This window comes from Pocillopora verrucosa, chromosome 10, assembly GCF_036669915.1.
Source record: "Pocillopora verrucosa isolate sample1 chromosome 10, ASM3666991v2, whole genome shotgun sequence".
Classification (NCBI taxonomy): domain Eukaryota; kingdom Metazoa; phylum Cnidaria; class Anthozoa; order Scleractinia; family Pocilloporidae; genus Pocillopora; species Pocillopora verrucosa.
Window position 1 is genome coordinate 15,157,589 of NC_089321.1, and position 72,089 is coordinate 15,229,677.

General features: G+C 38.2%; 4 protein-coding genes and 4 long non-coding RNA genes across 10 annotated transcripts in view; 7 read left to right on the forward strand and 1 right to left on the reverse strand.

Moving 5' to 3' along the window:
* Positions 1 to 3,511: 3,511 nt before the first annotated feature.
* Positions 3,512 to 5,127, forward strand: LOC131770077 (uncharacterized). Its single transcript, XR_009339101.2, has 3 exons — positions 3,512 to 3,652; positions 4,293 to 4,500; positions 4,907 to 5,127. It is a non-coding gene; the product is annotated as an uncharacterized lncRNA (long non-coding RNA).
* A 16,858-nt stretch (positions 5,128 to 21,985) lies between these two features.
* LOC136284021 (uncharacterized) lies at positions 21,986 to 24,561 on the reverse strand. The gene is made up of 3 exons (XR_010719032.1): positions 24,401 to 24,561; positions 22,558 to 22,737; positions 21,986 to 22,173 (listed from the first exon to the last, which is right to left on the reverse strand). It is a non-coding gene; the product is annotated as an uncharacterized lncRNA (long non-coding RNA).
* A 3,066-nt stretch (positions 24,562 to 27,627) lies between these two features.
* On the forward strand, positions 27,628 to 29,023 carry LOC131795154 (uncharacterized). Its single transcript, XR_009341021.2, has 3 exons — positions 27,628 to 27,763; positions 28,148 to 28,370; positions 28,848 to 29,023. It is a non-coding gene; the product is annotated as an uncharacterized lncRNA (long non-coding RNA).
* Positions 29,024 to 31,552: 2,529 nt separating this feature from the next.
* On the forward strand, positions 31,553 to 32,960 carry LOC131773197 (uncharacterized). The gene is made up of 2 exons (XM_059089185.2): positions 31,553 to 32,143; positions 32,749 to 32,960. Exons 1-2 carry the CDS (start codon positions 31,753 to 31,755, stop codon positions 32,958 to 32,960), a joined length of 603 nt encoding a protein of 200 aa, XP_058945168.2. The 5' UTR covers positions 31,553 to 31,752.
* Positions 32,961 to 35,227: 2,267 nt separating this feature from the next.
* On the forward strand, positions 35,228 to 36,607 carry LOC131799273 (uncharacterized protein F54H12.2-like). The gene has a single exon (XM_059116984.2). The coding sequence runs from the start codon at positions 35,228 to 35,230 to the stop codon at positions 36,605 to 36,607; it is 1,380 nt and encodes a 459-aa protein (XP_058972967.2).
* A 731-nt stretch (positions 36,608 to 37,338) lies between these two features.
* Positions 37,339 to 37,812, forward strand: LOC131799272 (uncharacterized). The gene has a single exon (XM_059116983.2). It carries the CDS (start codon positions 37,339 to 37,341, stop codon positions 37,810 to 37,812), a length of 474 nt encoding a protein of 157 aa, XP_058972966.2.
* Positions 37,813 to 55,781: 17,969 nt separating this feature from the next.
* On the forward strand, positions 55,782 to 61,545 carry LOC136284000 (uncharacterized). Of its 3 annotated transcripts, none has more exons than XM_066173682.1 (4): positions 55,782 to 55,857; positions 58,794 to 59,001; positions 60,041 to 60,425; positions 60,899 to 61,545. In XM_066173682.1, the coding sequence occupies exons 1-3, from the start codon at positions 55,839 to 55,841 to the stop codon at positions 60,387 to 60,389; spliced, it is 576 nt and encodes a 191-aa protein (XP_066029779.1). In that variant the 5' UTR covers positions 55,782 to 55,838; the 3' UTR covers positions 60,390 to 60,425; positions 60,899 to 61,545. The 3 variants fall into 3 exon arrangements, with proteins under 3 accessions (XP_066029779.1, XP_066029778.1, XP_066029777.1); XM_066173681.1 differs by having other exon boundaries at positions 60,041 to 60,399; XM_066173680.1 differs by having other exon boundaries at positions 60,041 to 60,366.
* A 9,494-nt stretch (positions 61,546 to 71,039) lies between these two features.
* LOC131795164 (uncharacterized) overlaps positions 71,040 to 72,089 on the forward strand; it is a 1,856-nt gene continuing 806 nt past the window's right edge. Inside the window, exons 1-2 of the long non-coding RNA XR_009341022.2 lie at positions 71,040 to 71,217; positions 72,053 to 72,089. The exon at positions 72,053 to 72,089 is cut by the window's right edge and continues 47 nt beyond it. This is a non-coding gene — a long non-coding RNA (uncharacterized lncRNA). The remainder of the gene's footprint in view (positions 71,218 to 72,052) is intronic.

Sequence of the window (72,089 nt, forward strand, 5' to 3'; positions counted from 1 at the left end):
CTGATTGATTCTAAGTTGCACGGACATAATCTCGCACTTATCCAACACTAACTGCTTCTCAAAAAAGGAAGCGAAGGAGTATATACCAACGGTCGCTTTGTAATGATTGGCTTACGCAAACCACAAAGGCGTAGAAAAAATTATTAGGGCCGATTTCTGTTTTAAAATTTCAACCGCTCAGGTATCTTTCAATATCGATTAAAATTTGTTCGACAAAGGGCCGCTTTGGTAATCGACATTTATTTATTGACTAAAACTGTACATACAGTCGGAAAATCAAACGCGGCCGCTTCAAAACACTCATCGAAATTTTGAATCTGCCGCGGCTGTTCCCACAGTTGAAAAATACAAGTTAATTTAAGGATTAAATTTGGTTGGCTTTTAAAACCACAAATCGAAATTCTTTGTTAACGAATCGGTTGAAGTCGTTGCACTGTAATGAAGGATAACAACCGAAAATAGCAGCAGAGAATACCTCAGCCGTTCTATATTGGGCGTCTGCAAACTAAGAAAGACTAGGAACCAAACTTCCCAGCTGGCCAGCGTGCTATACGCAGATTTTGTGCGCAAAAAAGAATAAGTCATTCATTTCAACAGGTCCTCTGTATTCAACGTGGCGGCAAAAAGGTTTTTCCTCATATCAATAACTGCTCAACAACAAACCTACGATACCTATTGAAGCAGTGTTAAAATAGAAAAAGCGTGATATTTTGGCTGAAAATAGAATATCTTTCTATTTGAAGAGGCGGTTGTCACAAATAAACATTATATTTCTGAACCAATATACGCGGTGTATGCATATTCGCATTAAGAAAATAATTTCATTTGAAATTTACACTTCTTCTCGTGCTCAATATTATGGTGAGGAAATCGAAATTTGAGTGGATAAGATTCGATGGGCAACAAAAATGTGCAGTGATGATTATCTCGTAGATTTAATAGCTTGAACATAGGAGACGCGGTTAATCGTGTTGTTTGAACGAACGTGAAATACGTTGTCATTTACGTTATCATTTCACCCGTGAAAACATAAAACAATCAGCAGAGATTGGGGACAAAGTAGATTTTATCTTGACAAAAAGCTGGATTAATAGGCCAAGGCCAATGAATTTGGGAGGAATTTGTTCCCGGCTTATTATCAGGAAGGGTACGTTTAAGTGGATGGGCTAATGTTATCGAAGCCTGGAGCATTTGCACCGAGGCTGGAAGGAGTAGCTTATTCATCAGGATGTCAGTCCTCGTCTGTTTCTGATTAGCGTCAAAATTTGAATTTGAAGTCTTGAAATCAGAGATACCCAAAAGGATATATGTGCCAAAATACAAAACAAATGTGGCCGTGATATTGTAAGCCACTCTTCAAAAAGTGCACTCATATCTACCGACTTCTTCATTCGATTGCTCCATGATGAGGTTTATCGCTAGGACGCAATTATTTTAAGTTCACTGGAATATCGTGGTGCCCGAAATATTCCCGTGGTTTAAAAGTGTATCAGGACTTATTAAAAAATCCAGCAGTCCTATTAAGTGCATGAAAATAAGTTGCTAAAAGAAAATTATTAACACTTTAATGGTGATCTTGAACAGGCGAAAAATTTTGCTGCACTTTTTCAAAGTAATCCTCTATTTAACAATTTCGGAGGGAAAATGTGGCCTTGATATTGTTAGCCACTTTTAATAAATGCGCTCATATCTGCAGACTCCTTCATTTGATTTTTTTCATGATTAAGTTTATCGCTTGCACGCAATTATTTAAGTTCACTGGAATATTGTGGTTGCCGAAATATTCCCGAGCATTGCAAGTGTATCACGATTTATACATATGAGAAGAGCGACGTCTGTGTAAAAAATCCATTTAAGAAAAAAGAGACTAGACTCAAAACTCCATAGAAAATATGTATAAACTTGTTAAACAAACCACAAGATTTGGCTAAAATGAAAACTCCAAAACTTCTCAAATTCCAATCAAAGGAGAGACAAATTTACGCGAACGAAAGTTTAAAAAACAAAAAGTAAATAAAATTCGCGAAAAAAAACTAAAAGTACACGAAAATGTCCACGTCAGTTTTTCCATTGTCAAGTTTAGAGTTCTTTGATGTGATTGGCTAATTTGTGAAATCACGCGCACCGCGCGTTAATACAAAAAGAATGCAAAGGGGGGAGAGGAAGAGAAAAATTGCTATTTGAAATTTAAAAACGAGAGAGATTTTCTACAGTTTGAATCAGCTGCCTCTCCATTGTCGAATAATCCGACAGACCTTGTCGAACTTGACGATATGTACCGCACCTAATTAAAGCTGTAGAACAGAACTGACTTAGACGTCGCTCTTTTTCCGAACTTAATTTGTCAATTAGTTTCGGCACATGAGTGGAAAGACGTCTGAACTAAGCTTTAAAAAAAACAAATTAATAAACACTTTAATGGTGATAAGCAGGCGAAAAATTTTGCTGCAATTGTTCAAAGTCACCCTCTGTTTTGCACTTTCGAGAAGAAAATGTGGCCCGGATATTGTTAACCGCTCTTAAAAAGTGTACTCTTATCTACAGACTCCTTCATTTGATTGTTCCATGCTAAAGTTTATCGCCAGGACGTGATTATTATAAGTTTACTGGAATATCGTGGTTACCGAAACATTTCCTACTATTGCAAGTGTATCAGGATCTGTAAAAAAATCCAGTCGTCCTATTCAGTGCATGAATGTAAATTGCTTAAACAAATTAGAAACACTTGAATAGTGATAAACAGGCAAAAAAAAATGCTGCATTTGTTTTAAGTCAAACGCTATATAACACTTTCAGGGAGTGAATTGTCATAATAACACTGCAAATTTTAGGAAAAATATACCACTTCAAGCCTACCATCGTTCTTGCTCTACACGAGTTAAGAAATTTCGAACACTTCCCCTTTACGCCGAGATCAATGAATGATCTAGGCAATATATTTCCTCATCAAAATCAAGAGTACCAATTGTAAGAAGTGTTTTGAACGCCTAATAGAACAAAGACGAGACAGCGATTAAAAAGATAAGAGAGTAATCTCTCTGCAGCTGCGTAAATCTATCAGGAAAATGACCTTATACGAGCTTACATAAACGGAACCTAATAGGAGAAAAAAACACTTCAGATACATACGTCAATGACTAAAGATCGTTTTCATCCTGGGGCCTTTGCAGTAGCTAGAACATTGAAAAAAACATTGGATTAAAATGTTTATCTGGAAGTGTTATTCTCCTCTTTGTCTTTTCCCACTAGACTGATCAGTTTCAAGAGGCGAGTAAATTGTCATAGTGCAGGTGTAGAAATGTTTTGGGTTATATCGTCTTCTCAGCCGGTTTCATCAGGTTACAACAGTATCACGCAGGCTTACATACCAAACTAAAATATCGGTGAACAAGACTGATCGAGCAATTTATCTGTTGATAAACAAAGCCTAGAACACGACCACGCAATATAGAAATCACTCACTTATACTCGCTATCAAAGGATATAAAATGCACTGTACACCCGGTGAACGAGCCAGAGGCACGAAGGACTTAACCATGAACAGGTTCCTCCTTATCGCCGTTTAGGGATCGGTTGTTGCTACCTCCTTTGCATTACATATAAGTGATTATGGAGAAGAAGAGAACACAGCAGTCTGGGTGGAATCTTTAAGGTACTAAGCTTTAAAAGAAAAATTCATTGTAGCTATCGCATCCTATATTGCTAATAAAGCACAATTAAGCACAGAGGAGAAAAAGGATACAAACTTCACTTTACAATTTGCAGAGCGCTTTTGGCCCAAATGAAATTTGATTTGACTGGTATGAAAAGAATAGCATATTTATTTATTGCGGTGATATGCAAGGATTTCCAGCCCATATCAAGTTAAACTCATCTGAAGAGTAATTCCAAACCTACGCGCGTTTACTTATTATCCTCTGTAAAACATTTAGCGAATTTAAATTATGGTTGAATTTACTAATTACTAAGCCCTACAGGATCTTTCAGACTTTAGGCAATTAACTGACGGTTAAACTTCTGCTTAGGGTCGGTTCAGATAGTCTTGTTCACCTATAAGGGGCACTCAGTGTTTGTCTTCAATCCATAAGGTTATTTTTGTTATTGGACTACATGCGATATCACACAATGGTGGCGTTTAGAACTGTCTATAACAAATGCCTTGTTCATGGAGTGAACTTTAAAATACTCGGGCTTTAAATGATCCGGTGCTTTTTGTTATAGTAGAAAACAAAAAGGTGTAGCAGCTAAAGATGTTGATTTTGAAAAGCTTACAATGTTCATCTCATTTAAAGTGAATATGGTGACTTCGATAAAAATCGACCAGAAGTTTACACTGATGATGAAGATGAGAAGAGATCATCAGACCCTAAATGGCAAAAATATTGGCGACGTTCGAACAGAAGGCGGACAAAGCAGAACAGGGTCGGCCGGCTCAGGCTATTACGTGTTATTGGGCTGAGACGCCGACGCAGAAAGGGATAACGTATTTCAACAGTTGAGGTAAAGTGTGAGGAAAAGTCTTCAGCTGCTTCCAAGTAACTTTCCCTCTAAATAGTAGTCAGTTCAGAGCACCCATCCCTCACAGCTTTGGTCTTGGTTAGATTGAATTACCTTGTGACACATTGTGGCGAAGTTTGCTTCAAAGGGATTCGTTTTAGTAACACTGATTTCAAAGCAACTGAGCGATTGAGTTTTTGAGATGTCTTACTTGTTACGGTCACAGAAACAATATTTAATGCTTCCATTAAACGATGCATACCTTAAGATATCCTCACCTTTGCAATTAAAGAAGGTATTCACAATACATTTACTCTACACCCAATACCCTACGTTGTGCTGTTGATTATTACATTTGTCTTTCATCACAATTAGTTTATTATCATCATAATTATTATCATTTTAACAGATTTATTGGCACCGTTCAAACTCGATGACCAATACCCACCTTCAATCAAGGAAATCCATCTCTGCAATAATTAAAGCTATCAAAAAACATTTTTAAAGACCAGGTTAAGTAAATATAAACATATATATGTCATAAGATAAAAGTAACAGTGATGTCTTTAATTACTTGTGAATTTGGTTTACAAATATAAGCGATAAACAAGAAATTTGCTTCGCTCATTTTTGTGCTCTGTGGGGGGAACTTTTTTCCTTTTCTTTTCCAAACGTTTTGACCCCTTTATGTTTGTTTGCATGCTAGGAAAATAGGATAACTTTCGTAGCGCGAAATTTGATTGCCCAATACTTTGGTAGATGAATCTGACAATATACACGTAACCTGTTGAGCAAAAAAAAGAAAAAACAAACAAAAGAAACTAGCAGAACATGATCATGCGAAAAAAATCTCACCTCCTGCTCTCACACAAAAGGATGAATAGGTATCTATTAGATGTCGGCTTGTGTAAACACAAAAAAATTTTGTGGGAGGAGATTATTCAGTTTTTCGTGCTTACGAAGCGCGAAATTTAAACATACTCGGATTAAACAGTCGAGTCAAATGGGAGAAATTGACGAGCGTATGCGACTATTTCCCCTCGCCATTGTTTTTTTAACTCCTTTCGTTTAATTGAAATACGGAAAGAGAATGATACCCATGAAACTACATGAATTAACGACGCGTGAGGCTTCAGACGTTATTACCAGGTTTAAATCACACGCTAGAAGAAGGAGAATATGAAACTTTTTGTGCCCATCTCGAACAAATTCTCATTCACGCAGCGCGAAATTCAACGGCGTGGTAGGCTTCGGACGTTAATACCAGGTTTCACATGCCCTCATTACTTTTGCATCGCACAGCGAGCCTCTAATTGAATATATCTTTCGCCAGTTCTAAGCAAAATAAAGGAAAAAAACGGTGACATCTCTTTACTACCCACAGTCGCCCCACCATCCACCCCACGGTGACTATTTGCATCCTAAAAAATCTACCAGAATCACCCCCACGGGGAGGATTTGTCTTATCATCAGTTTTGCCGATGGTTTAAATCTGCCGCTCGTATGATAATCGAAAATTTTGAAAAATCCCGCGTGTATTTTAAAGCTGTTTCCGCCATTGTTCCAAAGTAGCCATATACGGTCATTGTTAATCGTTAAACAAAGCCTGCTCAACCCTAAGCTGATCCGCTTTTCTTGATACGTTAACAAAAGTGGAGACTATTACATGAACTCAATCTTATTTTCTAATTTTAACGATTATTAATTGTTGAGGAATCCGAAATAACACCTTAAAAGTTACGAAGACGTCTAGAGTCTGGCGATCTGCAGACAATGCAGAACCACTCGCCCTTTGGGCCAGTCTTAAACCCTTGCAGCTCATGTGTAACCATTCCTCGCACAACTCGCACTGTACCATGTCGTCCCAACACTCGGGCATTGAATAATGACAAAATAAATTAGTGTCACAAGTTTGTCTCTTATTGAATCTAGCGGTGTTCGACTATCGCGGAAAAGGTTCAAAACCGACCTCTCTCCAGAAATTACACTAAATTCTTGCCCATTTTCCCTTGGTCAAATGAAACATCCGACGGGATGCCAGTTCGTATGCATTAATGATACGCATGTTTTGAATTGAAAACATACTTTAGTACGCACTGGAACTTAAGTATCATCCATTTTTAGTTGTACGTCAAGGATGATGTTTTCATTCAGTTTTGTTGGGGATCCAAATCCGCCGGCAGATTTGGACCGGGGGGTCCAAATCTAGTGGGGTCCAAATCCGCTGGGACACCTGCACGACGTATCGACTCATTTGAAGTACTACCAGCCATCCAGCGAAATCCTCAAGTACAAGTTAATTTTGTTTCGTTCCGGTCATTTTGACCACAGTATGGAAAAGATATAATAGTTATTGGCATGTTCTAAACATCCAAACACTTTAAGAAACATTGGAAATGCGGTGAAAGTACTCATTAACAGCCACAGTACAAGGGGAAATGTAAAGCAGTAAAAGAAAGCCAGACTGACTGGAGATGTTTTCGAAGTTTTCGGAATTAAAGTTGTAGTCGGATCACATGGGTAATATATTTGAAAGTGCCTATCTGGGCTATCTGCACTAACAGACAAAACCAAAATTCTCTTGACAAAATCGAAGGACAAATTGTGTTATGACGAACTTTTGTCTCGATTTTGCATCCGCTTAAAATTTCAAAAATCCACGAGTTTCGCGACAAAAGAAAGTTAATGCCTTCCAGGCAAATTTTTATTGAGTTCAATAACAAGCTGGTGGCAGCTTTTACGACAAATAGCTTTGAAAAATCAGTCTCCTTTCACTGCCTCACATTCTTCATTTTGCTCTGGGTGCTTAAAAATACTTTTACTACATTTCCAGTGTCCTCTCAGGTGTTGTGATGTTTAGAACATACCAATAACTGTTTTATTTTTTCCAAATTAGGGCTGAAATACCCAAAGCCACTCCAATCTTTACTTTCCATGAAAACATTTTAAAAGATCAAATTCTCATTAAAATGTAAAATTCTTCAGTCCATTTTAATAACTTTCGATTCTAATTCATTACATTAACTAATTTTGGTTCAAACTTGTAGAACCCGCGAAACAGGTCGTATAACAAAGAGAAAAGTTTGCACAATCACGCCACCCAATATGTCAAGCTGGGTTTGTCCAATTGATTTTGATGGCCGCAAGGAAATTTCTAGTTTGTCGCTCAAAACCGTTGTGGTTCATAGGAGGGCTGGTTCATCGGGTTCCGTGTGCTGTTGTTTTATGTGCATGGGTTCTTTCCTTTCGGGTTCCGTGTACTAAATCTCGTGAAAAACTGCAAGAATTGTTTCAGAGTGTTTGTAAATGGTAACACTGTAACCCATTTTAACTTGTTTTTGTGTCCTTTTAAGCAACGCGATATGTCTGTAATGACAAAAGTGCCAAATTTTATTCTTTAATTTTGATCCTCTCCACACTGTGCGTAGTTCATGACCTGATATTTCAACGTAAATTATCGAGAAGGCGCCTTCCGATCACCTTTGTCTAATTTGTAAGTCACGCCAGTGCGCAAGCGTTACAACCGATCAATTGGCCCGACATAACTCGTTGATTATTTTATTATTTGTGGCCCCAAAAGCCCGGCTTGTGACTCGGGAGGTACTGAACTTGATATATTTGATACACAAGGCACCCTTCAAGTAGGAAGGCTAGAATAAAATTGCTTTTATGACCATATATTGGTAATATGCCTCTGCTTTATCTTATTGTAAGAGGTTTCATTTTATGTAACATATATCTATTCCTTTAATCTCCTCCTCAACCTGCTTGCAAATAATTGAATTTTATGTTTTAATTCAAGATAAAACAGAAGTCTTGCAGAGTTCTTATTCCAGATTGAATTCAGGTGAGAACATCAGTAAACAAGTTAAAATCACATGCTTCTGCTGAATCTTTAATTTTTTTGCCCTGGTTTTTTGCACAAACCCTATTTTATATCTCTATATGAAAGCTAATGATTAAAACCTCAGTGAATAGATATGACATATTTTAGTAGTTTTTTTCAATTCCATTGTTATATTTTTGGCATTTACTGTTTTAAAATTCATAAATGGCATCCCTTTTCATCCTTGTAAAGAGATATAATTTCACATTTCTTTAACTAAAATATGAATTATGAAGTCAACTTAATTCAATGAGGTTGAAACTTCTCTTCACGGGTTTATTTGATACCAACATGATGGCCAGCTCCCAGTTGGCTTGTTAGCTCAGTTGATAGAGTGCTGCACTGGTATCGCAGAGGTCATAGGTTCAAATACCGTACAGGCCTGAATTTTTTTCAGGCCTTATTTACACTATTGTTCAAGTTGTGTTCATTACTGCAAAGATCTCTTTCATATTCAAGTTTGAAACTTCATTTTACATAATAATACTTTACTGGAGTATAATTTTATATTTATTTGCTGACTTTATGGTACACATGATTACCATATGTGTCTTAACCTTTAACTCCCAAACTTTCATGAGTAATCCTCCTTACTGTCTGCTATACAATTTATGTCATGCTAGTTTGGAGAATTTGGAATTGGATCAACCAATAATCCCTAATTGATATTTTTCTTAACTCTCGTTACTTGTCTGCTTTATGTCACACTAATAATGGAAGGAGAAATTCTGTCTTGGTCACCAGTGGAACTTCACTCTTTAACTCCCAAGATCTCACTAGCAATTCTCCTTACTATCTCCCATACAGTTCTTGTGATGTTAGTTTGGAGGATTTAGTATTGGATCATCTTATAATCGCCTAACTGATGTTTTTCTTTATTCTCATAACTTGTCTGCTTGATATTATTTTGATATTGTAGGGAGAAATTCTGTCTAGGTCACTCATGGGAATTAAAGAGTTAAAATGGGGGATTTCATCACATTGTAATGATTAAAATACTCTTATGCTTTCAAATGTAAGAAAAAAATGTGATGAGAATCTGATGTTATGAAACACTTGCAATGGAAAAACATGTTGCTGGTAGCTTATGTCTTTAATGCTTACATTTGCACGGGAAATGTTTTTCTTTGAGAGTGGGGATACAGAAGTTTTAAAAGCTGATAGAAATAAGCTGTTTGCAAGTATAAATGGCAAACTGACAATCATACCTCAATGCTTGTGTGTACCTACCATTGTAGAGGTGTCTTTAAAAAGTTTTTTTTATTTTTACACAAGGCAACCTCCAGAATGGAAGAGTAGAAGACTATGGCATGATGTTTACTTGGCATTTGTACGTACTGCAATCATATATTCAAGCAGGACTCTACATATATATAACTTATTACATGATGTCTTTAACCCTTTACACCCCAATATCAGAATGCATATTCTCCATACTGTTCTCCTTATATTTCCTAATGTGCTGGCAAGGAGAATTTGTTTAACAATCAAGAGGTTCTTTAGTTGATTATCTTTACTTTACTTAATTGAAATTTGTTACACGTACAGAATAGTATCGGCAACTGGAGAAGAAAACAGGACGATGTCCCAATTGATATTCGACCCCAATAAATATTAAAAAAATAGTAGTAATAATTATAATCGTGAAAATAGTAATAAAACTAGCAGTAATTATCATATGATATTATTTACAACCAAGTCAATTTAAGAATAGGTTCATTAACTGACACCCTCACGACTTGGAAGATTATAAGAAACGGTCTTTTCATCGTAAAAATCTAAAAGCCTCCTTTTAAAAAGTATGAAATGAGCCAACGCTTTTAATGTCCCTTGGTAATTTGTTTCAAAGATTGATAGACCTGTAATAAAACGAATGTTTTAAGTAATTTTGTTTTGTGTGTGGTATTTGATAATTTAATTCACTCGAATTACGCGTTTTCTGCCGAACTACAGTTTGATGGAAAAAGTCGTGGTGACCCAGATCAATGTAGCCTGCTCTAGCGTCATAGATAAGTACCAAGTCTTTCATTTCCTTCTATATTCTATTGGTAATAGAGAAGGTTTAAGCAGCCGTTCCCTGTAGGACCTATCCCTTGGATAATTCAAGATAAACTTTGTGGCCCTGCGCTGAACGTTTTCTAACAATAGTTTTTTGTCCTTTGACGTGTAAGATGACCATAGTTCACAAGCGTACTCTAGTTGTGGTCGAACAACTGAGTAGTATAAAAGTTTCTTGATGTCAGGATCATTGATATCTCTACAGACCCTACGAATAAGGCCAAGCGTTCTGTTTTCATTAGAGGAAATCAGCTTTATATGTTGAGACCATTGGAGAGTATTGGTGACAGTTATGTCCAAATCTTTAATTTCGCTAACTGTTGCCAGTGGGGACCCGTTAAGGTGGTATTCCCGTTTTGTGGGAGGTTTCTTCCTAGAGATATTCAAGGCCTTACATTGGGTATGCTGAGACACATTTCCAAGGTATCACTCCAGATTGAGAGCTGCGTTAGGTCTTGTTGAAATGAAAATTTATCCGATTCTGCAAATATGGCAAGTTAGAGTCATGTTTAATACATTGAGGAATGTAGTCTATAGAGACAAGGAAAAGCAGAGGGTCCAATATTGAGCCTTGCAGAACACCGGACAAGACTTGTAACGAGTCGGAATAGGTGCCTTGTGGTGCTACTCGTTGATATCTATCAGTCCAAATGAGCTATGTCAATCTCCTTTCCTTTGGCTAGGGCTTGAATCACTTCGTGATAGACCTGGACGAGCTGAGTAACAGTGGACCTTCCTCGAAGAAAACCATGCTGCAGATGGTAGAGTTGTGGCCAGATCAGGGTATAGCAGTGATTAAACACACATCTTTCTAGGCATTTGGATATAATGCACAATAAATAAGTTGGGCGGTAGTTTTTGGGTAATGTGGGATCATCGGATTTGTAGACAGGACATACACTAGCTAATTTCCACTGATCGGGAAACTTGCCGAGAGACAACGATAGGTTAAACAAACGGCAGAAGGACGAGGCAATTTCAGGTGCAGTTCCCTTCAGCAATCTACCAGGAATGTTGTCTGGGCAATGTGCTTTGTTTTCATCAATGTCTGCCAGAACTTTAATCACCTCTGAAATTGTAAGGCGGATCTCACTTAAATGATGAACCGATATAATAGAAGGCCCTTGGTAAGATTCAGAAGTACCATCGTCAGGACTGAATACTGATTGAAAAAAGTTGGTAAGTAAGTCTGCTTTCTCTTTCTCTCAACATTTCCTTTACTCTCATGACCTTAATGTGTGACTCAGGGGTGATATTGGAAGGAGAAATTACATGCTAGTCACTCTGAGGGATTAAAGTGTTATTAGGAAAAACGGTGGGGTAAGCAGTCATACCTGGCAACTTCAAGGGAAGATATAAGAGAAGCCCATACGATTCTGGCGTATTGTTTTACTGACTTACCGTACTCACTGCACGTATACACCCTAATCCACCAGTAATGTCTTAACGCAAAGTGGTTTACTGTCGTTTCTTTCAATTTTGGCTTATTTTCCCAAACCGAAATTATAAGTCACGCTCAATAGGATATAATTTCAACTGCTGCTGAAAGCATGCACCTCATCTGAAGAAGAAAACACTCCCTATCTTCGAGAATTTGGTCACAACATCAAGAACAACGACGAAGGTCGTAAGCTGTCTGAAGATACCGCTGACTAGCATGTGCGTAGTTGTGAGAACATCGTCCCCAGGTCCAGACTTTGTCAATTCTTCCCCACCCTCCAACCCCCCGAACTGGTGTTTCAATCCATTGAAGGAACTCTTCTACAGCCAGTGCTGAAGACTTTTATTACAGTTTTTATTTAGTATAACGAGGGGCAGGAAAAAAAAAATTAACAAGAGCTCCGCTTTTAGGCTTGGCTAATCCTATATATTATAGTATCATATTTCACGATCAAATTTAATCGATGGTGCCTTAAATACATATATGATTTCGTCTTCTTCATGTCGATGCTACACAACTATCATACGTCAGCGCCCTCTAAAGCTAATGTATTGGTTATAATTTACTTGGTACATGTTTTTATAGTCCATTTTCTTGAGAACATTTGTTTTTGTTGTCATGATTTTCTTTTGTGACCCTTTGTCCTTAATACCTTCGAAAAGGTGATACAAACTCTTACGACAAGGACATTTTAAAATATAAAATTATCGCGCTCTCATAGGTCAACTGGTTAGTTTAGATGATAGTATGTAAACATAGTTGTTACGTCACGCTTTTCGTTTTTGACGGCACAGTTTATAACCTCATTTAACTCAAAGCTTTCGCAGTACTTCTAAGGTAATTTCAAGTACAAATAAACTATTACAAAGGGAAAAAACTCCAAATTCTGATATAGGGTAAATATTTCTTCCTCCCAGGCCCAAGGAATATAAATTAATGAGACAAAAAAACAAAACAAAACAAAAAAAAAACAAACAGAAATGTCCACTGAGCATCCTATCCAGTCTTAGTCAGGGATATTTTTTAGTTTCCGTAGCAGTCTTTGTTACGCAAGTTGTACACATTCGCCGACATATGCTCTTTCCCGATACCTTTTCCAAGGATTCTTAGATGTACGGAAGAGTACACATCTCTAAGTAAAAAAGAAAAACGGATATGCTAATAGCATGGGCGAGTTGAGTTTTCTCTCGACGTCATCCCTGCATCTACAAAATGCTCACAGTACGCTGACGATACGACCCTATACCATCATACCCCAGTGCAAGAATTAGCTGGTGGTGTGTCATTGACGAATAATGCACTCTCTGAGCTCCACAGCCGGTCTAAGGAATCTAATCTAGCTCTTAACCCAGACGAGACAAAGTCTATGATGTTCTCAACAAGGCAAATGTTCACTCGCCGTAATCTGTCGTCATTTCCACTGCTGTTGTCTGCTGGAAGAAAGGATCTTGAAAGAGTCAAGAATACCAAGCTACTTGGCGTCCACCTTGATGAGAATCTTCTTTGGGATGAACACGTCAAGAACATCATCATGCTATACTACTCTCGCAAGCCTCAGGAAAATACTTTTCAGGACACTGCTGCCCGGATCTTCAATACGCTGCCTTCAGGGACAAAATCGTTGTGGACAGCAAATAATTTTCAAAACAGGCCTTTACGTCTTTGAAATCTCGTCTATCGTAATTTGCTTCGGTCTTAATTCCAAATGCTTTGTACCATAATTATTAATTGTATTATCATCATGAATTTGTTAGTTTTTTAGCGTAGATTAACTTAGTTTACCCGGGTGAAGAGCCATTCTATGGATATACCGTAATAAAGCTTTTATTATTATTATTATTATTATTATTATTATTATTATTAAGTCGACGATTGCCATCATACAGACAATATCGTGACGTCATGTTTCATGACATAAAAACTGACATAAAAATTACGAACGTTTTCGTGCATTAGCATAGAGTCGCTAGCTATCGTCTATCCCATGACCCCAAATATAGTTTTCGGATGTTAATTTAGTTTCTTCCAGTGAGAGATCTTTCGTCCTGCTTCGACCTTGCGAATGGAAAAAGTGTGGCTAGATTACCAAATAAGACAATACTTCATTATGCACATTTTTCTTTAAGAGAAAACAGAGCGAAAACAACAGATTACATTTGAAGCCAAGGCTTTGTTGTAGAACAGCATAGAGTTGTAAGTTAATCTTTCAAAACTTCAATTGAAACCTTAGCAAAGTTGGCGAGAATTTTTCAAGTGAATGATTTTCCTACATCAAACTTAGTCTTTCTCTCACTTGGGAAAGTATGTCGAACAATGATACAAGAACCATCAAATAGCTGGGCCGATAATGCTTTAGCATGAATCGCGCATGAACCGCGCTCGAAAAACTTCCTCGACTTCCTCTATTTCATCTGAAATTCTAAATTTTGAATGTGAAGTTATTTTGAACCTGCCATTTGATTTCGATAACCAAGACAATAAATATAAGACCGCCAAACAGTTTTTGCAGAATAGTAATGCACTATAAATTCCCCAAATAGCATATTCTCCTCTTTAGCAATGTCAGAATTCATTAGATAAGCGGCAGAATTTCTTATAACCAAATTTTATTAAGTTAACCTCTATTGCTAGTAACTTTGATAATTATAGACCAAATTATCTGATGAAGTCTGATAAAGCTTTGCTACAATACAGTGGCGGAGTAGGTGCATGAACGATTTGCTAGGAAAACGAAATATGATGTCGTAGCCGCGATAATTTACATTAAATTTTCGTACGAACATTCACAACACCAAAATTAACAGCTTTGGAAGCGAAAGGCTTATCTGGAGGTTTGAGCAGTTCCAAAATGTTCCTTAAATTTTTTTATCATTAGAATCTGTTGTGCTAGCAGGCAAGAGAAATGCGATTGATGCTGAGCGCTTGATAACACCCGGTATCCGATTTCGGTTGCGCGAGCTCATTAAACGTTTTTAACGGCTTTCAAAAAAGCGCGCCGAATATTAAGTTGTCGTTGCCTTGTTTCGATCTCATACGAGGAACGAGATTTCAGCGTTCAATACTGCTTTGCGCTCCAAGGTTAACTTGTACGTTAGGATTATTCGGAGTGTCAGGTGGGTTCTTGTTACAATAATTCAGTGTCGACCAATCGACGGAATCTCGTATCAATAAGATGAGGTCCAAGAAACTGAATCCTGCTTGATTGGACCTAATCTTCATTGGAAACATGCTGTAAACAAAGCTGTTAGAAGGAAGTGCTCTTCAGAAACTGATTGAACCTTGTTCATATATAATCTACAGATTGCAAGACTGACAAATTTAATTTCAGTTGTAGAGCTCGAGGTTAGCAACAGGATAAATTACAATTCAGTGGGGCTGAATTATGTACTTGAAGGCTTCAATTTGCAACAAAATTGAGCTTTTATTGCATGACTCAAAATTTAGTATTCCCCTTCCACTTTCAATCATGTTTGTGAACAGAGAAGTACAGGATTGTACAGCTAGAGAAGAGGTCATAGGAAAGGACGAGGGGTTGCAATTGGCATGCTATTAATCAAAAATTACTTTGAGGATTCTTTAATAAGACACTGATAACTCAAATAATTAACGGGTATGAATGTAAAAAGATAACGGCAAGTATACAAACCATTGTTGGCAAAGTTCCCAGAGGAAATATTGATAGATGCCTGCCATTCGTGTTTCTCCAGATAGAAGTTATTTGCATTTTGTCTATAACCTTTTTGAATACCAAGGACTTTGGAAAGAAAGGAAAAAAAAGTTATGTTAATGTAAGTGAAGGTCAGATTTATGAAATTAACAAACAAAATTCATGCAGTCTTTTTTTCTGTCATGGAATCAGTTAGTCATTCAATATCCCAGAGCTTCAGAGAGACAGTCAGTCACTGTCAGCCAGTCAGTCAGTAAGTCGACCTGTCAGTTACTCAGTCACTCACTCTCTTGATTAGTCAGACAGCTACTGAATAGATGATCGATTGTCACAAATCTGAATAGACAGCCATGTAAATACTCACTTATGTTGTCCCGAACGATCCTTTTTGAACTCTTTGTTCCACGTAGATGGTATTTGCCATAGCTAAAAACAACTTTCTCGAAGGCGACTGCCACCTTAAAAATAGACTCCGTCCTGAGTTCATCTACTCCAGACTGTTCTTCTCTGGGGGTCGTTCTTCGATACTTAGTGGTAAAGTTTTCAAACACATTTGCAGCTTCCTGTAACTCCATGAAGTACACATTATTTATTTTTTTTTACTTTTTCCAAGATTCATCATAATGAGATGTAAGTCAATTCATTGTTATAATTGGCAAATGCAGTATTAAGAGGCGCTTTCGGTTTAAAAGCAACGACTATCGCATAAATGATACTGCAGACGATTTTCTGGTTTTGGCTAAATCTATATATATGACTTTCTGATGCCATAAAATATGTTTTTCAACTTTTCCTCTGAGAGTAAGGCTTTTTTCATTAAGATAAGGGAAGGAAAAGGTCACTTACAAAAACGTTTCGAGTACTAATCACTCTACAACTAAAGGTAGAAGATATTTAATCTTTGCATGGAAATTTTTGCGCTTACGTATTATATTTTATTCCACCTTCATATCGATTCGAAGCTTGCAGCTGTTCTTTCGCTACACTTTTAGATTAAAAAGATGGCGTTTTATATCATTGATGAAACCCCATACCTGTAAGGAATTGTTGCTGCTGATATTTAGGCTATCGAGCTCTGAAACAGCATCATTTGCCTGAGACCGAAAGATGATAGTGAGGTATGTAAACCATAAAAAGGCTTGGAAAATGCGAAAAAAATTATGTTACTATAGATAGATAAGGAAAGAATACCAGCTTTTGAAATGTTTCTGGTGTTGGTGATGGTGATGATGTTGGCGTTGGTTTTACAGCTGCTGACGGAGACACTAGGAATGATGATACTGTTAATGATAGACCTGATGAGGCTGGTATTGGTAAGAATGATCTTCCTGATGAAATTTTTGACGATGGTGATGACGCTAACATTGCAATCTCTCGGCTCAATAAACATGCTGTTTCTAGGCTACGTTTGCTTTAATTTTTTTTCTTTTAATACTTCTTGCTCTCTCGAAGTGCTGTTTCATGCCTAGAACCTCCCTGAGAGGGCCGGTCCAATTTTAAGGCCTTAACAAAGGCACTGCGTTGGGTTTTAGTTTCCGAGAGTGTTAATTATTCGTGGGTTGAAGACTCAAAACGTTTAATGCAATCATTTTTTGGGTCAATAACTAAGCAACTTGCATTAATCAAAATTTGTTGAATGTTTAGATTTAGGGTTGTTGTTGTCTTTTTGTAATACCTACTAGTTTTCCTGCTTTCGGAGTTTTGTGAACACCTTTTCTCCCCAAATTTAAATATTGGAGGTGTTCCAATTGTATCTGTAGTTGAAACGTCATCACAACAGATGGTTCGTTGCATGCTTTTAAGATCGCATTTGTAGCACGTACCGTGCTCAGGTAAACATACTGTGGATTTCTTACATTTTAAATTCTCGTTTTGATGGTTGCCTATCGACGTGCAATTATGGTAGTTGTTATCCATATGACAGTGACATTCATACGAGCTGCCAGTCAGGTGAACCTTCAGCAAGCATGATGGGGAAGGATCTGTATCTTCTAAGGGCGCGTCTGAAACGGTATTGCTATGAGCTGAAACACAATTATGAATCGCTTGAACAAAGGCAAAACAAAACAAGCTAAACTTGCGCTAGGTTGGCTTATGGTAGTCCCTAGTCCTTCGGGTGTGCACAAAATAATTATTGTTCGAGTTTAAAAAGTTCAGGCTCACAGTGAAGTTTTTTGCACAGTTATCAAATATTATCTTGCTGTGTGGTAGTAACGGAGTACCTGGCAAGTTATTAAATACTCAGCGAGGATGTCAAAAAAGAAAACAGCCATCGAAATAATGAGAAATGGCATTTGATGTTATTAAGAAATTAAGAACTTGGCAAAATGGCAATTAATACACAAATCAAACAAATCCATTTTGAAAAACTAATTCTCTATAAGCGCTAGTCGCGTTAGCACAGTATGAATGTAAAAGTATGTTACCATGGGGTTTTGTATAAGAGGACGGAGGACTACGGACGGCGCTCAATAAAAGTAACATAGAAAAAAACAATAACTTATTAAAACATTAGCGACGATGTTAAACAAATATTACAATAACAGCCAAAAACACGTCGAAAAATGTTCGGAAAGTTTTGAAGATTTCAGAAATATTTCATTCATCGAGCACTCACGTTTTATCTTTGATATTTCTTCCTCGTGAGCTCGTATGCCAGTTTCTTCCATTCATGTTCGTAAAAAAATTCAGGGCAGTTAATTAATTATCCATGTAGCCTTGGAACTGGGGGTAGGGAAAGACTCAACTTCCTTCTCATGATCTGGTTTTAGCCTCTTTCATAATGTTAAGATTTCAGTTCGGAGAACAGGGGCAGAGTGAACAAAGTAATTTGCTTCGAGCTCCAGGGCTTAACAGTTATCTTTCATTTAGTAGTATTCCAAACTGACCGATAAACAACTTTAGGTACCAGGTAAACTGTTTCCAGTTAGCCGAGAACCTTTTGTAAAATAACAGTGAAACATTTTTTGCAATTTTCGAAATTTTCCGAACATTTTCCCACGAGCTTCTGGCAGGAGTCCGTAGATTCTTCGACAAATTATGACGTCATCTTTAATCCGTCGCCCACCGTTTACGTCTTCATACAGATACCTAAAATTATAGTCTTTCCACAGACGTTTAAATTGTTTTATATTCCTCCTTTTTTAATTTTTTTTTTTCGAGCCGGGATGTGCAAAGCAAGCGCCTGTGTTCAAGTTCGGTAATTTCCCACAGTTTATACCCTTTAAGCCCAAAGAATAAGCAATATTTCATTTCTCTGGGCGCTGGATTAATTTGTTTTCGCGGTTTCATTCGGGCTGTGGTCTTCGAGAAATAACATAACCGGCTTATTAGCTCTGAAAGGATGGAAAGTCAAATCTATGGAATTCGACGTAACTTTTTTTCTCACGCGAATCGTTAAAAGGTGAAAGACAAAGACAAAACAACAGCAAACGAAAACAAAGCGGTTTACTTACTCAGCGCAAAAATTGCCAATAGGGATACACAAATTTCCTGGTAAAAAATTCCATTTAGCATCCTGACCAACCTTAGTTTAGGGTTTCACGTTATATCATCGAGCTTCTTTAGTTATCGATGAGTGAGCTCCTGAGCGGTATCCTTCCCAAGGATATAGAGCAATGTATATCTCTGGGTCGACAATTGTCGTCGTACCGACAACACATTGAAAACGTTTATTTATAACGGACCATTAAAAGCTAAGACTCTCAGCACCAGGTGTTAAGCATTGTTATGACCACAACAAAAGTAAATTTATCGGTTTAATAATTGCTGAATGATGTTTTTAATCGTCAAAATGCAGAAAACACCTGTGCGCTTGTATAAATAAGGTTATAACTTTCTTTTATCATAATAAACTAAAAGTTTTAGCAACTTTTTCTTTAAACGATAACTATGTTATGCAAATGCCAGTATAATTAAAGTCTTCCACTTGTTCAGAACAAAAAGAAGCGACATTAAAACATGACGTTTCGGCAACGACATGCCACCATTTTGTAAAATTACGATGAGTTTTAGTGACGTTATATTAGGAAAGGAAAGTGTGTTACTAAATTAGAATGATATGAGATGGAATAAAACAAAGAAATGTACATAATTGAATGAACAATTTCGCAAGAATGGAATTCAAAGTTGGTCTATTTTTCCTTATTGAAAGCATCTCATAAATAAGAGCCTCGAACTCTCCGCGACACTGCTTTAGGATGGCAAATTGCTCGTGAGGATTGTGTGGTCTTCGATTGTGTTCGTCCTTAAGATAGTTACCAATATTTGAGCTCCTCAATATGAGGGTAACGGTTCATGCATCCTATATAATTCGCATCATACCAATTACATTTAAATTCATACACAACGTATTGTTGGTTTACCTGTGAGGGTTTTGTTTCCGTGACGTTTGTCTATACCATTTCCTTTGATACGATTGGTCAAGACAAAACTAAAATAAATTGATGTGACCGAGGGAGGATTGAGACGAAGTTTTTCTTTGCTAGCTTTCTTGTGGCGGCCTGGTTTTTTTTTCAAAGGAGACGGCAGAACAGAATTCAAAATCTCAATAAACTTCATTTACCTTATTTCTGTTATTCATTTCTGTATTACTGTACCACAAATCTCATTTGCGACAGACATGTCATCACTATTCTCGCGCCCGCTATGTGTTGCGCGAACATGTATTTTGCTCGCCGTGTTTTGTTATCAAATTCTATCCCATTCCAGTAAGATGTCTAAAATATTCCTCATGGAAGGTAGCGACCGATGGAATAACATATTTTACTTCAATATCATCTGAAATTTCCTCATGAATGTCAAAAGAAATGTCTCGTACCAAAAGTAGTAAGAATTTCAGTGGACACACTTCGACCAGCTTTAGTCACCGGTTGTTTGTTTGCCGCTGGACTTAAAGAGTGCCCTCAAGCTTCCTCACACGAGGGCAGTCTTGTTCACGATGAAAAATCCGCGAGAGAAAATAACATTCGATGCCTTTCCGATAACATGTTGAAAAGACACCTTGTAGAAAGTAGCGACTGATGAAATAACATATTAACTTCAATGTCATCTGCAATTTCCTGGGATGAATTTCCTCAGAGTCCTGGTCGATATTATTTTAAATTAAACCGGAAGCTCAGTTTTTAATAAACTTTTATCAGACCGTCTTACTCGACAGTCCTTTATCATAAATTCGAAAGACTGTTGTCAAAAAGGAGATAAGATCATCCATAAGCTGAAACGAAAAACAAAAGGACCTGTAGGAATACTGAGAAATCGATAGCTGGTAGAAGCCATGACGCCATAACGGCCTAAGACAACTTCAAAACAACCACAGCCGCGCACGCGGACTAAACTAACTTCCACTCTATTTCTTTTTTCATAAATGAGATGCACATATATAGAATTTTACCGTATTATTTTTTTCTTTTTTCCGAAAAAGAATTACACATACCTTAAATTTAAATGATATTGATAGCATGTTTGGCCTCAACCGTCCCAAATAAGTTATCGCAGCTCAACTTTGAAATGTGATTTCTCCCACACATTTCAGTCGACGCCATTTAAACTGCTATTGACGCAAAGCTCTTTCTAAGCTATATAAAGTAAACTGGTCCTAAGCTCCATAAATATCAGAGACAAAAGTACGGGGCTAAAATCTGGGGCTAGCCTAAGTGTTAAAAATTGGACCGTCGCGCCACGTTGCATGACGTCATGGTATAGACAAAAATGTCTATGGCCCAGACGGGTTGAGTTTATGTCTATCCTGGCTATGATATTTTCGTAGATCTATTACCTGAAGTGTGATGAGAAGAACATGTGAATGTTGGCATGAAAATATAACAACTGACCTAAAAATTACGAACATTTTTGTGCACTAGCATAGAGTCGGTAGCTATCGTCTATATCCCATGACCCCAAATCTGGGTTTCGGCTGTTAATTTAGTTTCTTCCAAAGAGAGATCTTTCGTCCTGCTTCGACCTTTAGAATGAACAAAGTGTGGCTAGATTTCCGAAACAGACAATACTGCATTATGCATATTATTCTTTAAGAGAAAACATAGCGGAAACAACAGATTACATTTAAGGCCAGGGCTTTGTTATAAAACAGCATGGGGTTGTAAGAAAAGCTTTCAAAACTGCAATTGAAAGCTTAGTCATTTGTCAAGTGAATGGTTCTCCCACATCAACCTCAGTCTTTCTCTCACTTAAGAAAGTATGTCGAATAGTGATGCAAGAACCATCAAATAGCAGTGCTGATAATGCATTAGCGTGAACCGCGCTTGAAAACCTTCCCTGACCTCCTCTATTTCGTCAGACATTCAAAATTTTGTTCAATGACTTCTCCTGTGAAGTTATTTTGAACCTACAATTTGATTTCCGTAACGAAGTCAAGAAATATAAGATCACGAAACAGTTTTTGCAGTATAATATTGATCAAAAATTTATATTAAACAAATGAAAAACTTAGTATTTTATTGACATTCAAATCAAGGCCCCTTTGATTTACGTTCCTACGGTTCATTTACTATAAATATTAACTTCGTAAAATTACTCCATTGTGAACATTATTGCTTGGATAGTTTTATGTAGCTGAAGTTCCCATTATTCTTTAAAACTGGGCCCTTGATAGACCTTGTCGTTCTGTTAAAAAACAAAAGAAAAATAATAGAAAAGATTGATAAGGAAAATAACAAAGAGCGAGTAACCTTCTAGATATTTATTTCGCGAAGGAACTGTTAAACATTCGTTGAGAATCACAGGCACTGACAAATGATCCGATACATCTGTTTTGCATTGTTAATGCCCAAGAACTCCATAGAATGAATAAAATCCAACGCTTTTTTTGTATTTGATGTTGTTTTTGTTCTTAAATCCGCACAAAAGATAATCAAAGACAATTCTCTTAGATTATAAGAGTTCTTATAAGTAATCATCTCGACCAGTGACTGCGCGGAAGTAGCACCGGATACTATTTTTAAGTAGTTATATCTGCTTTCTGGTTAAAAACTGATTGAAATGCCTAACCTTCGCTTCTAACCACGGTGACGACGTGAACTTCTTCGGCGGCGGCGACTTTTCCTAACGCCTCGAGGACGTGGAACTCTGGGGTCTTCTGCATTGTCATAAGTATTTGGGTTAACACTTTCGTCAACCTCTAATATTTTTTCAATAAAGTCATAGCCAAAAGCATTCCAATCCAAGTCACTAGAAATGAGTAGAACATTTTAATATTTTCAGTTTTTTCTAATTTCCATTAAAAACATCATTTCCGATAACAATTCGCGAGGCTTTCATGCTATTTTTTCGGCCCCTTCCGCTTAAGGTAATTCCTCACTTTTGCACTGCGTATCCTGTACTGCCCATAAAAATTACGCAATCAGTGGAACGAGCGCACTCGCATTCCTCGAATACGATATTGTATTATACTGTATGGACCAGGTAAAGAGGTACGATGGTCTTTAGCTCTTAAAAAAGCACGGTTATGCATAATTTTGGTATACAATTTAACCCCCGTAATTTGGAGGAGTCAAGGAGGCTCCATAGGGTTTTTTGATCGCGGTAGATCTGGTTGCGAAGATAGAGCGAGCTTTAGGAGTGTCAACACGCAAAACAAACATGGCAGCTCAAAACGATGGCATGGTTATTATTTGAAAAGGTGTGCTCATACAGTTTAACACAATACAGTTTTTATGTGATGGAATCTAGAGTTTCCAGCCACTCGTAATATTCATGGGCCTTCTACGCCTAAAAAAAGATGACAACCACAAAGAAAACACCGTGGGAAAGATTGCCAAATGGCGACAGATTAGAAAGTCTACGCATGCTCAGATACCGATTTTGGCGAGGTTCTATTCCATTATGTAATGTTAAGGACAAAGAAAATAAGGATCTTTCGAGCAGGATTTATCGCCTTTGCAAATAGCAAGAAAACTGCCTTTGCAACCCCTCTTTTTTTGGCTTTTAAATACTCGGCAGGACAATTTTCACAAATTGTGAAAATTTTGGGAGATTTCATCAAAGCAAATTGAAGAAAATTAAAGGCAAAGCCAAACTATCGCTGGCGAGGGCTTCCCTTCGTGATGCCTTAGATTAATAACGAAAGTCATTTTGATAATATTTACGAGAGCAAAAGATAGTCTGAACCTTGCTTATTGCCATTTGATGGCTTTTAGTGACCTTGAAAAGCGAAAACAAGAATTTTCTAGAAAAACATTACGCTAGCGCGCGCTTAAACATTAAGAAAAAACCCCATGGAGCCTTTTTAAAAAAAAAAAATTCGAAGGGGAAAAAAAAAAAAAAAAGGAAAGCGTTCACGAACAAGTTGAGTCGATGTCGTTCAAATTTGCGTGATTTTTACATAAATTATATATCAAAATGTTCCATACGCTCGAGACTTTCTGCTTATCAAGTTTTTTTTAAGTGTTGCTTTCAAAACCCTTGCTTCCAGCTGCAGCAAAATGTACCGTGAACCGATGAAATGATTGCGTGATCAGTGCCAGTACAGGCACAAATGGGATAAGTTTGACCCATTCTATCTTCTAAACAAGCCCAGTGACTTATCTTTTTAATCGTATATTGGTAAGGAACATCTGAGGAAAGTTAAAAAAAATGGTTCGATAACTGAAAGCAAGTGAATTTTAGGGATCTTATGACGTGATGCATATTCGGGCAGAAAGCATTAAAATTATATTTAGGTAAACACAATCGGCAGTAGCAGTATGTCTCTCCCAGGAAAAAGGCGCCTGGAGAATGCATCATTTTATTTTGCTGTTATTTAGCCATTAAATTTTAATTTAGCTTTACGTCTGTTTACACCAAAAAACAAAAGCATGGAATTTCTAAATTAATTCTCATTTGAAATCATTACCTCAGAGGATATTCCCACGCGAATTCACTCACAGCTTCCTTCACTGCCTCTTTGTTTTCTTCATCTTCATAATCAACAAAATATTCTGCCAAGCTGATAGTTAAAACAGATCCGAACGCAACTATAAGAAGAAATCTGTTCATGGCGAAGTCTGCCTCGAAGCTGGCTCTCAACTACAGCTTCAAGTTGCATTACATACTTTTTCAACAGGTACTAGAAGCGCATGGTCTCCATATCATACGGGCATGATCATGTTCACGTAAATAGCTTAAGAGGCCTCTCTAAGTCGGTAAGTGCTCATCTTCACCAATATTCTAGATCGGAATGTAAGTAAAATCTTCTTTTACCGTTGCCGCTTTTCATCACTAAAATTTTTAAGAAAGTATATTCTATCAAAAACTGAAACACAACACAAATCCTAACAAGCCTTAGAAAATTTCACTGTAGTTATTTGGGTTAAGTGATTATCTCAAAGACGCCTTGAACTAAGAAGCATTATTACGGCAAGAGAAACCTTCTTTGCTCTCTCGCCAAGTTTTCTTTTTTATCATAATTCAAGACGATCAGTCAAAACACTTAGTTATCTTGATCGTATTGGGGGAGTTTCTTTCCTTGAGTATACATACCATATCGCAAATAGGAAGGGGAAGTAAACAGACCCAGGGGCCGTTCCTCGAAGTTACCAGGACTTTAGAGAAACGGGGTTCCGTTCCCTAATTGGCTCCATTTTGCATCGCATTTCTTCATAAGATTGTAATCAAATCATACTTCGCTAGGTCGCAGGATTACTGAAGGGATCATATAGTCAATACTGGCAATTGTGAAGCGACGCCCGACTCAATATGGCGGCACGCATAAATTTCCATTTTTAAAATAGGCGGTATTTGGTTTGAATTGTCTGCTTATAGTAATCGCTTTAAAACCTTCGTACGAACAAATCTTAAACTTAAAAGATCATTTGCAATAGTTTGATGAACAATTTTTCATACACTAGTGAATATTTTCTTTGAAAGCGACTCGTTTCGACCTATTCTGGTAATAAGTCAACACTGGGAAGCTCCAAAGTGTCCGTATTCGTTTTGCTTGCAATATAATTTATAAACAAGAAAAAAAAATGGCAAGAGAACCGGTTGTGGGGGAGGAATTCAATTAATATGTTCCTCCATGCGGCGGGATATGAATAAAACTGAACACCTACCTTGAAAATATTTTTTATTGTAATCGGTATATTCTAACAAAAACACTAGTAAGACCTAGAAGTGTTTTGATCTGGAGACTAAATGTTGAAGGCTCCAAAATGTTTATAAAATTAAGCATTTCTTAATATAGGCGATTACGTATCAACACTAGTTTATCGTTAGAGTCAAATAAAGAGATTTCGTAAGTTTATACTTGGACTTCGTGATAAGACTTAAGTAAATTGATTTCAATCCTAGTTAAAAACATTTTGAAAAGGAGACATTCCTCTTTTCCTCCCTCCCAATTTAAACACAAGAGAGAGGATCGCATTTGTCGTTTATTGCTTACGTTTTAAAATAAGATTTATCATACAATCGAACTCATCGGCTTGAAAAAAAAAACACTTCTCCTTATGCTCAATATACTCTCCTTATACTCAATATGCGGTGAGGAAATCTTTGTTTGTGTGAATAATTTTGTAGTATATGTAACATTTGATGGGCAATGAAAGTGTGCATTGATGGTTATGTCGCACAGTCAACGGCCTGAACGTAGTAGATGAAGTTTATCGTGTTGTTTGGTCTATCGTGAAATACTTTATGAAAAGGACTGTTGTCGATCGTAAAAACTAACGTTTTGCGAGTTGGCGGCCGAAGCCATAATTAGTGTCAGTAGTATCTTTTTATCATTTTACCCGTGAGAACATAAAGTAATCAAAGGGATCGGGGACAACGTAGATTTTGATCTCGACAAAAAGCTTAATTAATAGGGCCAAGGTCAATGCATTTGGGAAGAATTTGTTTCCGGCTTATTAAGGGTATTAAGGACACGTTTAAGTGGATGGACCAATGTTATAGAAGTCCGGAGCATTTGCGCCGATTCTGAAATGAGTAACTTATTCATCAGGATTTCGGTCCTCGTCTGTTCCTGATTAGCATCAAAATTTGAATTTAAAGTCTTGAAGTCAGAGATACCCGAAGGGATAAATGTGCCAAAGCATTAAGCAAATACTGCCGTGATATTGTTAGCTACTCTTAAAAATTGCGCTCATCTCTATCGACTCCTTCATTTGATTGTTCCATGATAAAGTTTATCGCCTGGACGCGGTTATTTTAAGTTCATCGTGGTGGCCGAAATATTCCCGAGCATTGCAAGTATATCTGGACCTGTACAAAAAATCCAGTATTTCTATTAAGTAAATGAATATAAATTGCCAAAAAAAAAAATATATATATATATAAACACTTTTATAGTAATAAACAGGCCAGAAATTTTGACACATTTGTTTAGTCACCTTCTATTTAATACTTTCTGGAAGTGGATTGTCATAATTACACTGCCTATATCAGGAAAATATACAACTTCAACCCTTCCATCGTTCTCGTGTCATAAAAGTTAAGAAATTTCGAACACTTTCACTTTACTTTACTAAGATAAATGAATGTGAAGGTATTATATTTCCGCATCATAATCAAGAGTACTAATTACAATAAGTGTTTTGAACGCCTGTTGGAACAAAGACGATGCAACAACTGAAAATATAACAGAGTAATCTCTGTGCAATTAAGTGGTTGCGTAAATCTATCAGTAAAATGACCTGATACGACCTTACATAAACAACGGGTTCTAATAGGAGAAACAAAAAACACTCCAGATACATACGTCAATGACTAAATATAGTTTTTATCGTGGGGCCTTTGCAATGGCTAGAACATTGAATAAATATTGGATTAGAATATTTATTTAGAAGTGTTATTCTTCTCTTTATCTTTTCCCAATAAACTGACCGGTTACAAGAGGTGAGTGAATTGTATAAATAATGATCCTAGTGCAGCTGTGGAAATGTTTTGGTTTTATTCGTCCTCGCAGCCGGTTTTATCAGGTTACAAATAGTATCATGCTGGGTTACATACCAAACTGAAGTATTGGTTAACAAGACTGATTGAGCACTTTATCTGTTAATAAATAAGGCTCAGAACACGATCACGCAATATGGAAATCACTCACTTGTATTTGCTATCAAAAGAATATAAAATGCACTGTACACCCGGGCACGGAGGTCTTCGCCATGAACAGGTTTCTCCTTATCGCCGTTTCTGGATCGGTTCTTGCTATCTCCTTGGCATTGAGTATGACTGATTATGGAGTAGAAGAGAACACAGCAGTCTGGAAAGAAACGTTAAGGTATTAAGTTTAAAAGAGGAGTTCATTGTAGATATCGTATACTTTACTTCGTACAAATTGTAGAGCCCTTTTTGCCCAAATGAAGTTTGATTTTACTAGTATGACAAAAAGTACCCTAACGAACCTACCTATTTACTGTGGGGCACTCAATACTTGTCTCCAATCAATAAGGTTATTTTTGTTACTGGACTATATGAAATAATACACAATGATGGCGTTTAGAAGTGGGCTTCTGTCTGTACCAGATGCCTTGACCATGGAGTGAGCTTTAAAATAACCAGGCTTTATATGATCCGCTGGTTTTTATTATGATAGAAAATAAAATACGTTCAGCAGCTGAAGATGTTGATTTAGAGAAGCTTACAATGTTCATCTCAATTAAAGTGACTTTGATCAGAATACTGAAGATGGTTACTTCGATAAAAACCGACCAGAAGGTTACACTGATCATGAAGATGAGGAGAGATTATCAGACCCTGAATGGCGCAAAAATAGGCGACGTTCGTACAGAAGGCGGGTAAAGCAGACCAAGGCGAGGCGCACGAGATTCCGTCCTTGTGGGCTGCGACGCCGGCGGAGATGTGGATAACGTTTTTCATAAGTGGAGGTAAAGTATGAAGGAAAGTCCTCAGCTGCTTCTAAACGACTTTTCTTCTAGATAGTAGTCAGTTGAGAGCGCCCGTCTCTTACAGCTTTGATCTTGGTGAGATTACCTTACCCGGTTACACATATATTTTGTCTTAATTTGTCCCAGTTTCCACACATGCTCCAAATGGACTATATTCGTTACGCTAATCTAATTGCAAAGCAACTGAGCTATTAATTTGTTGAGATGATTTTTTTGCTACGGTTACAGAAACAATATTTAATGTTTCCATTAAATAAAGCGTACCTCGGGAAATCCTCACCTTTGCGATTAAAGATATCTATTATACATACACTCTACGCTCAGTACCCTACATTATGCTGTTGATTATCAAATTTGTCTTTTATCACTATTAGTTTATAATTGTTATTATTGTTATCATTGTTATTATTATTATTATTATTATTATTATTATTGTTATTATTATTATTTCAACAGATTTATCAGCACAGTCCAAACTCGATGACCAATAGACACCTTCAATCAAGAAAATACATCTCTGCAGAATACATTGCTGTCATAAAGTAAAACTTTTAGAGATCAGCTTATATAGATATGTCATAGAATAAAAATTACAGTGATGTCTCTTACTCAAATGTGAATTTGCCTTAAAAATATAAGCCATAAACAAGAAATTTGCCTCGCTCCCTTGTGTGCTCAGTGGTGGTAAGCTTTATTCTTCTTTTCCAAACGTTTTGACTCCTTCTAATAAAAAGAAAATCAGTGTTTACAATCAGTCACTAAAAAAAAAAAATAGTAATGATAAATTCACGCACTCAACGCTTTTGACATTGCTGCTTCTTGCAGAACGCAGGATGCTCTTGATTTCTCACGTTCGAGAAAAAAAAAAAGGGTTAGCAATAGTTTTTTTGAATACGCTAATACTCGAGGCACATATAACCACATATAACGCGTGTTTTACTTCATTTTGCGTATTGTACCTTTTACCACCAAGTAAAACAAATCTCGTTTTACATCAGCGAATATATATAGAATAAAATGTATTCTCTCATTGTGAACATCGATAATAGACAATACAAGACTTCCCACATTCCTCAATTGTTCTTGATAAAAGCTCCTGGTAAGAATCAAGCTCATAGAAATCTGAACATAGAACTCACAAGAACGATGGAAAGTATCTCGAAGCGCTACCTTCTGAATTTGTAACGTTTCCAAACGCGGGATGCGATAAAAAGAAAGAAAGGAAATTGGAATAGTCTTGATGAGCAAATTTGGCGTTAAACGTTCTTCGAAATGAAAGGCTCTCCGTGGTTTGGTTATGCTTGGAAAGTTTTTAAGGGAGTGTTGCATGACACCCCAAAGAACTTCTAAGACCACAAAAACCCAACAATTGAACCCCAAGAAAATTCGTTAAAACTGAAGTGTCAGAAATTTTGTTTTTGCTTAGGGTTTTTTTTTTTTCGTTTTTTCTCTGGAAAAGAGCTGCAAAACGATCCGATTGAAGATTGCATATATCAGTTACGCAAACAACACAATCTTAACGAGGGCAATACACCTCGTAGATAAACTGCTAAACAACCAAATTTAGAAGCACTCTAGATAATAAGGGAAAAAGGAAATTGCCACTTCAAAGCCGGTGCTCTATTTAACACCCAGTGTCGAAAAGCAAATTGTCCCCATGGCACTAGTGTTTTAAAAATGTAATTTAAACATTCATGAACGCTAAGATGAAAAAAAATATATATTAACGCTTACATATATTCGCAATTTGACAAAGAGTTGCTAAAAGTTTTTTGACTGACGGACTGAACGTTGAGGGCTACAAAGGGACGAGAACGATTCTAAATAACACATATAAGGCATTATAATGTAACGTAAATAGAATTAGTTTACAATTTTATATCAGTCTTGTTATAATATCATCCATTTTGAAAAGACACGTATACACGCATTGACATTTTTTTTTATCTGGTGACTATCACCATAACATTTTATTATACAGCTCACCTGAAGTATTTAGAGTAATCATAACGCACGAGTCGAGTTTGAATATCCTACAATATTGTACGGGTTATTTCTACCACGGATAAAAAAAATGCGTTCACTTGTTAATTTTCCGAAATGGTGAGTGACTGAGAAATTCAACATTAAACTAACGTTTTCCGATATCTGAAAACGTGCGGCAAATTCACAGCTAAACCTCAGTAAAACTCAGGAAAAACACGAAGTTCATCGCAAGTTATCCAGCACCAGGAAAATACCAATGAATAACCTGTTCTCCTGAACGTTTTTCTACAGTTTTCCCGTGCGCGCGAACGCGGCATTTTCCAAGCGTTTTCCTGCAGAATAACTAACGGTGAATGCCATAAAAACATGATGTTTCTCGATTGTTTTCCTGCTCCACGAAAACGCTACTGTACAGCTTGTTTTCCTGAACATTTTTGCATTTTAAGTTGTCCCGGGCGCGCAATCGCTGCATTTTCCGAGCGTTTTTCTCGTGGTAAATATTTTTCTCTACTTTTCCCGAGTACGCGAGCGATGCTGCTCTAACAGAATTACTAATGACCGTGATTAAGCGATGAAGATGTGTTGTTCGTCTCTTGTTTTCCTGCTCTATGAGTAGTATAGGGCGTCTCCATAGGGAGCAAAGGGATGCCGCCATCAATTAACATAAATAACAAAGGATTCAAGATGGCCTCTAAGTCCCATAGGGAGGATTCAAGATGGCGTCTAAGTCCCTTAGGGAGGATTCAAGATGGCGGCGGAGACGTCATCGAAGATGACATCATTCAAGATGGCAGTGTAATATATTCATAATATGAGGGTGTAGGTGGGGTAAAAATTGGTTCATGGCCTCCCTTAGGGAAATGTAACGTGTACTTGTATGTTCATGTTACACATACGACATCATGATGAGATATATATGTATGTCAAGACCTCACTTCCCATCCATGTGGGAGATGTTACAACACTTTACGCATGCGCAGTGTGAGATGTCTGTCAGAGACTTTACGCATGCGCAGTGTAAGATTTTGTCTGAAAAAGATGGCTGTTCGGGGCTGCCTGAAGCTGCCCAAGGCTGCCCTAGCCTCTAAGGGATTACATGAAGGCTGCCCAAGGCTGCCCTAACCTCGAGGGGATTAAATGAAGGCTGTCCGAGGCTGCCTTAATCTCTAGAGAACTAAAAAAAAAAATGTACAGGTTGTAGCCAATGAGAAGATTTTGCTAAATCATGCAGGATCAAAGTTCTACAGTTTGTAACCAATGAGTAGGTAGAATTCAAAAACAAGAGATCTAAGATGTATAAAAGTAGAGCAGATTTTCAAGGAACTCACTATTCTTTCTCGTAGAGTGGTGAGCAAGCAAGCAAGCAAGGAACAAGATGTCGTCAAATACCAAGAAGAATCATCCTTATGTCAAAAAAGAAAACAAGAAGAAAACAGAAGCCAAGAATAAGTTGAAGGGTACTATTTTCATTGATGCGCTGCCTATGTATGATCCTGATTTCCGAGGTAAAGATAACGTTCCTGATACACCGATGCATGACAATTTTGGAGGAGGACCACCCAAGTTTGATGTGAATGAGCCACGAATAGCTGTGGATTATATGAAACCAGAACACCGTATTCCTCCCAAATCAAAGCCTGCCAAGTCAAAGCCGCCATTGAAAGAGTTGAACAAACTGGTAGAAACTATCAAGACAGAATCGACGACAGAGAAGACCGAGGTAGAAGTGCTAGAAGAAGGCGAGATTCCACAGGATTCTGGTACAGGTACGTATCAGTATTCCTCCTTGGATGAGTTACTGGACAGTGTGGAAGTCAGTTATCCATGTCCGATCCACCAGAGCATGATGGACGTATTGAAATCTAAAAGAGAAGATTGTGACGATGTATTCCTACGTTGCTCGTCCGCCCGTTGCCCAGTATTTTGTAATCTCAGTGATTACAACCGTTATTACTATGAATGTCAAAGACAGGGTCACCCCTGGTTCACCCTGGACAGAATCGACAAGATGGTGTGCGAATGTGGAATGACTCCTACATTGTCTTTGACTCATTCAGAAACAAATTATGGCAAAATGTATTTGCGATGTAGTCGACATAACTGTGATCTTTTTACCTGGTGGCGATTTAAACCCAACAAGAGGTCAGTGCAAATTCTTACGGATGGATGTGAATGATTCATTTCAGGACTAGATGTCAAGATGACATTTGCTGATTTATTAGAAGCCCTTTTTCCTTTACTTTAAAGAAAGTAATGAGAGTCAAATGCATTAATTTTTTAGGCATAGTGTACATTCAAACTTTTCTTTCACCAGATGTAAAAATACACATGTTTTTTAATTGTAATTCCAAGTTTTGTTAATTTTTTGTAGATGGGATAAGTACAGACCATCTTGAAATCGCACGGTTGATGGGTAGAAACACAAAGCTAGATACATTGTCTACGGACGATCATGTTGAAATCGCTTGGTTGATCGGTATGCCTAAGTTTAGGAAATTAGCTAGACGCTTAGGATTGTCGGATAAAGACTTAGAATGTATTGCTTGTGATGTACAGTTTTTAGAAGATAATATGGATAAATAAATAAAAGTTGTATCACCGAAAACACTGTGTCATTTGTCTGTGTCAATCATGAGGCGTGTAAGACGGTCACTGATTAAAAGAAGAAAACGCAATCAACGTGGGGGTGCTTCTGTGAGTAGGGTTAAGAAAATTCTTCGTAGAGGTCCCTCTCTTACCGATAAATTAGCTTACGCAGCAAGTATGTTGTTATCGGGTCCTGCACCAGGTTTTGGAACACTTGGTAAACTTCTGGGAAAACAGGCTTTAAAAGGCATTATGGATAATGTCAAGCATTATAAAAAGGGTCGGCGATGAAAAAAAATCACGAGTTCATCATGCTTACCTCGTGGAGTCAATGGCTATGCTACTTGCATTATCGAGTGGTGTCGTGGCTTTGTGATCGCATCCCACATATCGTCTTCGAAGAGGATGAGCCGCATAAAATCCCTTACCAATGGGTTCCCGAAGACATGGAAGTTGAGGTGTTTAAGTTTGTCGTGAAACCACACCTACATCCACTACACGACCGTATCTTTCATTTGATGACGTTTATGAGATACTATGATGGGAAGTATACATATAAGACGTGGAATCATTTGTATACGCAGTACCTTCATAAGTATTGGGTCACCTACCATTCTTTCAAACTTTGGTGTCATTTATCATGGTTAAGAACATTAAGAAAGATGTCAAGGACGACTTGTATGACGAACCCGGTGTCGTCGGTAGTTTGGGTGGTGTGGCACCGTATGCCAAAGCTCAAAAGATCTCTATTGCTCAAGGTAAAAAAGAATTAGAGAAAAAATTGGCGTACACGCTTCACAAACCCAGACGTCGACGAGGAGAATTTTTACCTGTGGTGGTGTTCGACATTGATCAACAATGGGTAGCAGATTTGATCGAAGTACAGACCCTATCCAAACAGAACAAGGGATACCGATACGTATTGGTCGTGATCGATGCCTTTTCCAAATACGCGTGGGCCCGGCCGATTAAAAAGAAAACAGGAAAAGATGTGACGGATGCGTTTGCAAAAATACTCAAGGAAGCCAAAGGAAGGAAACCTCAGACGTTACAGACAGATGCAGGCAAAGAATTTTACAATCAGACCTTTCAATCATTGATGAAAACACAGGAGATTCATCACTTTTCTACTCATGGAGATGCCAAAGCCAGTATCGTCGAACGATTTAATAGAACCCTTAAATCGAAATTGTATCGCTATTTCACAGCTGCCAACACACTCAAATATGTAGACATATTGCCCAAACTTGTCAATCAATACAATCGCACCTATCACAGGAGTATTAAAACCACACCAGCTAAAGTCACCACATTCAATGCCAAAGAAGTGTGGAACAATTTGTATGGGAAATATCAGACTAAGAAAGAAAAAAAGCCTGCATTTAAAGTAGGCGATAAAGTCCGATTGAATAAAAAATTTAGACCGTTTAAGAAAGGGTATCTACCAGGATGGACGGAAGAAGTGTTTCAAGTTCGTAAAGTCGTACCCGGAATGGTAACGACCTATAAAGTGCAAGAATTGGATGACACGCCCTTACAAGGCACATTTTATGTGTGGGATTTGCAAAAAGTACATGTAGATGAAGCGACTTATTTTCGAGTGGAAAAAGTATTAAAGAGACAAAAGGATAAATTGTTTGTCAAGTGGAAAGGGTACCCTAGCAAATATAACAGTTGGATTAATAAAAAAGATTTAAAGTGAATTGTGTGTTTGTGGTGATCGCATCATGAGAGGAGGAAGTTTGAGACGCTTTAAAGTGTATGTGCCAAATGAACAAGGAGGTGGTGGTCTCATGCGCTGGCAGACCCCCTCACCTTATGCCCCACCACCTTTTATCGGATCCTGGGGTGATCCTCAAATAGGTGCCGGAGTCAAAGACATGGCTAAAGATTTTTTGAAAGGTGTAACAGGAGGCCTTAAAAGCAGTGTCAAAAAGCGTTCGTTATCAGAAGTGCCGCGAGGTATAAAGAGAGGGGCTTCCCAAGCGCTCAAGAACGAATTGAAGAGAAAAGTTGCCAAGAGGTTGAACGATATTTTTGGAGAATAAAACATGGTCCGCATCAGCACCGTACGTCAAAGTAATCCTATCATTGGTGTAGGCACAACATCACCGACAGATCCTGTATCTTCCATCTTAAAAAGGTATAAAGGGAGAAGAAGAAAACAACAGCAACGAGGAGGATTTCTCACAAGTCGTATAAAGAAAATAGGAACACGACAACGTGTGCATAAACGCAGAAGACGTTGAAACAGACACATCACCATGTCTATCAAAGGGGCAGAGCAGAATTCAAGTCTAGATCTCTTTAGAATACCACCTACCGATCTTTCTACGGTAAAGTACCGATATGTCAAAATACCACCTCAGACATCTAGTATTACTCCTATCCAAGTGTACGTGGAACGACAATCAGATCTCATCGATCTTTCGAGAAGTTTTGTACAACTGGATTTGGGTTTCAAAACCACAGAAAATGCCAGTCTCACAGCACGCGCAAACAATGTGGGTGTGATGACTTCACCAGCCAACAATATTGCACACACCCTCTTCAAGCAAATCAATTTCAGAGCCAATGGTACCTTACTCACCGAACAAGTAGACATGTACCATCTTAAAGCTTTCATACAGACGATCCTTAATTATGACAGGAATGATGGAGAGACAATACTCGAACCAGCTGGATGGCGGAACGAAATTGATTCTCCTGTAACCTACACCGCTGCAAATGTCAAGATGGATGATGACGCGTATACAGCTCTTTCCATAAATCATCAAGAAAGCATCAAGAGACAGAGAGCAGATGCAACAGATTACTATGCAGGAGGAAAGAGGAGAATCTTGAGAATGAAACCGTTTATAGACGCGTTTCACCAAGGAAAATGGATCGTCCCCAAAACTCTTTTGGAATTGGAATTTTATCTGAATCCAGCAGCTTTATTCATGAATGGAGAAGCCAATCCACCCAGTGAGGAAGTCCGAGTCAACCCAGAGGATATTAAACTTACCTTCTTTCTATGTCTGGTGTCCCTAAACCCAGCCGTCTACATGAGCATGATGAGTATGATGACCAAAACCCCAACCAAGTATCCCATGATCCGTACCGAGATGAGACAGTTTCCCCTAGACAATGGGGCCACTTCTAAAGAAATCAACAATCCATTCAATGGAAAGGTGCCCCAAAGAGTCATCATTGGTATTCTGAAAACTACTGCATTCAATGGTCAATACAACGAAGACCCCTTGGCCTTTGGAAAATTTGGGGTGGAATACATCAAACAAATTGTGAATGGAGAAGAATACCCATACGAGACTTTGGAACTCAACACGGCTAATGGTCAAAAAGACTTGGTGGGTTATCACCGATTTCTGGATGCTACTGGCTGTCTGTACAGAAATGCAGGAAACATGGTGCGATTCAAAGACTGGGGTCATGGAAAAAATTGCACGCTGTTTGCGTTTTCCAATGTGGCCAATGGAAGACACGATGACCCGGTTCTTCTACCTAAAAATGAAGGCTTCATCAACATTCACATTAAATGTGCAGGGCAAGCAAGTCAGAAAACGGTGATCGTTTATGCTGAATATGAAGGCATTATGGAAATTGATGGCATTAAAGGAGCTACCACGATGGAAGTGCATTAGTGATGGAGTTTGTGTGGCTTACTACGAATCAACTCAACGCTTTAGCGGATAGCGATCCAGAACTCCGCAAGTACTTTGTGAGTGCTTTAGCCTGTGACGAACTACCCGAGTCGCCTGAACGTGTGAAACCGAGAGCTTACATTGTCAATACCCACCCTGCAGACAAACCTGGGGAACACTGGATAGCTGTGTGGACCGAACACGATAGCTGTGAAATTTTAGATAGTTATGGTTTAGATTTAACCACCTATGAATTTCTGACACCATTCATTGTATGGTTAAACCGATGGCCTTACGTGCGTAAAAATACTCGAGCATTACAATCTGTAAAAACCGCAAGTTGTGGAAACTATGCCATCATTTATTTAATGTGTAAAGCAAGACGCAAGAGTATGGATGAGTTTTTTTCCATGTTTTCTAAAAAGGATTATGTAGGCAACGATGATCAAATAGGCGACATGTTAGAAGACATCATTCAATCGTTAATAAAATAAAAGGAATGAAATAAAATCGTGTCATTTTTGTATAACTCGCTTTTAGCAATCATGTTCAAGTGTGTGGAATCAGGATTTTCGTTCAAATCCCCTTCCAATATTTTGATTGTGGGCCCTACAAGTTGTGGAAAAACCACCTTTCTCCATCACCTACTTTTGGAAAATTTAGACCTCTTTGACGAAAGACCGCCCCGCGTGCATTACTGTTATGGATCCTGGCAAAATAAGTTTGACGACATGCAACGCCATGGCATAGAATTTTTTAAAGGAGTGCCTACCCACGACGATTTAACAACATGGTTTGGAGATAAACGAGGGGGTATTCTTGTCTTGGATGATCTCATGTCGGAGGGAGGAGATGACAGAGAAATACTTAATCTTTTCACACAATATTCTCACCACATGAATGTCACCGTGTGTTATCTCTGCCAAGACATGTTCCCTCAAGGAAAATATGCCAAGACCATCTCTAGGAATGCGCAATACATTATTGCCTTTAAAAATCCTAGAGATAAAGTGGCGTTGCGCACCTTACTGCTACAGATATACCCGACCAAGTGGCTACCTGTCATGGATATATATAACGCATGTACGGACAGACCCTATGGTTATTTGTTATTTGACGTACACCCTGCAAGTAGAGATTCTACGAGACTTTTAAGTCACTTGTTACGACACGAAGGGTGTGTACGCTGTTACAGAGAGAAATAAATAAGAAAGATGCCTGGTTATAAGCGCAGTATGCCCACAACCCGAAGGAGAAGAAGAGTGAAAAGAAGACTAACCAAAAGAGGACAAAAAGGAGGTATCCTACCATTAGCGGCACTCATTCCAGCCCTCATTGCTGGAGGTAAAGCATTGGGTTTAAGTGCCCTTGGAGGAGCTGCATCGTTTGGGGCTAAAAAAGGCCTAGAAGCTCTTACAAAGAAAAAGCGATGATTAATAGTTTCAAGAGAAATGTGGATTTTTTAAAATCTATTTTACAAGAGAAAAATAGAAATCGTCGTATGGAAAAATTACTTCACGCTAGTAAAGATCAAATCAATGCCGTCAGTGAATTCACGTTGAACATGTTGAAGAAAAAGATACCTTTATCACCGCCCACCGTTGCCAAACTCAAGAAATATAGAGTGATGTTGAGAGAGTTGGGTAAACGGAGGAACTCTTTAAGAAAGCGGCGTCAATTACTTGTGAATCAAACAGGCGGTAGCTTTTGGAGTGGTATGAACGACGCGTTCTGTCAGTGTTTCAAGAGATCATGACTGTCGCCGTGCAAGAGGGTATAAACGAAGTGGACACGGGTATAAAGTTTGATTTGCAATTCAACTACGACGACGACGACAGTGACTATAAGGATTCAACCGAGTGTAGACTCACAATAACTCAACTGTTTCGGTGGTTGCGTATGCGTGTGGTGGAACCCTTGTGGCGATTATGGAGACGTTCTTAATGGTGAAACCCGATGAGTTTCGAGCTTTGGTAGATTATTACAAGGGAAAAATTACTGAAAGTACTCTTCTGGACAAAGCCGCACGCGTGGCCGCCGAAGCAAAACTGTTATTAGAAGATACATCTACTCCTGCTGCTTTGAAAGAACCTGTGGTAAAAGAATTGTTAATGCAAGAACGCAAGCTTACTGACAAATTGAGACAGATTCCTATCGCCGGTGGTGTAGAACCTCCACCTCGAGACGATGATGGTAATCTCATGGAGGGGTTGCAAGAGGGATTGTTAAAAGAACTCATTAAATCCATAAATATGAGGGGACAAGCCGCCGTACCTCAGATGACACTCAAGAGGGAACCTGTCACACCTGTGGGGATCAAGAACGAACACGTCACCCCTGCGAAACCGGGAACGTCCAAGATTCCTTTTCTCACAGCTCCATCCCAACAGATACAAAAAACGAAACGAAAACTTCCTGTTCCCACACCGCAAAAGCATCGCACGGAGTTGGAACGACTCAAAGAATTTGGTAACTGGGAACCTTGGGAAAAGAGAGGTTACGACCCGTATCAAGTGTTTGAAGATGACGAAACGCCAAAGTCGAAGAAAGGCAAAGGGAGGGGCAAGAACCGTCCAAGCTAAGGCTAAAAGGAAACGACAGAGAGGAGGAAAATTTGATATTCAGAAATGGATTTCAAAGTTAGGTGTCGAGTTTCATTGGCCCGGATACCAGTATATGGGTCCAGGTACAAAATTAGCCAAGCGATTAAAACGTGGTGATCCAGGAATTAATCGTCTTGATAGATTAGCCAAACAGCACGATATTGATTACAGTAAAGCTAAATCACTCGCTGAAAAACATATTGCAGATCGTAAGATGGTAACCGGAATCGATAAGTTTCCAGGCAAGAAGAGTTTAACCGAGCAAATTGTGAAGCGAATCATGCAAGCTAAACTTAAAACAAAATTGTAACGCCTCTACAATGATGAAATAAAACTTGTGAAAATGCAACACAGTGTGTGTCTCCGGTTCATTCGTAGTTGTGTCGTTATCGAGAGCACATCATGTCAGGTAATACTTTTTACTTGACGTTACCCAGTAACGATGGGAGTCTGAAATATTTTCCAGACAACAAAAACAATTCTTGGAAAAATCGATTAGACAAACGCATCGATTTAGAAGGAGAGTGGGAAGTGGGATTGAGTAGTATTTCGCTTCCACACGATTCTAAGGTGTCCAGTTACCTCAAAGGATTAAAAGACGATGATGTCTTGCTAACCACAGGACGAATTAAAGTAGCCACTGGGGATATACAACATAAAGTGACTTACAATGTCACGTATGGAGACATCAAACAACATCGTATCGAGACAGTTCACGATTTACTCAAATCCTTGTTTGATGAAGAACGTTTAAAATGTATTATGAATATGGGCTCGGCGTTGGGGAGTCATTTTTCTTCAGGACACAGCGCACAATTTGAAGTGATTGCGGACGAGGATAAAGAAACGATTACTGTAACAGCAGACAAGGTAAAATCGACTGATATAACTCATCAAGAAGTTCGTGACGGTCTCTATTTTGAGTTACCTCGAGACATGTGTGAGTTGTTTGGTTGGACGAAAAAAACAACAGTGCGTTATCGTCCTATTGTTAGTGGTCCTATTGAAGAGAATCGTAATGTATCACGACCGGCGCATAATCTCACAGTGACCAAACGTGGTACGGTGTGGAGTTATGATAGGAGGCTTACTACATCCAGTTTGGCGTATTACAGATATGAGATCCCATGGAAAGACCGATTTGCGGAGAAATATCATAGATTTCTTCTTAGCGATCTGAACTGGACCTTTATCAATACTAAGAGAAGTACCTACTTAAATTTACCTTACCCACGAACCTTGTATATGTATTCCTCGCTTTGTGCTCCAGTACGCATGGGAGATCAGACGACTGATCTTATACGTCAAATACACTACCAACCAATCTTGGAAGGAAATTATTATTACGAACCCAAGCAGATTCATTACATCAAGTTACGTAAGAATCACATCGATGTGGTGGAAACACAGATAAGTGAGTCGGAAAATAATAATTTGGCTCAGTTTACAGACGGCGCTTCTATCGTCACACTTAATTTTAGACGCGTACGTTAACACATGGATGCCGCCGCCCAGGAAAAGGACAGAGGAGGAAAATGTCCATTCCATCCACTTACTTGCAAATGTCCTTCACGTCACGAGTGGCAAGACAATATTGAAAAGGAACTACAAGAAATGATTCGCAGGGTAGATCAAAGAACAGCCTTTCTTAGAAAATGGATGGATAATATCACAGAGGGAATGAAACGCTTGTAAGGATGACAAAGACACGTGATTTAAATTGTAACAATTTAAACTGTTTTATTTAAAAATAATAAAAAGGGAAAAAACGCTAAAGTGTCTTGGCTTGAATGTCTCTCATATAAGTGTTTCAATGTTTAAAATGTCTTGTGCATCGAATCCTGTAAACTGGGCGTATCCGTAGGGATACGATGTAAATGTTCCTACATGACGTACCCGCTTGTCGAATACCAAACCATATTTTTGACTTGTGTTTCTGTCTTAATCTTCTTGGCATTGTAAAATAATAAAAAGGGAAAAAAACGCTAACGTATCTTGGCTTGAATGTCTCTCATATAAGTGTTTCAATGTTTAAAATGTCTTGTGCATCGAATCCTGTAAACTGGGCATATCCGTAGGGATACGATTTAAATGTTCCTACATGAAGTACCCGCTTGTCGAATACCAAACCATATTTTTTGACTTGTGTTTCTGTCTTAATCTTCTTGGCATTGTAAAATAATAAAAAGGGAAAAAAACGCTAACGTATCTTGGCTTGAATGTCTCTCATATAAGTGTTTCAATGTTTAAAATGTCTTGTGCATCGAATCCTGTAAACTGGGCATATCCGTAGGGATACGATTTAAATGTTCCTACATGAAGTACCCGCTTGTCGAATACCAAACCATATTTTTTGACTTGTGTTTCTGTCTTAATCTTCTTGGCAATTGGATCACACCTAAAATGTCTCGGGTTCACAATGTCAGTGTCTCTTCTTTCGTCCTGCGGGTCTAAAATTTCATCCAAAATATTTTGCCGCATGACCTGATAATTAAGCTGTTTGGCACCACGCACGTTAAGGGAAAAGCCACGAACTTTACACACGATTTTCCCATGTTTCGTCGCATACCCATAGTTCTTGGCACCCCCTGACACAAATTCCACGATGTAATCCCCTTCATCCAATTCATTGGTCATATCGCCAAGGTAATCACCTAAGGGAATTTCTGTTTGACCTGGCTTCCACGTGTAAATGACCGAGTCTGTATCATAATACAAGACTCGATCGCCCAACGCCTCCAAAGATTCATAAAGCTTAAGACGGGCCTGACAGGTGGTAAATGCTGCTATGAATATGTTGGTCTTGGACCCCTTTACTGCATCCTCTTCTATCTTCTTATACGCCAATTCAATCACATCAGCACTCAAAATGCGTACGTCTGATATTTCAATCGTTGTGTCATTTAAATGATCAATCAGCTCGTGTGGTTCTGTGATTTGCTTCGTTTTCATCTTGTTCGTTTGTTCGCCAAACTTTCCCCAAAAGGAGTTCAGCATCAGTTTGGCAGTGGCCTTTCTTCCTGGATTTTTCTTGATGTGCTGGGGGTCTAAGTCTATCCCTTCTCTTGCCTTGTAATTTTTAACATAATCTTCTTTTTGCGCGTCCGTTTGTGCCCAGCTGGGGTAACCACTACTTTCTTGTTTTATCTTCAACCAGGTGTCTACGTACGGGGCAAACAGACCTTGCTTTCTTTGGTCTGGTGGGAAATGCCATGCTTCGTGTATGCGAAGAACCTGATACCCTTTTTCGACAGCTTTCATGATTTCGGGTGTACACCAAGTACCGGTGAGCATGCGATCCTCCACACCATGACTACAATAATAATTTCTTCCCAACATCGGTTTGGCACTTTCATCTTCCACACATTTTCGACATAATGGAAACGTCAGTTTTTTTCCATGTCGAAGAGGCAATACGGGATTGTATAAATTATAAGGCGGTAAAATGTCCACTGTCAATATACCGTAGTAGGAGGCTGGATCTTGGTCGTCTGGTTCCAAAAAGATTTCGGGGTGACCTATGGGGTAGGTGCCGTATTTGTTTACATAGGGATATTCTGAGGTGACGTCGACGTATCTGATTTGCTCGCCTTCATCTGTGTTGGCCTTGTAATAAAGCGACGCCGCCCCAGTTCGACCTCCAAAGAACGCATCTCTCGGATTGAGCTGTGGTACAAGATTGATTTCCTTGAGAAAATCTTGAATTTCCTTTGAGGCCTTTTTCTGCTCCTTCCATTGACATTCCCAGATTTGAACCACTTTATACCCCATCTGTCGGAGTGTCTGACATTTGTCTTCCGTCTGCTGACACAAGGCTTCCATCGTGTAGCTGCCTGATGAAAACGCCATTTTCTTGCGGTCTTTATGACAACGTCTGCACCCGTGAAACAAACAGCCATGAAATTCATACACAGTGTTTGTGTGGCTATCAAAACCATCGACATGGTATGCCTCGGGCCCTGCGGGTATCAACTTCTCCCCACCATTACGAACATGTTGGATACGTGGGCTGTCTGATTCAAGCTGATGTTCCTGCCACATCAACCATTCTAACGCAACTTCTGATTGATTGACTTGTGCCCCACGCCATCCTCTTACAGGTTCAACGGCCACAGTGTCCTTGGAAAGATGTTTTTTACGCCAATATCTGTTACATGCTGACGCAATCGTGGCACATTTTTCCATCGGATCAAACCCAGACGTGGACTGGAATTCATTCACAAATTTAAGACAGCCGGCTTTAAGAAGGGCGACATCTGATTGGCAGTAGGCTATGAGTTCTTGCTTGAGATCAAATGGGTCTTGCTTTTTCACTTGTTCTTCGTACCAGACTTGAAATTCTTTTTTTTTCGAATTGGACATACTTTCTGGGTCGTAATAGGAGGCTGCTGGCAGGGCTCCCACATAATCTTGATGGTCAGGTGTGTGGAACAGGTGAGGAAAGAAACCTTTCTTGAGTTCCGTGAGACCAAAGGTACTGGTAAAGGCTGAGAGTGACATCGGGAGGAAGCTGAACGAATCTTTGAATGTGATTTGACCCACTTTGAAGGATAACCATTTAGTGCCTATGGCGATGATGTCCTCGATCTTTCTTTCTTCCTTTACCAACTGATGCTGTAGAAACATAGAATCGTACCCCTTTAAATTATGGAAAATGCATATCACCTCGCGTGGGTCGCCATATTCGTCCTCGGTGAGCTGGGTGAGAACGTTCAGAAAGTCGGCCGTGCAATTCTCCCCGTAGTAGGTTTCGAAGGTATCATCTTCAGAGGTGAGGGCGCAGACCAATACGGGGATGTGTGTGTTATCTTCCGCTATCATAGATTCAAAATCAGCATAGACGAAGATGGGAGGTTCTTCATACACCGAGGCCAAGGGATTTTTTTTTCTATGGCGTTTCAGGGTTGCTTTGGTTTTTTTCTTTCTTTGATCTTCTTTGGTTGCCACAGGTTGAATAAAGCATTTGTGTTCTGTAAGTTTTACATATTCATGGCATACGGAGCATTTGTCAAAGTAGCATTGGTGAGGTTCTTTTGACGCTGAGGTTTGAAACTCCTTACGACACATAGGGCATTGAACAAGGCTGTCGCAGATCTTTTTCTCTTTATGCATGTCATAACACGTCTGACTGTAAAACTTTCGGCAACAAGAAGAACAGGGTACTTCACGCAAGGCATAATCAGGTTTTGCGCCACATTCTACTTGTTTGCATGCATGACATCTTCGACCCTCACATGGATGATGTCTGAAGTCATTATGATCAAATCCCTTGTTGCACTGATCGCAAAAATAGGATCGTTCTAGAAAACCAGCGTAAGATGTGCAAGTGTCATAGTGACCAGTCTCAGAGTCATCGTGTTTCTGGAGCAAGAGGCGGATAATATGCGGTGCTTCTGGGCCTACAAATACCATCATGTAGGGGTAGGAAGTTGCCATGACTTTCAATTGATAGTCTGGTGCTAGGAAGTCTTGAAATTTTTTCAATTCTTGGTGCCCGCATGCCCCCAAAGGTACGCCCGCATCTTCATGGAGTTGATGGGCCATTCGTGATCGAACAGTGTCACATTTTTTTGCATTCTCGTAAACGATTTTCTGTCGATTCCCCTCATCTTTATGGATCCATGCTTTTGCGACACAAATGGCTCTTGCACAACACAATTCGTCTGAATTTGTAATTTGAATCACGGAATGTTTCTTTTTCAAAGCTTCTGCCATGGATCGCTTTCCCAATAGAGCTTTTTGTCTACCACTTTTACCACCTTTAGGCATTCGAATAAAGGTAAGGTCGGCGGTAAACTTAGAAGAGGATTTAAACGATTCTCCTGAATTCAATTTATTAGCCATAGTAGTCATGTAATTTTCAAAGCGTTCTGAATTCTTCATGATTTCTTCTACTTTGAATGTGGCTGATTGTTGGGCGTGGGCGAATTGATTCGATTGTAATGTGAAATGGAACGCGTCATGAGATGAACATTTCTTTTGCTGAATTTGTTTCCGTATCGATCTAAAAAAAATAACCCAAAATAAATTTCGATAAGAGTTTATCCCCTGAAACTTTTTTTCAACACACTTTTTAAACTCTTACCTCGCTAACGCATTTGTAATTTCTTTTCCGATATTATCGTCTTGGGATGGAGTTCGTGTCTGCTTGAGGGTGGCCTCGTATCTTTGTTTATCCGCTGTCTTTTTCCAATTTTTTGGGAATCCAGCATTTTGAAATTCAAAGTTAAAGAGAGCACCACCTGATTGTTCCACACCCAAGTCTATATTGAGTGCATCCAATTGTTGTTGGTCCAATTGATCATACAATTCATTGAGTTGATCGTCAGATATTTCTCCACCATACTGTTGTTTTTCAAGTTCATCATAATGTTGATTTAATTGGTCATCCGAGATACTATCCTCTTCCTCCACATCATCATTCTTTCTTTTTGCCATCATCAACTAACAAGACATGACACAAATATAAGTTTCACTCGCATTTTATTTACATAAGTTTGTACTTTTACACGGTTAAAAATCATCAGGGTTTTTCATATAATCCTTCACTAACTCCGTTGCGGCTTTTAATTGTTCTTTTTTAACCAGCTTTAGGAGCTTGAAAAAAACTTGAGTTCTATGAATCTTCTGTTTTGTTAGCTCTTCTAGAATTTTCTCATAATCGAGCATGTCGTCTCGGCACTCGGGACATATATAGGCGGTAGGGTCCTAAAAACGTAAAACATTTGTAACGTATGTCCTGCCGCGACAGTCTTATTTTGCCACTATCATACTGACCTCCAACGTTTGTTTTCTTGTTGCGCCATCTTCACTCAGTCTTTAGGATTTTAATCTTCAGTCTTCAGATTCTTCTCACTTAACTTCTGCAACTTTTAAGATAAGAGTGCGCGACTTATATACTAAATTTTGTGTCATTTGATTGGTCTGTTTTCCCGCATGGTGATTGGTGAATTCTAAAACGACGCTATCTGTGATTGGTGCCTTTCGATCCGTCGGTATACTCAAGGTCATCAAAGAAATTTGGTGTCATTTGATTGGTTTGTTTTCCCGCATGGTGATTGGTGAATTCTAAAACGACGCCATCTGTGATTGGTGTATTTCGATCCGTCGGTATACTCAAGGTCATCAAAGAAATTTGGTGTTATTTGATCGGTTGGATTTCCCGCGTGGTGATTGGTGAATTCTAAAACGACGCCATCTGTGAATGGTGTATTTCGATCATTCGGTATACTCAAGGTCATCAATGAAATGGTCCAACAAAACGTAGCGGTATCTTTTTGTTACTACACTTTTGCGTAGCGTTTGAATCTAAGAAAGAAGTGTGTCATTTTTCGGAATTAGATCGTAAAAATCCTTGCTGGACTTTTGACCAAGGTACGTACGTTACAAGTGATTTTTTTTTTTTTACTTTTTTCAGTCGACTTTTTTCTAACAATGTCGTTCTTTTTAGATGCCTCCTGTAAGACGATCACGAAGACTCGCACGACAAGATGTGGAAGAAGATGGCAGACCGTATGATTGTTTCATCTGTTTAACACAAATCAACGTCAATATGCACAATGCTACAGCTACACCTTGTTGCCAAAGACGCATACATCGCCGGTGTTATCAATCTCACGTTCATACATCTGATACGTGTGGTCTTTGCAGAGAACCTTTTACTGTCCATGAGGCGCAAGCTATGGCCGCAATAGCAAACCCAGAACCGGAACATCCAATTCGTCAAACAGATATGGAACTCCGTGAACAGCAAAGGCAACAAGCGATCCGCGATTTGGAAGCGTTGTTACAACCAGGAGCTCTCGAAGCAAGGATTGAACAGGTATGTTTAAAAGTTCTAATTTTGTCCGAAGCAGTGTTTTGGAATCGTGAAGTAAAACGAACCACTTTTTCAATTTTAGTTGTAAAGATTTTATTCACCTGCCGGTTTCTGGATGCAATCCATTCGCATTTTTTGAGTGTAGCGATATTCAATTTCTAGTATTAGAAATTATTTCAGTTACTACAGTCGTTATTGCCATCGTGAACTATCGCATTTACTTCATTTACTATTTTCATTTTCTATTGTACATTTTCTCGACATTCGTATTTTTTTTTGATAATTCCATTGATTATACTCGGGCACTAAGTCGTCTTTTTTCTGTTCATCTCTAGATGCCTACTGCTTTATTTGAAGCCACCTATTTTATAATTGATAATGACTATATGAAGAGTTATTTACTACAACTTATTGGTGATATGAAAGATGTTCTTACAAGACTAGACAGTGAACACGATCTTATTCGTATTGAAATTTATAAACATCCAAGATTTAACTATTGGTTTCATCTCTATATCGATGAAGTTGTTACTGATCCTATACGACGTTTGTTTTTGAGTCGTCACTTTCCTTTTGCTGAATTTTTAGTATCGTTTTTTCGTCCTATTCGAAGAGTACTTCATCAATTTTTTAGGATTCAAATGCGTTACCCTGTAGTTTCAACTCGTGTCATACCTCGTTACTCGCATTGTATGTTTCGTGAACGTGTTAGGTAATTTTTGGAGAAAAGTTTATTCGAAGACAACAATCTGATTTACATTGGGATTTTAGGATGTGTGCGTGTGTTTTTTATATTTAGATTTTTTTAATTAGGGATCTTTTTTGTGTTTCAGATCGGTTCCCATGATTACATGTCTACTTTATGTGCACTCTATGTGACAGATAGAGGTTATTTTCAAAATTCGGTCTTAAGTCTTTGTCAAGCTTTACTCATTAGAAGACGTAGAATGGAATATTATGTAATTAAAGTATCTTTTTGTAGGGAATTTCAAACGAGTTTTTTTCACGCCCATCATCTATCTCCTCGCACTTTTTTTTATCAATTTCTTTTTGATGTTGTCTTAGAAAACACGATCATTAGACATAGATTAGGAATACATGCAGGTATCTTGGAAACAAGACGCTTAGACCGAGTGTACTGTCATAGCAATTTATTCATGCAAGTTGGTTTATTTTCTGTTTTATAGCTACCACCTTCGAACTTACTTTTTTGGCCAGTTTTTCCCATACATTTATATGGTGTTTTTTAAATTGTACCATTAAATTAATTTTTATACAATTTATTTTTAGACTGAATTTCCATTGGAAGACATTGTGGATTTTTTTGAAACATTAAACTCATTATTATGGTGGCATGATATCCAAGATGAAATTTGTGTCCTTTTTAATCAGTTTAGGTTTTTTATGATTGTCACCCATATTTATAATATTATACCCTTAATAAGTTTTGGTTTCGTCGAGTATGATGAAGATGTAGCGCCACCTATATTAGAGGATTATATATGGTTAACTACCAATTACCATAGAGATACTCATAATGTCATACATTTTTTTCTTGATTGTATTCCTCAATCATCCTTTTTGTAACGCTAGATTTTTTTCAACTTTTTCAGAATGAGTATCCCTTTATGGATTACTACAACTTTTTATTTACGCTATGGACCTTTTTAGATAATCAAGATCCCGAGGATGAAATTTTGGTCCTTTTAAACCAACTTGACTTTTTTATGAATGTTAATTACGTTTATAATGTCATGAACATTATCTGTTTCAATTTTGTACCCTTTCAAGAGGTACCACCACATCTAGAGAATTGTACATGGTTAGCTACCATTCCCAACAGAAACAGTGATAACATTTTTCATTTTTATCGTACTCCATTTGTATAATAATAAACTTTGCATTAGATTTTACATGTGGGTTGTCTTATCTATAATCTAACTCATGAAATGCAGAAAAAAAGCCGTCTGCTATTTCTTTATCCCAGTTAGTATAGTAAATACATCGTTCATTTCCATAGGGGTGGTAAATGTATCGCAAGGCATCGTGGAATATAATGTCATGATGTCTCTCCCGTAATTTCAACTCCTGAATTTTTTTCTGATACCTTTCCACATCTTGTGCATGTTTCGATGCTTGCTGACGAATCTTGCGCTTAAGGCGACGCACTTTTAACACGCGACGGCGTCGTGTCTTCTTGCCCCTTTTAGACATGTGCATCCAACACGGTCACTCTGACACACATCACATCTTGTGAATTCTTTTTAGTTCTCTAGAGATTAAGGCAGCCTCGGACAGCCTTCATTTAATCCCCTCGAGGTTAGGGCAGCCTTGGGCAGCCTTCATGTAATCCCTTAGAGGTTAGGGCAGCCTTGGGCAGCTTCAGGCAGCCCCGAACAGCCATCTTTTTCAGACAAAATCTTACACTGCGCATGCGTAAAGTCTCTGACAGACATCTCACACTGCGCATGCGTAAAGTGTTGTAACATCTCCCACATGGATGGGAAGTGAGGTCTTGACATACATATATATCTCATCATGATGTCGTATGTGTAACATGAACATACAAGTACACGTTACATTTCCCTAAGGGAGGCCATGAATCAATTTTTACCCCACCTACACCCTCATATTATGAATATATTACACCGCCATCTTGAATGATGTCATCTTCGATGACGTCTCCGCCGCCATCTTGAATCCTCCCTAAGGGACTTAGACGCCATCTTGAATCCTCCCTATGGGACTTAGAGGCCATCTTGAATCCTTTGTTATTTATGTTAATTGATGGCGGCATCCCTTTGCTCCCTATGGAGACGCCCTATACTACTTCTATGGAAACACTTGTGAACAGCTTGCATTGTTTTCCTGTAGCTTTTTATAGTTTTGGAAAGGACAATAGCGCTGCATTTTCTGAGCGTATTTACACAGAGGCAATTCAGTCATTTGAGCCGTTTGCATCATTTGAGGAAATTAAACTTATTTGGTCATTTGAGTGGATTGGATCATTTCAGGCAGTTGGGTAACTTGCACTGATTGGGTCATTTTTGCTAATGGCTACATGTTAGGTTCTGCTGTTTCAGAAAGTAAATGTTATTTGAAATTGTTGGGTCATCTGAAACAGTTAGATCACTGGAACCAATTTGGTCCTTTGAGGCAATTCAGTCATTTGAGCTGGTTGAATCATTTGAGGCAATTCAGTCATTTGAGCCAGTTGGGCCATTTGAGCCAGATGGGTCATTTGAGTCAATTGGGTCATTTGAGGCAATTCAGTCATCTGAGCCAGTTGAGTCATTTGAGGCAATTCAGTCATTTGAGCTACCTGGGTCATCTGAGGCAATTTAGTCATTGGAGCTGGTTGACTCGTTTGAGGCGATTCAGACATTTGAGTTACTTGGGTCATTTGAGGAAATTCAGTCATTTGAGCCAGTTGGGTCAGTTGAGGCAATTGTGGCATTTGAGCTGGTCGGATCATTTGAGGCAATTCAGTCATTTGAGCTGGTTGAGTCATTTGTGGAAATTCAGTCATTTGAGCAAGTTGGGTCATTTGAGGCAATTTAGTCATTTGAGCTGGTTGGATCATTTGAGGCAATTCAGTCATTTGAGCTGCTTGGGTCATTTGAAGCAATTCAGTCATTTGAGCTGGTTGAGTCATTTGAGGCAATTCTGACATTTGAGCTGGTTGGGTCATTTGAGGCAATTGAGGTATTTGAGGCGGCTAAATCATTTGAGGCAATTCAGTCATTTGAGCTCTTTAGATCACTTGAGACAATTCAGTCATTTGAGCTGGTTGAGTCATTTGAGGCAATTCAGTCATTTGAGCTGCCTAAGTCATTTGAGGCAGTTTAGTCATTTGAACTGGTTGAGTCATTTGAGGCGATTCAGACATTTGAGCTGGTTGGGTCATTTGAGGCAATTCGGTCATTTGAGTTATATAATACAAGCTAATGTAGAAACAAAAAGTTGTTGAAAAGTGAAAAAAAAATGTTTTTTGCTTGAAATGTTTTCCTTTGGATGCTCAAAGAAATATTTTGATGGTGAGCTAGCTGGCTGATTGTGTAGCTTGCGCTAGACATTTGGGGCTGAGCTCTTCATCAGTGGAAGTCAAAAGATGATATGTTGTTGAGAAAGATCCCTGGGCCATGAGAGACAGAAAGCAACTTTCTCTGCAAAACATCACCTGCTGATCAAACTTCCACTGTTGAATGGCTAAGCCCAAACATCTGAAACAAAATATTTTTTAATCTGCACTTTATACTCGAGTACAAGAACTCTGTTTTATCCTATTTTAACTCGAAAGTTATCTTTCTCAGTTTGATTGTAATATTATTAATGGATGGAATTATTTCAATTTCCTACAGAGAGAATGAGCCACCAAACCTAACTGTAGTAGCCACCATCTTGAAAGAGGGCAAAGAAATAGAGCAGATTCAAAATGATTCTCTTTGTACAGAAAGAAGAATTATAGGTATGTTTGAATGGGGATTGTTTTGCCAAATAAACACAATTTTTGGGTGGAATTTATTTCAGACAAGTGCCCCATCTTGCCCCTTGCTCACTACAACCCTGAAAAACTGACAATCTTTTTCATATAACTGATTGTGGTGTACTTACCTTTTCTTTCAGATGCTATTTATCAAAGCTGACTACCTTGCTCACTACAACCCTGAAAAACTGACAATCTTTTTCCTATAACTGATTGTGGTGTACTTACCTTTTCTTTCAGATGCTATTTATCAAAACTTTGCATCATCAAAGAAACGTAGACGACAGGAAGAAAATGGTACCTACGAGCAGTCTCAGAGGGAGCAAAAGAAGCGACAGAGAACCAAAAGGGTAAAAAAAAGTTGTTTGGCTCTTTAAACTCAATTATCTTATCAGCTTGTATGTTTGAGTAAATTTCAAAAGGTCTGAATTCAAGTTTGATCTAAAAATAGAGTAAGGTTCAAATTACTCTGTAGATCTGCCGAAAAAAATTTTAAGCCAAGAACAACTAAAATCAGTGACACTGAGATTCATTCAAGGGTTCTATGAATGTTTTATTGTAGGGATTGCTCACCATTCGGTATTATAAAAACTTTTTTCACATTTTCCCTTTTAGAAACTGGATAAAACGAGTCTGATGAAGAAGATCCCACATCAATGGTGACAAGGCCCCTTACCTGGAGGACAGAAGAAGTTACCAACATCTTTCATATACTAGACCAGAGGTATAAGTCTTCCATGACGAATCAGCAAAAGAGGCAGTCAGTGAAAAGAAGGGTTGGTAGACCAAGTCATAGAAATAGTAGAGAGATCCCAGAAAAAATTTGCTCTGGGCCACCACCTAAATTTAATTTTAATTTTTTAGTATACAGTCACTCAACTCTCTTCCTTGGACCATCTCTTATAAAGTTGCTATATTTCTACCCAATCATACAGATGATGTAGGTCTACCATCTCCATTCTCTTATTCTGTCTGAATTTAGTTTTTAATTTAATAATTTGCTGATTTCAATTTTCTCCCAAGAAACCACCTCAGTTACCAAATGTGAAGTGAGACTTCTGTACAATTATGGTTGATTACAAGAGAGTTTGAAGACTGTAAACATATACATGTATAACATGTAATATTTTGAGCAATTTAAGTTATTGAGCAGCCTACATTTAAGTTATTGTTAGTGGAAAGTGAAATCACTTTCTAGAATGTTTTGCCTTCCCTGACCACCATTTGGCACTTATGTCCAGGATTGAATGCAGGTGTTTTTAGAAAACAATTCACATTATATGAATAGATTTTTGAACATGATCACACTACTTCATATTTGACAGAATTGTGCATTTAAGTGAATTTTTATCAGTGAGAACAATTTATCATGCTCATTTTCAAGAGCCCAAAATTCTGGACATATTTTCTATTTTAGAGGTGGCTGCAGTTTTCATTCTTACTTTTAGAGTTCTCTTGTTCTCCATCAAATGGAGTACTCCAACATTTTTCTCAGTCAAAGAAAATATTTTCTCTTTAAGTTAATATTTTAGAAGTTTAAATGATTTATGATTTAAATTAATATATCAGAGTCAAAGATACATGCAGCCTTCACAGTAAAGACTTAAGAAAATTCTGTGTTTGAGTTGCAGCTAGTTGTATTTTTAGTCAATTAAATTTGTTCTTCAGTTGCAATTTCAAACATTATAGAAGTGTTTCAAATAGATTTAATGCGGGTATAAAATTAAATGTAAGGTGATATTCTCAGAATGTTGCCTTGATTCCCTCAGCACATGAAGTTCACATTTGTTTGTTTTCTTCAAACCTTTTTGCAAAATGCTTATGGTTTGTGTATATAGACCCACACAATTTTTCAGACAATCATCCTTCCAATTGTATGGGTCAAGTTTTCCCTATTTTGGCTTTAGAGAGAAAAAAATGTGTAAAGTGAAATAAGGCTGAGAAACATGATTGTTATCAGGCTCCGTTTTGGACTGAATAAACATCATTGCGCATTAATAAACTTGATGAGAATTATTAAAGGAGTGCTAATCCTGTCTAGGAGAGGGAAATAGGACAAAATGCTTTGAGAACCTGAAGCAGAGCTGAGTCCAGGAAGTGAAATTTGACGCACAGCAATTAACCGTGCGGTGGTAAACGCGGGAAAATGCATTCCTTGCACGAATTCGCCATTACAGAAAATACCGGAAAATGCATGATTTCGACTGGTTAATTCCTGTGAACATAACTGGAATGGAATGCGCAAAACGGCTGTAAATGGTATAATACATGTTGTTTTCCATAGATTAACCGAACAGCAATGAAAGGTGAAACGCCTGAAAATTTTTTCGAATTCACCATTGCGGAAAAACGTTGGAAAATGCATACTTTCGACTGGATAATTCTTGTGAACATGCAAACTCTGGAAAACATTATGTGTTCCCGTATTTACACACATTAACCTTCCCGGAAAATGCGCGTTTTCAGCTGTTAACTCCAGTGAATACGTTGTTGTTCACTCGGAAAATGCCAATGAACGAAAGGAAAACACGCTGTTTGCCATGTGTTAACCGAGCGGTTAATGCCGGAAAATGAATTGTTTACCTGCATTTACCGCGAAGGAAAACTACCGAATAATGGAACGAATACTGGGATTGACTGATGCGAAAACGCACAGAAAACGTCAGATTTATCGTAGGCAAAACACGGGTAAATGTTAGTAAATTGCCACGTTATCCGTAAATTCAACCTTCGTTTTCCGTAAGGTGAACGCTTGTTTTTTTGCCGTGTACAGTCGATCATTTTGTACTGAAAAAAGTCAATCCGATATCCAAGCGTTTCGCAGTACCTGTCACAAACTGCTTCTCTATTTGCTTTGCTTTCCCTGCATTGTGATGTGCCTAAAATAAGTAGTCGGATAATGAACACTTTTTAAAAGTTTTGGTGTGAAGAGTCGCTGAATAATGTTACACGTTCTTTGGGTTATTAAAAATACGTTGTAAAGGAAGAAAGGCATCGACGCTGATTTATTCCATCCTTATTTATTGGTGAAGGCTGACAGACTAAACCGCGGCGAGATTTGAACGTTATTGGTGAAATATTTGATAGTTGCTTGTTGCTTTCATTTCCCCTCCTTCTCCTTGTTGCAGCAAAGGGTGTCAACACCGACCTCCAAGAGGCCGTGTTTTCATTTTCTTTTGACATAAAAACTCTTGCTTCAATTAACGGGGAACTTTTTTGAAACTCCTTTATTTTCTCTAATCTTAAATTTACTTAAACTTATTATTGATATTAAAACTGACAGTTTATTATCAAGTTCACATTATTAACTCAATAAATTACCCGGGGAAAAAATGAAGGGCCGCCTTAGAAGAAGCAAACTGTACTCTTAAACTTTTTTTCATTCTTTTACATTTTCTAAGAATTGCGCGTTTATACAAATCCAATATATTAAAAAATAATGCGTAAGGGCCAATACATATGTGCAACGATGCGTACATCGTAAGGTATATGGCCTGAACATACATATGGGAGAGACAGTTCATTTAACAATAAAAATGATTTATTAACTTATATTGCGCGTGTTGCATGTGCAGATGTTCACACGCGCATTATATTATAATAATCTTACAGCACAGTCTTTACAATCATTACAATCATAACAATCTTTACAATAATGATTATTGAAAGTAAAGCATGTACAATCTTAACAATTTTTATAATAATTAAAATCTCTACAAATGTGATATTATTAAAACTATGGTATTTATAATCATTACAATCTTCATAATAATTAAAATGTTAATTATCATAATATTATTAGACCGATGGTATTTAAAGCAGATAGGCTTTCCTAAACAGGTGAGTTTTAAGAAGACGCTTAAAAATATGTACAGTATTGGCATAACGTATGCCATTTTTGTGGTGTGATCGATCGTGAGAGTATGACTGTTGTAGAACGTACAAACTGACGATTGGACAACTTAAGCGGAAGTGCATAATCAGAGAATGACCAAAGCGACCAGAGACGAACATAGATCTGTTTTTAACTCTTGACAAAAAACTTCACTTTTCATGCCAAATGATTAAAAAGTCGAGGAGATTGATTTTTCGCGATATGCTTTAAGATTGATAACAAGTGTACTGACTGACAGACTGGACGCCTAACGCATTCTCGCCGAGGCTGAGAGAGGTTTATTTCTTCAGAATGTCGCCCTCTTCTGTTATATATCAGTACTGACCTCTTTGAATTCTTGAAATCAGAGATGCCCGGAAGAAGAGATCTGCTAAAACATGATGCAAACGTGGGCGTGATATTGTTAACTACTTTGAGAAAGTGCGCCCATGAATATTAGCGTCTCAGGTAAATTCGTAATTTGCCATTACATATAGCTTTCAGTACTGTAAAAGAAATTCAGACAATTACAATGAACGATATTTTTCAATACTGTGGAAACACACTTTATCGCTAAAGCAGACTCTTGGATAGTTGCGTGGCATCTGTACGCATTAGTCTTTACTTTGTCAGAAAACCAGAATATCAATTTTACCCAAATCAATTATTTCTTCAGGCAAACATTTATGTTGTATTTATGTTGTATGAATGAACATTCAGGTCTCCATTTCTATAATGTTCGATAAGAAAAGTTTGATCATGTAACACCCGCATTTGATATAACATTTGAAGATTACTTGCGAGACCGAGTCCAGAATTGCAAACCTCTATTTCGAGCGGGGATGGCAACTATAATTTTTCAATTGCTTGTTGCACGCTAAAGTTTATTGCTCGGAGGCGATTGTTTTACTTTCATTTAAATATCGCGGTGGGAGGTAAATTCCTGAACATTGCAAGCATATTAGGACCTAATAAAAAATCAGTAGTCCAATCAGGAGCTGAAATATATGAGGTGCATGTGTGCGTGCAAACTTTTCCTTCAATTTGTGTTTTTGGGAAGTATTTCCATCTTGATTCTGGTGTTGACAATAATGATTCTAGACTTGTGTAATATTCCTTCGAACAAAACAAAAATGGAATCGTGGCTGGTACAATACAAACCGTCTATAAATTTCTCAAACAACCAAATTTAGAAACACTTTAATAATGATAAACAATGGAAATATGTAGCAGCAGTTCTCCGAGGTCAGCCTCATTTAGCGCTCTCGGAAAGTGAACTGCCATTATTACGCTTACTATTTCGGGGAAAATGTAACTTCGTAGCTTGTATCGTTCTTGTGTCACGCACTTTAGGAAATTTTGATAACATGGCCGATCAGAGAACAGGTTTTTTCTAACACTTCTTTTTTACGCTAAGATGACTAAATGTTTAAGGTGTTATATTTCCGCATCATAATCAAGTGTGAGTGCAAGAAGTGTTTTGATCGCCTACGAGCACAAATAGAAGGCAGCAATTATAAATAGCAGTAAAATGACGTCTTGCCTGCTTACATAAACACCTGAATCTTATGGAAGAGAAAGAAGGAAAAGAAAAGATACATACGTCAATGGACAAATATAGTTTTCATGATGGAGCCTTTATAAAAGCCAGAACATCGAAGGAATGTTGGATGCAGAAGAGTAATTATTTTCTTTTTCTCTTCTTTTTCTTTTCCCAATAAACTGATCTGATTTAAGAAACGAGTGAAATGTATAAATAATGCTCATAGCGCACCTGTAGAGGTGTTTTGGGTTATTTTGTCCTGGAAGCCGGTTACATCAGGTTACAAAACATTATCAGGCCCACATACCAAACTTAGACATTAGGGAACAGGAGTAATCGAGCTCTTCATCTGTTGATAGAGAAAGCTCTTAGAACTCGAAAACAATATGAAGATCAATCACTTTTACTTAGTATCCGAGGATACGAAATGCACCGTGCACCACGGCGTACGAGACTCCTGCTCATCAAAATACGACACAAAGAAAACAAAGGCGTTAACAATTATCATTAACATTTATTGATATCCCAATTTTAGCAAAAGAAAGCTGACAGACTTAATTGCAGCGAGAATCGAACTTGATTGGAGAAATCATGCTTGGTCTCGCTTGTATTTTTCATTTCCTCCTCCTTCGTTTCGTTGCAGAATAGTGTGTTAGCGTGGTACATGAAAGAGCCATGTCTTCATTTTCTCTTGGAGATTGGAAGTCGGGATACATAATCAGACTTACCAGGAGCCCATTACCCAGAGCCTCCATACCATCTGTACCCTTGAGTCAACCCTGTCCCGTATCTTTTTGCTTTTTAGAACTGATATGTGGGGGGTTCTTTAATTTCCCGCGAAAACACGCTGCCGTTCGCATAACACACTAAAAACTGGTAAACTTTCCGCGCTTTTCGCCATTTTTGAAATACTTTCGTGCGGCCCACATGCGACGTAAACGATAGCGGACCACAGCTCTCTTATGATTGGCTATTATGTAAACACCTGCGAAAAACCCCGTGGGAGATGCTTCTAAAAATAAAGAGATACCGGACAGGGTTGACTCAGAGGGTAAGTATGAAAGATGGAAGCTCCGGATAATGGGCTACTGGAGTTACTAAGTATCTTTACATTGTCATTACCATCATGAAATATAAAGGACCAAAGGTAACCGGCGCCAAAAATAGATCTGTTTCTTCTAACCCTCGACATAAAGTTTCGTTTTCAGGCCAAGGTGATCGTGACTGAATAGTTGAGGAAATTTTTTTTTTCACGCCATATGCTTAAGGCTGGGAGAATTGGTTTATTTTTCAGAATGGTGTCCTCTTCTGTTATTAGTTTGAAGCCTTCATTTAGAGATACCCGAATGCAGAAATCTGCCTAAGCACGACGCAAATGTGGACGTGACATTATTAGCCATTGTAAAATAGTGCACTCATATCTGGGGACTCCTCAAATAATATTATGTTCGTGTTTTGCTGTTGCACACTCTAATAAAAAACATATATATAAGAAAAAACATGGGAAAATAGAAGTCTTTCTGATACTAGTTGAAGGTATAAAATGAATTTATACTTTACATTATTTCAGCCGATAACATGACATCACCTTTGTTATTGACACGATCTGTTTTAAGAAACGAGCGAATTTTTTGGTATGAATATCTTAAGATTTTAGAACAGACATTAAGTTTAGACAACCCAATATCGCATAATTTACAGAACTTCTTTTGGGCCAGAGGCAAATATGTCCTCGCGATTTGTTGCATCAAAATAACAACAAAATTCAATACTGGTAAAAAAGGGAAATCTTGATCTCTTGAGTAGGCTCCTCTTACACGATTACGCAATATGGAAATAACCTTCTTTTTCTTGTTATAAGAGGGTACAAAATGTACCGTGCACCTAAGCGTGCGACCCAGAAGAAAGGAGGACTTCGCCATGAGCAGGTTCCTCCTTATCGCTGTGTATGGATCGACTATTGCTATCGCTTTAGCCTTTACTTCTGCTGAGTATGGAAACGAAGGGAAAACGACAGTCCGGAAAAAGTATATGGATGACTTTGAACCAGAATTTGAAGATGCTTTAAGGTACTAAATTTAAACGAGAAATTCAGTTTAAATTGGCATTTTATCAACACAAATTTTAAAAGCGCACAGGTAAGAAGAAATCTCCGCCCCGTCGAATTTGACTTCAACCGGGATAAAAAAAAAAAAAAAAAAAAGGGAAAAAAAAAAAAAGCTCTAAGAAGCTATATGATATTTGGAGAACTAAGATAGTTTAATTTTATTGGCGACTTAGTTAGTTCTATCAGTGAATAAGATATGGTTAAATAGTCTTCCTTATAATTTGTCATTCTTTGTGTGGCAGCTAACTTGGCTAGCTGATGTATTGTGTATGTTTAGTGAACTTGTTGCGAACATCTAGCGAAAACAGTGATTCATTATTCTCCCCAAAAACTATGCTTATTTGAGAGTTGACTTCGCCCGCCTTAGATGAAGCTTCGACAGTGCAAGTCTGGAAGCGGTAATATCTAGGCCACAGGAAGGATATATCGCTGAGCTGGAACGATATACCGCTCAGCGTACATGATATACCGTTGAGCTGAAGCGGTATATATGTGTGTGTATATATATATATATATATATATATATATATATATATATATATATATATATATATATATATATGTATATATATATTTGGCTCAAACGATATATCTTTAAGCGAAAACGATTATTTGCTTGGAGCTCAACGATACAGCGATTTATGGCGGCTGTTAGAACAATAGCCCTGCAGCTATGTCGCCGACCTATCATTCCAACTGAAACGTTTTCAAATATCGCCCAAATATCGGGATTATCGCAACAATCGGCAATATTATCGTTTGCTTTTTTTTGCGCAGTACTGTAATGTTACAAAAAGGTGGCGTTTGAACTGAGTGACTAGCTGAGTTGTCTTTATGATAGAGTGAAGTTGAAATTACTCGGGCTTCATATGAACCAGTCTTTTTTTAATGGCTGAAAGGGATGCAACAGCTACAAGAGATTATTAACTGTCAGTAATCACTTTGCGGCTTAATATGTCAATGTACAAAGCCTATTGTATTTTTTTTTTTTTCATTTGAAGTGACTTGAATTGGAATGTTGAACATGATAGCTTCTACAAAAACGAACCAGAAGCCGACATCGATGATGAAAAAGACGATAACGAAAGCGAAGAAAGCGATGTTTTGGATTTAGAGAAGAGATCACCAGACCCCAAATTGCGGAAAGGGCGCCCTGGCGGGTTTCTCCGACGTCCAGGAGGACGCTCAGGAGGACTTCCAGGAGGACGCTCAGGAGGAAGGCCTGGGAGAGGAAGGCGCGGGAGAGGAAAGCGCGGAAGAAGAAGGCGTCCAGCAGTACGTCCCCCGTTACGCAACCATGGAGGAGTACGCCGTGGGGGCAGAAAAGGCAAGAGGAAGTCAAACAATTGATATCCATACGGTCACTACGTGTTAAGTCCTCTGCTTGTAAGTAACATCCCTTCAAAATATAATAGTCGATTGAGCAGGGGGTGGAATTTTGTTGAGGGTGCTTTCCTCTCACAAGATTGGTCTAGGTTTGATTAGCTTACCCGGTGTCACATTTTGATGCAATTTGTTCCCATTTCTGTTACGTATTCCGATAGATTTTATACTGGGTTCAGTGGTTTTCGTAGTCCCACCCTTCCCCCCCCCCCCCCCCCCCCACCTTCTACTAACAAACTGGGCCTCATTCAATGCATGGTTTCAAGCGAGTGGGTTTTTTTTAGCTGTTTCTCGCTATACGGTTGCACAAGCAATAATAAATTCTATATCACTGAATAAAATGTATTTATAGGTTATCCTCACCTTTGCGATTAGAGACATTCATTATACATGCACTGTACGCCAGGGGACCCTGCATTGTCCTTTTGATTAATAAATTTGTCTTTCATTAATATTGGATCCTTTTATATCAACAGATTTATGGGGACCGTCCAAACTCGAAGACTAAAAGAAAAATTTAATTTTGAAATCCTTCTCTGCAGTAATGCGTGGCTAGGACAAATAAATACTTTTTAGACCCAAGCTAAGCTTAAAAATATTTTTGCTTTCATTAGATTAGACCAATTTTTCTTTCACAGTAATGTATGCCATTCCTCCATAAATTTGGTTTACAAACCTAAACAATAAACACGAAATGTGATTCACGTGTTTTTGTGCTCAGTAGGATGAAGCTCTCCCTTCATTTTCAAAACGTATTGATCCCTAATATCGAAGTCGTTTCCCTACACGGTCTGACAAGATGTCATCACTCAACTGCGACAAAATAAAAATTGAATATTTACTAAATTAATTAAGATCAGTTTTTTAAAAGATAAAATGAAAGTAATGATAAATAAAATAATAAGGAAAAAATATGGAAAATTTCAAAGCGGGTCATTTGGGAAAAAAAAAAACATGTTAATTGCTTTGTCATTAGGGTAGGTAAAAGAAAAAAAAAACAATTTAAAACAATAAAAAAAGCTTTAATTTCCTCCAAAGGATTCGAACTACAGATATTCGAATTTTAAATTTCAATGCCACACTGTTGAACTATAGAGAGCGTTATGTGCTAGCTCCAAATGTATGAGGGGTTCCTAATTTGAATAAAAAAAGATAAACTCCACCATCTTTTTTTTCCTATTCATGCAGTATGCTCTTGACCTATTTTGGCAGCGCGAAATCTGAGAATTTTTCTTTGTCTCTCGTTCGAGACAAAAATTAGTAAAACTAATTGTTATTTGAAATGTAATAATATTTGCGGGACATACAACGTGGTTCATTTCATTCTACATATAATATCTTTTACCACCAAACAATACAAATCTCATTTCACGTCAGCGAAGATATATAAAATAAGATGTTTAGTTGTATATAACTAGTTTTGCTGTTTTTCAAAAGTGTACACGCGCCTTTTTTTTATTACGCGGTCTCTAATTGACATGTGTCAGATTGTGACAGATACTTGTAAAAATAATGTTTCAAGGTTTGTTTGGAAGCCTTTTAAATCACCTTTATCATTACGCAAATGAAAATGTTTCGGTGAGGCATCTCTCTTTAATTTGCATTACCTCTATTTTAACTACCATTTATAATACAATTCGGATATAACGCGCGCCGTCATTGGCTGAGAGAGCGTGCTCTATGAGAGTATAGAGCATAGTGCTAAAGCTGTCACACCATCTACCAATTCGTAACATGGCGGACCAATTCCCCAATTATTCTCTTGGGTTTCTATGCGACCCAGACGTCCTTTACGACCTAGAAAACGAAAGAGAAAACTAGTTGTTAGCGTCGGTAGATTTAGAGGATATTATCAATAATAGTGGGACCTACCTGTTATGTGAAAGTGAGGTTTCCAACGAAGGTGGTTATGAAATCAATGAGCAAAGCGGCAACATTGACAAGCAAAGATTTAAAAATATGTCAAATGCTGCAATAGATGACATAATAACAAGGGCAGAAACAAAGAAAACCAAAGAATCCACCAAATGGGCACGCCGAGTTTTTGAAAGTGAGTTTTTTGTTGTAAAAATATTATAAGTATAATTATATGAAAACCTTGCAAAAAGTGTGGAGTATTTGCTAAAATTTCTTGCAAAAACGATTAAAATTAAGTAGATAAATTAGCTGGCGCACACACGTTTACAACCAACAACGACATATTTTTCTCAAAAACGTACACCAAAATACAAATGAAAATAATTTTTCATTACTCATGTCAGTTTATGCCGTTTTCTTTTAATAGTTTGGTGCACTTAGAGAGGGCTTGCTAAGAACCTCCACGAAATGAGCAACAAAGAGCTTGACCAAAACCTCCGCTACTTTTACGAAGAAGCAAGAACAAGAGAGGGTGCATTACATTCAAGATCGTTCCTCCTTGGATTGCGAAATGCGATCGAAAGACACTTCAACAACCCATCATTAAATAGGGGAATTTAAATCACCAAAGGGACCGAATTCCAATCGTCAAACAAACTCCTGCAGAGTATGATAAAGTTAAACAAACGCGAGAACAAAGAAAACACAAAACATAATCCTCCAATTCTAGCAGCAGACCTTCAAAAGTTGAAGTCGTCAGATGCAATTTGGAGACACAGTCCTTGAGGTCTTCTACGGAATGTCTGCTTTCATATCAGTTTGTGCTGGTGTCGTCGAGGACGCGAAGGTCAACGACAATTGACAAGGCAAAGTTTTTAGTTCTTGTTTGACGATAATGGACAGGAATACGCTTCAATGACCCATGACGAGGCTACTAAGAACCATCCAAGAGGGATTGAAGACGTCAACAGTGTAGAAAAGTAGGCCAGGATGTCTTCAACTTCGGAGGATCCACTTTTTGACGGCCTTTACTGCCTCAAGGACTATATCCAGAAGTTAAATCCTAACTGCGAAGAATTCTTTCAGTACCCAAACGAGCCGCGAAACCTGAAGATGACTTTTGGTATGAAAACAAACCGCAAAACACCCCGTAGATAAACTTTCCCCATTGCATTAGCGATTTTAAACTATAGTTTAAGCATTTATTACGCTAATTTAAAAAAAAAAAAAAAAAAAAAAAAAAAAGTAAAGCTTATTTATCGTCGCAATTTGATTAAGAGTTGTTAAAGTTTTTAGACCGACGGAATGATCGTGGAGGGTCACAAAAGGACGAAAGCCATTGCAAATAACACATATAAGGCTATATAATGTAAGGTAGGTGTTTAAATAGAAATAGTTTATTATTATATATTAGTCTATTTATAACATCACCCATTTTGGAAAGCCACATATACACGTTATGACATTTTTTATCTGGTGACTATCACCATAACATTTCAGCTTTCCTGAATTAATGAGAGTAATAATAACGCACGAATCGAATTCAAATATCCCGCGATATTTTACAAGTTGTTTTACAGTCGATCATTTTGCACCAATAAAAAGTCGATCCGGTACGCAAACGTTAAGCATGCAGTACCTGTCACAAACTGCTTCTATAGTTGCTTTGCTTCCCTTGCATTGTAATGTACCTGACATAAGTAGTCGGATAATAACCACCTTTTTAAAAATTTTGGAGTGAAGAACCGCTGAGTATTGTAACTCGTTCTTTGGGCCCTTAAAAATACGGCGCAAAAGAAGAAAGGCATCGGCGCTGATTTATTCCATCCTTATTAATTGATGTTGAAGGCTGACAGACTAAATTGCTGCGAGATTTGAACTTCATTGGTGAAATATTTGATAGTTGCTTGTTGCTTTCACTTTTCATCCCCCCCCCCCCCTCCCCTCTTCTCCTTATTTCACAAAAGCGTGTCAACAGCGTGTCAACATGGAACACCAAGAGGCCATGTTTTCATTTTCTTTTGGGATGGTAACTCTTGCTTCTATTAGAGGGGAACTCTTTTGACATTCCTTTATTTTCTTTCATCTCAAATTTCCTTAAACTAATTAGTATTCAAGCACACAGTTTATTATCAAGTTCACGTTCTTAACTCAATAATTAGCCGGGAAGAAAAAAATGAACGGCCGTCATAAAAGAGGAAACTATATTTGTATCAGGTAATTTAGTGTTAACAACTGAGCTGAAAACGTAAATTGGCCACCGTAAAGGGTAAAAAAGTTGACATTTTGAGCGTCAGCCCTTCCTCAGAGCGATTGGAGGAATTGTGGGTTGTCTGTGGGTTTATATACAGAAAGAGGAGCTACGCTATTGGTGGGAATATGGTGAAAGCAGGAATAGATTAGTTGAATGAAAAGCGCTCGTTGTTTCCGTGGGGAGTAAGGGTGCCGATTTGGAAGATAAATTTTTGTTCTAGTGTTTTGCGGCTTTCCGATCTGCCTAGATGTAAGGAAAGGCCGCAAACTGCCATATGCTGTTTATAATGATTAGGGAGATTAAAGTGTCTAGCGGCTGGTGGCCAATTTACGTTTTCAACTCAGTTGTTAACACTAAATTGCCTGCTATACTCTTCCACCGACGCAGCATCACAGTTTCTTTGGAAACTTACCCCCTTTATTCATTTATACTTGTATCGGTGCCTTAAACTTTTTTCATTCTTTAATATTTTCTTACAATTGCGCGTTCATACAAACTCAATACATTTTAAGATAATGTATTACACTTTCTTTCATATTCAATTTATCATTAAAAAATTTCTTTATGGATTATATATGGGATTTAACGGCCGATAAACACGTGCAATGATAAGTATATCGTAAGGTATATGGCCTGAACATGCATATGGGAGAAACAGTTCATTTTCGTGGTGTAATCGATCGTGATAGTGTAACTGTTGCAGGGCGTATTAACTGACGATTAGACAACCTGGTTTATAATCAGGGAATGACCAACGGCGATCGGAGACGAAAATATATCTGTTTTTAACTCTTGAAAAAACTTCATTTTTCATGCCAAATGACTAAAAAAGTTAAGGAGATTTTCTGCGATATGCTTTAAGATGATAACAAGTGTACTGACTGACAGACTGGACGCCTGAAGCATCCATACTGAGGCTGAGAAAGGTTCATATTTTCAGTTACTTATCAGTACTGACCTCTTCGAATTCTTGATATCAGAGATGTCCAGAAGTAGAGATCTGCTAAAACATGATGCAAACGTGGGCGTGATATTGTTAACTACTTTGAGAAAGTGCGCTCATGAATATGGAGTCTCAAGTAAATTCGAATTTTGCTATTACACATAGCTTGCAGTAATGAATAAGAAACTCAGAAAAACTCATGGAAAATATTGGTCAATATTGTGGCAAAATACTTTATCGCTAAACCAGACTCTTGGATAGTTGCTCGTCGCTTGTGCTCGTTTGTCTTTACTTTGTCGGAAGAACGGACTATCAATTTTATCCAAATCAATAATTTCTTTGAAAAACATTTATATTGCATTAATAAACCTTTTTCAGGTGTCCATTTCTAGCATGTTTGATAGGAAAAGTCTGATTACGTAACACCACATTTTATATTAAATTTGGAGATTACTTGTGAGACGGAGTCCAGAATTTCCAGCGGGGATGGCATTTATACCTTTGTCATTTGCTTAATCCATTTAAATATCGTGGTGTGTGGAATATTCCTGAACATTGAAAGTGTATTAGGACCAGATAAAAAATCAGCTGTCCCAACAGGTGCTGAAATATATGATTGTAGACCTGTGTGATATTCCTACGAACAAAACAAAAATGGAAGCGTAGCTGATAAAATAAAAACCGTCCATAAATTTCTCAAACATCCAAATTTAGAAACACTTTAATAATGATCAACAATGGAAAGATGTAGTGGCAATTCTCTAAGGTCAGCCTCATTTAGCGCTCTCGGAAAGAGAACTGCCATTATTACAGTTAATCATCACCATCAGGTTGAGCTTGCTCGGTATTCCATGACACGCCCCTTCCAGCCTTCTCTGTCTTCCATTTCAATTGGTAGTTCTTTAAGTCTGCCTCGTGTGTCATCCATCAATTGGTCAACGTAGGTCTTTGTTGGGCGTCCTCTCGGCTGATGTCCATGTAATCCAGAGTAATACATCCCCTGCAAGTTCTTCTCATCGCCAGAAATCAAGGACATTTCGAGCCTGCTAACAATTATCAGCGGTATATCGTATTACACTCCGGAACAATAGAATATCAAGAGAATTCAATATGCCGGCGATCACGGCTGGATCTGCAAAGAAGAGTGTTTCGTACCATGACTTTTACAATTTGAGCACCGCAGATCTTCTATTTGATGAAAAGAAAAAGAAAAGAAGACTTGCAAGTAAATCTCTGGGATTTTTCGAGGCAGAGCGATGACATGATGTCAGAATTTTGATTTGCTTTAATTTAATTTTCGCGCTAAGACTACTGAATTTGCATTCAATGCCTGGCATATTTTTATTCTGAAAAGGACCGAGAACTAATTTATTTCCCTGCAATAACATAAACAAATATGGCCGACGATTCGAAGATCAGCGTTGCTCGTGTTTAACTATTTCAGTCATAGTTTGGCGTCTCGTCACTTACCCAACATGGAAAATAAGGGATATTCTGGCGCGTTGGGAACTTTTTTGATGGGAGGAAATGGCAATTTTATAGGATATTTCGACGCTTCGAACTCTGTAGCAGTCAATTCGATCGAGAGCAGTTGACTTTATTTATGCACTTTCCTGTAATAGGCGACTGTTTGGGATGGAGAACGACGGATTTTGAAGAACTGTATGGCGACCTAGGTCAATAACCAATGACAAAAGAACTGGCTCGGGAAGTAAGTGGTTTTTATTTATCTAGTCCCTGTGAGGTTTGATGAATAGCAGAATCAGTAATGAATATGTCTCGATCGAGAGCAGACGGGACCATGAGCTCCTGATTGTTATATTTTAGAAATTTTACAAATTTCCGTACAGTTTCTTATATTATTTGGACGCCATTATGGACGAAATGCGCAAGCGCGGCCGCCATCTTGTCCAATATTTCTGGCGATGTTTACTGCGCCAACAATGCCCTGCGAATCTCATTCTTTGTTGCGGAAGTGATTTACTGACTGGCGGGATGTGGCCGTAGAGCTTTTCGTTTGTGGGGTGATCCTTCCACGATCTGTTTAAGGCAGTGCGTAGCATTCTAATGTATGCTCCGTCGATTTTCTTTTCCAGATATTGTTAAGGTCCAGGAGACTGAACCATATAAAAGGACGGGCTCCACTCCCTCTCGAAAGAAGTTTCTTTTCAGGTTGGCTGGAAGGTTTGATTTCCATATCTTATCCAGTTGATCTAGAGCATCCCACACCTTTCCCAGTCTACTGTGAACATCATGTTCAGTAGAGGCGATGTAGCTTCCTAGGTATTTAAAATCTTCCACCTGCTTTCTCTTATCACCACTGAGTCTCTTCATCTCTTATGACGCATCTTGATTAAAGCAGATGAACTCTGTTTTATCTGCATTGAGGTAGAGCCCTATCATCTTTGTTGTTCTTTCGATGCTGTGCAGAAGAAATGTCGTATCTTTTAGGACGTCAGCCAGCACTGCTAAGTCCTCAGCACAGTCTGTATCTGTTATTTTCATAGCTGGGTCACGTTTGCTCTTCCGCTTTGCGAGGGCAAAGCCAAGTTCATTGTTCTTGTCCAGAGCTTTACGCAGTACATAGTCAAGACATATAATGAATATGCATGGGGCTAGTATATCACCTTGGAGGACTCCAGCACTGTTATCGAAGAAGTCTGTGTCTCCATCAGGAGAGCGAACCATAGAGCTGGTGTCATGATACAGTATCATGATGGCATCCACTGTTTCCTTGGTTATTCCATAAACGGATAAGATCTCTTTCATCTTTCCGCGGTGGATCGAATCAAAGGCTTTTGAAAATTCGATGAACAGGAGAGCAGCTAAAAGGTTTTTTGATTTAATGCCCTCCCAGATACATCTGATGGTGAGTTTTTGTCCTGAGGTTGATAGGTTTATGCGGGACCCGTTTTGGTTTTTTCTCAAGACTCGGTCGAGTTTGGGTCTTGTTCTGTTTAGGAGCATCAGGTTGTAAATCTTTGTTGCAATTGCTGTCAATGTTATTCCGCGGTAATTCTTGGTGATCACGAGGTTGCCTTTTTTGGGGATTGGGAGCAGGCAACCTTCTCTCCGGCTATTTATGGGATCTTGATTATATACATTGTTGCAGAAATCCAACAATAATGGGTGGAAGTCATCTATTTTCCAAACTTCCACAGGTATCAACAGTTCCTTCATAGCGAAAAGTCCTTTTCTTTTTTTAAGACTGGAGTTATTGGTGGTTTACCAAGAAGGTCTTGAAAATGCTGTTGCCAAAGATTTACACGTTCGTCTTGATTCGATGCTTTTAGTTTGCCTCTGTTACTACTTTTCCTTCCACTTAACCGTCTACAGTTTTTCGTGCAATAGCAGACCTTTGATATTCTGATTGCTCCGCCCCATAGGTTTCCTTAAGTGCGTCTCGGGCATTACCAAAGTTCGTGTTGATTTCAGGTGTTGGTCGAGAGTCATTCAGATATGCGGCTTCATGCAGACGTTTACGTTTTTTGGCAAATTTTCTCAGTCTCCCATGGTGTTCATTTCTTGATTTTGAGTTTCAGTGGGGTGGTGTCTGCGGCTGTTTCTTTGCAAACTAATTCAAAATGGTTGTATTTTGTGTCAGCACTGTGCCTATACAAATAAAGACGCAACTTCATAACTTGCATCGTTATTGTGCCACGCTCGTTGGGAAATTTTGACAACATGACCGATTAGAGAACAGGTTTTTTCTAACTCTTCTCCTCTACGCTAAGATGACTAAATGGTCAAGGCATCATACTTCCGCATTTTAATCAAGAGTACGAGGTGTGCGGCAAGAAGCCTTTTGAGCACCTACAGGCGCAAATAGGAGACAGCAATTACAATTAGTATAGGTAATCATATGATTTCGAATGCAATTTGGAATGAGTTAGCATGAGTTAGTTTTTTGACGACTAACGAAATTGCACAAGCCCGTAGGGGGAGTGCAATTTGTGCTCTTTAAAAAAATTAATAAGCGATTATTTATTCCAAACTGCACGAGAAAATCATGGGATTACGTATTAATAATATACATGAAAAAAAACGAGACAGCCTAACATAACTATGCAGAAGCAAAGCGCGCGCATCAAGTTCAAAAATAATTTATTCCAACCGTGCGTTCGGTGAAAACAACCGCGTACACTCAAAACAATAATATACAATGATATTTTCACATCTTTAAGACGCCAATAAGTTCAAATAGGGGCTAAAAAGTTAAAGGAACTTTTCAGTCTGTGTCCGAATCACTTTCGATGAAATGGAATCGTCATTTCCGAGGTTTAACCATGTTTGTTTTTAATTTAGGCGTAGAATTGCTCGAGCAAAGTTTTAAGCTGGGTCGGCTCGTAATTTTCCATTTCCCTGGCAATTCCCTTTTCTAAACACCACTTTCTCCAGACCGACAACTAAAAAGCAGTGCTTTTCACAGTGTTTTCGTTGTTAGAGCTGTTTTTCAGCTACTGTATTGTTGTTGAGGTGGCGAAAGAAAACCTACTTAAAACGACGGCCATCGTTTCGCTCGCGAATTTTCAGCGTATCCAACTGTTGCGACATCCAAGGCTCGCATTTGATTGGCTATTTATGAGTTTCTTTGATTATTGACCAATCAGAATGTCTGGTTTGTTACTTCTTTGCATTGAATTAACCCTCTTCTGCATTGAATTACCTGAAAACTGCATATATCTTAACCAATCAGAACATAGTGATTTTTTCATGTATATCATTAGGAGTAACATGACATGTGGCGCGCTTACATAAACAACTGAATATTATGGAAGAAGAGGAAGAAAACGAAAACACTTCAGATGCTTACGTCAATGGACAAATATAGTTTTCATGATGGAGCCTTTATTAAAGCTAGAATATTGAAGGAAGTTTGGATTAGGTTATTCAAAGATAAGCAGAAGTGTTTTTCTTCTCTTTTTCTTTTCCCAATAAACTGATCAGTTTTAAGAAAAGAGTGAAATGGATAAATAATGATCATAGCGCACCTGTAGAGGTATTTTGGCTTATTTCGTCCTCGAAGCAGGTTAGATCAGGTTGTAAAACATAATAAGGCCCACATACCAAACTTAGATATTGGTGAATAGGACTGATCGAGCACTTTATCTGCTGATAAAGAAGGCTCTTAGAACTCAAAAACACAATATGAAGATCACTTACTTGTACTCACTATCAAATGATATGTATTACATTGTGCACCACAGCTTACCAGACTCGTGGGCTCATCAAAATACGACACAAAGGAAGAAAGGCATCGACGTTTAATTCTAATTAGGATCGAATCGACTTGGTTATTTGTCACGAAGTGCTCTCCCTGTCTTTTCTTATTGACACGGTCTGTTTTAAGAAACGAGAGAATTGTTGAACTATGAATATGTTAAGATTTTAGAAAAGACGTAATGTTTTGGTCAAATATGTCCTCCCTGTTGGCTACATCAAAATAACAAAATTTGATATTGATGAAGAGGAACTCTTGATCTCTTGATAAAGTAGGCTCCTCTAAGGCTATCACGTAATATGGAAATCATATTCTTGTCCTTGTTATAATAAGGTACAAAATGTACCATGCACCTAAGCGTGCGACCCAGAAGGAGGGAGGACTTCGCCATGAACAGGTTCCTCCTTATCGCTGTGTATGGAGCGATTCTTGCTATCGCTCTAACATTTAATTTTACTACGTGTGGAAACGGAAACAACATGACAGTCAGGAACGATTCTATGGATGAAAATCCTACAAGGTACCAAATTTAAAGTAGAAATTCACTCTAAAAATCGTATTTTATCACCACAATTAAGCACACAGATAAGAAGAAATTTCAGCCTCATCGAATTTGACTTCAACCGGGATTACAGTAATACTTAGTAGCCTCTATCAGTAAATAATATGTTGAAATAGCCTTCCTTAGAATTTATCATTCTTTGTGCAGTAGTCAACTTAATTAGCTGAGGTAGTGAAGTTGCATATGTGTAGCGAACTTGTGGCGAACATCCAGCGAAACCGACGTTAATTCATCATACTCCCAGAAACTATGCTAATTTGAGAGATGACTTCTCCTGCAATAGATAAACCTTGGACAGTGCAAGTCTGTTAAGAAATTCGACGAAGAGCGCAATATTGCCTTACCGTTCAAACGCTAGGAGGTGACGATATCTAGGTCACCGGAAGGATGTGTCGCTAAGCTGGAACGATATATCGCTCAGTGTAAACGAGACATCATTGGGTGGCATGAATACCTCGTTGTATGTAAACGATATATCGAGGAGGCGAAAACGATATATCGTTGAGCTGAAGCGATATGTATCGTTTGGCTCAAAGGATATATCGCTGAAAGAAAACGATCATTCGCTTGGAGCTAAACGATAGATCGGCGATATATAACAGCTGCAAGAACAGTAGCACTGCGATATGTTGCTGATCTATCATTCCAACTGAAATATTGTTCAAATATTGCCGATATATCGGAATTATGGCAATAACGACGATTATCGTTTGCACAGTACCTTAATATCACAAAATGGTGGCGATTTCAACTGAGTGACTAACTGAGTTGTCTCTATCATAACATTTCATAGCGATTCAGACGATGCAGCACGCCCCATGATTCGCCGC

Coding starts and splice junctions, on each gene's coding strand:
- LOC136284000 (XM_066173680.1), top strand. Junction 59,002..60,040: donor GAATTTGAAGATGCTTTAAG/GTACTAAATTTA, acceptor TTTCATTTGAAG/TGACTTGAATTGGAATGTTG. Junction 60,367..60,898: donor ACGCCGTGGGGGCAGAAAAG/GCAAGAGGAAGT, acceptor TTATATCAACAG/ATTTATGGGGACCGTCCAAA.
- LOC131799272 (XM_059116983.2), top strand. CDS start 37,339: ATGCAACGCCATGGCATAGAATTTTTTAAAGGAGTGCCTACCCACGAC.
- LOC131773197 (XM_059089185.2), top strand. CDS start 31,753: ATGTCGTCAAATACCAAGAAGAATCATCCTTATGTCAAAAAAGAAAAC. Junction 32,144..32,748: donor TCCACAGGATTCTGGTACAG/GTACGTATCAGT, acceptor AATTTTTTGTAG/ATGGGATAAGTACAGACCAT.
- LOC131799273 (XM_059116984.2), top strand. CDS start 35,228: ATGTCTATCAAAGGGGCAGAGCAGAATTCAAGTCTAGATCTCTTTAGA.